The 72089-nt window shown below is 37.3% G+C and overlaps 1 protein-coding gene across 1 annotated transcript; it reads left to right on the forward strand.

The window, feature by feature from the left end:
- Positions 1-3909: 3909 nt before the first annotated feature.
- LOC100915994 (bile salt sulfotransferase-like) lies at positions 3910-46409 on the forward strand. Its single transcript, XM_031950117.1, has 9 exons — positions 3910-3990; positions 6640-6746; positions 27920-28031; positions 32564-32715; positions 35220-35434; positions 42200-42326; positions 43234-43328; positions 44155-44335; positions 44430-46409. Exons 4-9 carry the CDS (start codon positions 32577-32579, stop codon positions 44543-44545), a joined length of 873 nt encoding a protein of 290 aa, XP_031805977.1. The 5' UTR covers positions 3910-3990; positions 6640-6746; positions 27920-28031; positions 32564-32576; the 3' UTR covers positions 44546-46409.
- The last annotated feature ends 25680 nt before the right edge of the window (positions 46410-72089 follow it).

The following is a 72089-nucleotide window of genomic DNA, read 5'->3' on the forward strand; positions in this document are numbered from 1 at the left end:
AAAAGAGAAATGTTATAAATATTTTTTTTTATATATTGGTCCTTTTCCTTTTTAAAAAAAATCTCTTTGGGGATTCATAAGTCAAAGGATTTGGGAATAATTCATATCTTTTTTTCTTTTTTTTTTTTTTTTGCTGAGGCAATTGGGGTTAAGTGACTTTCCCAGGGTCACACAAGTAGAAAGTGTTGTGTCTGACTTCAGGGCTGGTGCTCTATCCACTGCGCCACCTAGCTACCCCTAGTTCATATCTTTGATCACTTATCAAATGGCTCTTTTTTTTCTTTAAATAAATTTGACTCAGTTCCCTATATATTTGAGAAATGAAGCCTTCATAATAGAAAGTTGCTTCAAAATTCTTTTCCCAATTACAATTGCTAACTGTATTCTGTCCCCCTATTTATCCTATTTTCCTCTCTCCTATCACCCTGACCTTCCTCAAAGATGTTTTGAGACTGATCAACCCTCCTCCAGGATGCTTTCTCTTCTATCGCACTCCCTGCCTTTCCAGATCACCTTCCCTTCCTACTTTCTTGCAGGGTGAGATAGATTTCTATACTTAAATTGAATCTGTAAGGACATAAACTTAGAATGCACAAACAGACATATTGTGTGGGGATTTGTTTTACTGAACTATTGATTCATGTATTGAGGACTTTGCAATTTATTTTGATTTTTAAAAAATTCAATTGCAGAAAGGTAGAGACTAGTCAAAGAGAAAGGAAAATATATATGAGAGATTGTTCTCTGGGAGGGTAAAGGAAAACATCCTGGGAGAAATTCAATGATACAAAGATGACACATCAATAAAAATCTATTTTTCAAAAAATGATTTATAGTCAAATGTTTATTGAGAACTTGCTTCTTCTTAAGTGGTTGGGGTGGCAACTGATAGGATGAACTGAGTACCCCTGTGGGTGAACTAGAAATGAGCTACATTCAGGCGTTCTCAGAGACAAATATATGTCAGCTGATAGAGAAAAATTTCCCCATATTGAATTTAGTCTATTAATCCTTAATTGACAACATACTTGAATTGTAAAGTTGGAAGCATCTTGGAGACAATCTAGTTCACCCCTTGCCTAAAGCCTGAATCTTTAATACCGAATCTCCCACAAAAGAACTTTCCAGGTGAGCATTTTGTAAAGTAAATCACTGTACCCTAATTGATCAGCATCTTCAGTCTCTATTTTGTGTGAGAGGTTTGCTCAAAGTGAAGCAGTCGCATATCATTCAAAGAATCCTGTAAGATCCTTCCAAAGGAAGTAGAGACTGATTTATCAAATGAAGCGTCCCTGTTGAACTTCCCAGCTCATGATGCTGATCCCAGAGATCAACCAAGATTGAGATTTCCCTTAATCAAATATGATAAGGAGCTTGTATAAGAATGACATCGTCTTTGCTTTGATCATCTGACCTCTAGGCCTTCCCCCACCAACATTTTAGAAAGGAAATCAAGTTAAATGCTTGCTTGGGTCACCTTTGAAAGGAAAAAAACATAAGAGAGAAGAGGAATCCTTGTTGCTGAGAAGGCAGGCTCATTAAAGCTGGACCACCATCTCCTAAATCTGCAAAGGGCTTCTGAGACTCTTTATCTACCAGCTGGCTCCTTGCAAACATAACCTCAATTCAAAGATTCAATTCAATAATTGTTTATTAAGCACATATAGATAAGTCAGGCTTTCTGCTAGATACTAAGGAGTCAAACACACAAAAAATAGTCCCTACCCTCAAAGAGCTTACGTTCTACTTGGGGGAGATAATATAGGCACAGATATGTAGAGACAAAATTGGCAATAATTAGTACTGATGACTCAGGGAAGCAAGAAGGCCTCTTGTAGGAATGGATCCTTGAGCTAAGCTTTGAAGGAAGAGAGGGATGATAAAAGATAAAAGTGAAAAGGGCATGGGAGATCCAACCTGTGCAAAGGATGGTGGTGGAAGACGAAATATCACATATGGGAAGCAGCAAGTTGGAAAGTTTGACTGAAATGTAGAAAAGATGAGATTATGCTAGAAAGACTGGAACAATATTGTCAAAAGTAGGATTTTGCATTTTTTCCTAGAGACAATAATTGAGAGCCATTAAATCTTCATGAGCAACATGGATAGACCTTTGCTTTAGAAATATCCATTTGGTAGCTTTGTAGAGGTTGAATTGGGGGAGGAAGAGGCTGAAGGCAAGGAAATAAAGTAGGAATCTATCCTAAGTACAAGTAAGATATGTGATGATCTTTAAAAAAAAAAAGTAGACAAGAAAAGAAGGAAGTCAGGTAGCTTTTATAGCTAATAGGCAGGAAATTCTCAATCAAATAGAAGAGATTTTCAAAAATTTCTTTTGGTTACAAGAAACTATGAAATTTTTGCATGAGCAAAATCAATAAAGTTATATTAAGAGAACTGTCAAAGGGAGGGGTGGGGGGAAATTTTGCTCAAAATATCCCTGATAAGACTGAAAAGAGTGTTTCCACAGGGTTTTGGGGGGGAATGGTAGAGGTGTTTTTTTTAATCTACTGGCCCTATTATGCCACGTCAATAAATATCTTTCCTTTGAATTAATTGTATTTAGGGGCTGAAAGTTAAAGAGAAATGCACCAGTAGGTGCTTGTGATTTATAGTTTTAGAAATATAAACAGGAGGCAGCTAAGTGGTGCAATGGATAGAGCACCAACCCTGAGGTCAGGAGGATCAGAGTTCAAACGTGGCCTCAGACACTTAACACCTCTTAGCTGTGTGACTCTGGGAAAGTCACTTAACCCCAAGGAAAGTGCACTTAACCCCAAAGGGAAAAAGTATAAACAGATTAAACTGTTTTTTTAGCTAACCCTTGGTAACAAAACCTGCAGCTTTTAAGTGGTGAGTTAGGAAAGTGGCAGAGGGGTCATTATCCTGATATACATTTATGTAAAGAGAAGTAATCAAAACCAGCAAAAAAAAAAAAAAAAAAAAAAAAAATGCATTGTCTCAACAATCTAAACTGAAAGAACAGCTACAAAAAGAAAATGTTCAATGTGTAATTGTAATGACCAAGTTTGACTCCAGAGAAATGGGGAAAATGTACATCCTTCCCTTAACTGCAAAGGCAAGACATTATGAATAGGCAGTTTTATATGCTGACAGAGTTGATATATTGGTTGATTTTGCTGAAATTTTTTTCTTTCTTTTATAAATCTTTAGCACAAGGGATGGTTCACTAGGTAAGGGAAAGTGGAAGGACGTACTAAAAAATACATGGTATGTAAAAACAAGGGTATTAATAAAAATAAGATCATTTAAAGTTAAAAATAAGACAATTTTAAAATAGAGGTTATACATGTATTGGTCAACCTGCCATCTGGTTGGTTGGATTTGCAACTGTCAATGCTGAAAAATTACCTATGCATATATCTTGTAAATAAAAAGCTATAATAATAATAAAGAGGTTATAAAGGCCTGAATTAAGATGATGACTATGTGAAAAGAGAAGGGATAAACAATAGCAATCATGGGGCTAAAATCAACAAGATTCTAGCTGTTGGAGCAGAAAGTTGAGGATGATACCTAAGGTGTGAGTCCGGGCAATTAGAAAATTAAAAATAACTAAGTTGGAGGAATGAATTTAGAGAGAAAGAATGAGCTCTTTGGGAGACAGGTTGAGTTTGAGATTTCTTTAAGACATCTGGGTGGAGAGATCCAGCATGAGTTGGAGATATAGATTATTTAGGTATGTGGATTTAGCTACATAAAAATGACAGTTCAACCCCTGACAGCTTCCCGTAGTGATATAGTGTCCAGCAAGACAGTGTCTCTGATAGCAACTCATTATCTAAGTGAACACCCCTGAGGCCAAGCTGACCCTTTGGATTATCTTGTACTGATACAGTTATCTTATCTCTCTACCCACTTACTAAGCATTAAAATAAAGCTTTGCCTTCTGCTCTGGGGAGCAGTTGAACCTGTGAATTCATTCTAGACAGCTCCTCACCTTCATCACTTGTTGGACCTCATCAATAGGTGAGTATGTATGATGAGGGTCCAGGGCACAGTTCTGGCATATACCCAGGGGTGTATTGAAGCCAATTGAATAGGAACACAAGATTATTAAATTTTCAATGTGGGCATTTCCTCCTCAAAAATTGGCAAATGCTGAAAATCAGGGGCTTGGCTTATTATTTTGTTGATTGTCTAGACTTAAGGAAGTTATAGAAAAATGTTCATATAATTTAAACGCAACATCTTGGTTACTGAAAGAACTGGAAAAGGTGATAGCTGAGCCACTGTCGGTGATCTCTGAGTAAATGAGAGAGGACTTGCCGGAATGTAGAAGGACAAATATCCATGAGAAGGGAATCTGAAAACTATAGTTAAGTAAACTGGACTTCAATTCCCCAGCACATTCTGCCATTACAGAATTACTAAAGGGAGAGCTTGAGAATAGCATCTACAAAGAAAAATGGTGCTCACTAAGAGTTTAGTATGGCTCTTTCAAAAACAGGTCATGCTGGGAAGCAAACCCTTTTTTACTCTCTATATTAATCTTGGGGGATTTTTGATCTGCATTTCTTTTACAACATGGCTGATATGGAAATGTTTTGCCTGACTCTGTATGTGTAACCCTAAATCAAATTGCTTGCCTTCTCAAGAAGGTAAGGGGGAGAAAGAGAATATAGAAGTAAAATTTTTTCTAAAGAATGTTGAAATGTTTTGTTTTCATGTAATTAAAAAAAATTAAATACAGTTCAGTATTCAAAGAAAGAATACAGTTCAAACTTAAGAGTATGACCACATTATTCCTCCCCACCCCCTACACCAGAGAGCCAATTATTAATCATTTACCAGTATACTCCTAGGTTTACATACTCACATATCTAGAATGGCACAAAATGATTAACGTTCAAGGTCTACCAGATCAGAGAAGAATCAGGAGAGAACAAAATTAGGTTAAGTGGGAAGCGATGGTGGTCAACTGTCATATGGGACACAACTTATGTCATTGCATTATTGGAAAATTTGGAAAGAGCACTTCCACTGGGTGATGGATTCAGAAGTGGAGTTTTCACAAAGAATGTAAAGGATAAGGGGAAGAGGCAGGTATAGCAGCCAGTTGAGACAAATGGTTTCAATTGTTGCTTTGTTTTGTTTTGTTAGTAAAATATGAAATGAGGTTCTGAAATGAGAAAAAAGAAATGGCTTAAACACAACTTGAAGGAAACGAGTGAAGAAGAATTTAAGCATTTACAAAGTGGAAGGAGGGGGAATACTAAGAAAGGCAAAAGCATGACCCTTGCCCACAAGGAGTTCAGATTCTTACAGAGGAAAAAGCATGCCCCAATACTTATACATAGAAAAAAAATATATAGAGAGAGAGAGAAAGTAAAAGACAATCTTAGAGGGAAACTACTGAGAAGAGAGTAATAGAAGAAGGGGACTGGGAAAGTCTTTCCCAGTCTTCCTATAGAAGGTGAGATTTGAGCTAGATTTCAAAATGTTATAAATATATTGCAGAGATAAAAAGGACTCAGAAGTGCATGAAGTAAATTGGTTTTTTTACAGTTCTTGCAAAATACTGGTGATGCAAAGGTGATTCAGGCCACTTCCAATGATCTTGTGATGGAGAGAGCCATTTGCACCCAGAGAGAGGGATGTGGGAACTGAGTAGGGATCACAACATAGTATTTTCATTTTTTGTTGTTGTTGTTGTTTGCTTGCATTTTGTTTTCTCTCTTTTTTTTCCATTTTTGATCTGATTTTTCTTGTGTAGCAAGATAATTGTGGAAATTATGTGTAGAAGAATTGCACCATTTAACCTATATTGGATTACTTGCCTTCTAGGGAAGGAGATGGGGGAAAGGAGGTGTTGTGTCCTGCTTTCTAGAGCCCCCATCTGGGATGATTAAAATACAGCATCTTAGTGAAGGAGTGATGAGATGGACTCCTGAGGATGGTGGAAATATGGAATCCATTTATTCCCAGTTCTTTCCCCTTTTTATATCCTCATACCATTGGGCATGCGCTAAGTAAATACTGCGCACGTGGGACCACAGAAACAATTTGTATGTAGTTTGCCACCTGGTATCACTCTTCTACCTGGTATCACTCTGCTTCAATCACAACACAGGTTGTCACCACCCCCTGACCTCTCAGGAAGGCTGAGAGCCCGTAAGAGAGATGGGGAGCTGAATCAGACATTGTTAGCAGATTCCCTCTGGGCTGAAGGGTCTTATACCTCACCCAGAGTTTCCCCACTATCTGTGGCTCTCTACAGGGAGGTAGAAAAAAATTTGGAACATAAAGTTTTGCAAAGATGACTGTTAAAAACTATCTACACATATATTTTGAAAATAAAAAGCTTTATTTAAAAATAAAAGAAACTGGAGACAGAGGAATGAGCCTTTTTTTTCTCTGCTGGAGTACACAATCCCTCCCTGTCCCCGCAGTTGGCAAGGGATGACAAAATTAAGAGATTAACAGAATTCTTGGTATTCCCATGTTCTTCTTTTTAAGTTCCCCTTCCCTCATGACACAACCCACGTTGAAAAATTTTGTATGGAGAAGTGAATACTAACTTGTTAATCATATGTACTCAGTACTTGCAATTATCTTTAATCCACTTCTTGTTTGGGGTCCATTTTATTCACTGGCTCAATATTTTGTTTTGTACAGCTACCTGGGACAGCTAATGTGATTTCTCTAAGTCATTGACCTTATATAGAAATACAATACTATAGGTTGCTCACAAAAGGAAGCCAGAAAAACCTGAAGACCTAGAGGTAAGTGGGGAGAGTGCTCTATGCCTGGGCCAGTCAGTGCAAAGGCATGGAAGGGGGAGAGCATGTGAAGAATGTAACTGGATTGTAATGTATGGGGAAGAAAATAAAGTATCAAAAAGAAAAGGAGGTTTGGAACAAAAGCTAGAAGGAGTATAATAATCAGGTAGGGGGAAAAAAGGGTCAAAGCAGTGGAGGAGGAACAAGCCCTATCAAAAGGAATGATAATTCCCTACTCATAGCCTTCCTCCACCATTCCCCCAGATCTTCAGCTGGGGCTAGAGGTAGCTAGTGTGCTATCAAGAGATGAACTAATGAATGAATTAATAATTCAAGAAATATTTACCAAGCTACAATACTATCCTTTGTTCAAAATTTAAATCTCAATTCTTCTCCCAAGTCTTTATTATCCCTCTAAAAGTAATCTCTCTAAGCAATCTGGCGGTCCCTGACTTGCTTTAATCACCAAATGGGTGTTGCCTCAGATAAATTGAGACCTAGAAAGACCTTAGCTTAAAAAAGACCAAGACCTCCCACTGTATCCAGGGCTACCTCCACTTGTCCTGATCTCCCATCTTGCCACTGGACCCAAGAAGGCTCTGGAGGAGTGATACTGGTAACTTTGCACAGCCCTCCCTCACTTCAATCCAATTCATTTGCAAGTCATGGCAACTGCTTCGTGCAGTCTTGGTCAGCTTTGAGATCAAAGGACAAACAACAGGAGGAATATAATAGAGTCAGGCAGGCAGAAACAAAAGAGTTAAGGGAGTGAGAACCTAGTTGATATCAATCCTTAACAGCAAGGTTGTGTGTTCAGTAGCATAAAAGGAGGAAAGAAGACAAATAAGAAGACTTATCCATGTTTATGGTTTGAAAAGGATGGACGAGGAAGAGCAAGAAGACCAGGGAGATTCAAGGGTGTTCGGCACTGTAAGGATGAACTGGTGAAATTGAGGTTAAAGCTTTACAAGGGAAGAGAGTAAGACTAGAGTAAGGGTGATGGTAGCTTGGGAAATAAAGCAGGGAAGGAGCAGCTGGAGATTACGGTGAGAACAGAAGAGAAATTTGTAAGGAATGAGACAGGGAGAGATGGAAAAATGGAGCTTGAGCCCAGACCCTGGCCCCCTGGATTCGTACCATCACCCACTCACCTCACCTTCCCCACATTTTTCCTTCTTTTTCTTCCAATGAGTTCTTAATTCTATCATTAAAATCACTCTTTACTAAAGCAGCTTTACCACTGCTCTTGTGTGGTCAGCTACTTGTGGTGAATCATTGTGAGTAACTCCATTTAAAACTTGTTTAGACTTTGAGTCTGTAGAAGATGGCAGTCCTGTATATATTTACTAATCCCATCTCCCTGGGATTGTCCCTCATTTTCCCAAGAGAATCAATAAATTATGACGGTGGAGTCAAGGTACAGTGAACTCAATGAAATATGGACTTTACTACAAGTCAGATACAAATAGTCCCTATGAATGTAAGGTGTGGAAATGACTCCAAATTTGCACATCTCATTTTTTTTTTTTGAGCTACTGCAAGTACGCTTTGCTCATGGAGTATAGCACCTTTTCTTTTTTCCAAGGTAAAATATCTGAATAAGGTTCAGTTTAACTTATAAAGACATTACTGAAACTCTGACGTAATGAAGATCAGAAAGGGAGAGGCAAATTAATATTTGGAATTAACAATTTTCTGTCATTATATTAATAATCTTCTGTCACTGCATATGCAAAGCACTAGCCTATTCCGCCTACCTGAAGTGAAGTTGGCCAAAGCTTGAAAGAGGAGAATTTGGGCTTCAGGTCTCAAGGAGGATAGATGCAATTCAGGCTCTCTTTAGGGAAAGGCTTCCAGGAAAGAAAGTCTTCTGATATATAGAGAACCCCATATGTTATCATGTTCCTTTTTTCTAGCTTGCTTTCCTAGAAACTTGGGAAATGATCTCAATGGAACTGAATTATCCCAGTGGGAGTGATCTTTCACACTGTGTAACAATTTGGTATATTCTAATCTGTAAAAGATTTCTAATAGGATAAATGGGTTTATGTGCTATTTGATATATGTGATTGATGAGGTACAAGAAGTCATAAAGGGGAGTTGTCCAGAATAAATTAACAGCCTTAAACTGTTTTCAGGTCAAAGGCTCTATTGCCACACTTAGCAAACAGGCAAATTTCCTAACAAATTCGCAATTGATAAGGGGGAAGGTGAAACTTTTTATGAAAAGAGACCCAAACAAGGGATGCTAAATATGATAGTTGTGTGCATTGGCAGGGGTTACAGATGATCATAGCATAGGTCAGGTTTATTTGATAGCTCCTATCTACCATGTTTCCTGATTTGACTTGAGAGTTATCTTCACACTTGTAGAGAGGGGGGGAGAAAATGACCTTGAGAAATCAGAGAAAAGAAGGGAGAGAAGTAATATTATCCTTGTTGGCACAGATGAAGTGTTTCTGAATCAGGGAGAGAGAAAATAATTGCTCTGAAGCAAATGAAAGATGAGTGTAGCAAGGCTGAGACATAAGAGGAAGAGGGCAAATAGAATTTCACTTCTTTCTATCCACCTGTATAGTAGGAGTGTTGAAGTCTTTCTAAACAGTAGTTTGAAGTCCTCTATGGATTCACAGGAATTTTCTGGAGTTTCTATTGGAGGGGGAGGAGGGGTAAGAGATGACACAAGTTTAATCCCAGAGTTATGAGTTCAACTGGAAAGGTCCTCAAGTTTTACTTATATTGAAGTAGGGAGTACAACTCAGGGTCCCTTCCAGTTGATTCTAGTTATTTCCCTTTCTGAATTCTCCAAGGCTTTAAATTTACTAATCTCCTGATTGTACAGGAAGCCAAGGAAGTATCCCAGTTAGTATATTTCTTAAGAGCTTCCACTAATCAACCTTGAAAAAAAACTTGAAAACTTTTTCAAGTTCCTTGAGGGATCTCTTTAAGCTTTTTATAATTTACTTGTTTCTTAATTCTCCTTTTCATGCCTTCTAACAGTTAGAAGTATCCACATGATGCTTATTTTCTATTAATATGACATATTATCTATTCAATCATAGACATCAATATATCTATTAATATAACGTATATGACAAGAAGAAAGTTATAATAAGATTTCTCCTCTCCCAATCTCCATTATCCTGATAATACTATTAGGGATCAGTACTTGGGGATCTCACTGGCAGATGGGATGGCTACCATCCTAGGGGATTTATCTAGTACTTGAGGAGGGCTCAGTCATGTCACCCTGAACTTTTGAACCAGATCCCAAATTTTCTTTTTCTCCTCAATTGTTATGGACCAGAACTTGAAAGAAGGTGCTAAGTCACTGGAATTGATAGAAACAATGCTTACATACTTAGTACTTATTAGAGTTCACACCTTTAAGAGAACATATATAAGCTAGGAGCCTCAACCAGGATGTACTTCGGGAGATTCACAAGTCAGGATTCAGTCCAGGAGATTCACAAGTTAGAAGCCCACAAGCCCACTCTCAGAGGCAGAGTCAGATTCATTCCAACTTCCACCTTTGTGCTGGCTGGAGGCTTTGGATTCAGAGGGAGCAAGAGGCAGAAACTGGAAGAAACAAAGGACTAGTGGCAAGAGCTCTCAGAACCAAGGAGAGAGATAGGCCTCTAAGAAAACTAACTGGGCTATTTTGAAGGAAACAATAAAGGATCTGGATTTTAACTCCTGGCTGCATTTGAGGTGATTATTATATTGAATTGAAAGGAAGGCTGCTCCCAGAAGTCCCCCAAGAAACCTGTTCCCAGAGAACATTATATTTTAGAGAAGAATACTACACTCAATCATACAACAATTGGTGATAATGATATTAGCATCTCCCCCAAAAAAATCAAATTAGAGAACTACAGTTTTAAACTTTCAATTAACTGAATGGGATGTTCTGAATAACAGCCAAGTTGTCCCTTAACTTGGGAAAGATCAGAAATTGAGCAGGGGGTGGCAAACTTAATTGTTCCCTACCCAAGATCCACTATTTCCCTCAAGGGGCAGATCTTAGAACAGAATCAAGGGATTGAGGAGGAGGGAGGAAGAGGGTCCTACACCTCCTATGGGAGGAAGTGGGAAATGCTAGAAAACTGTTGAGTCTGGCTCTTGCTGTAGGATCTGGGAAACCAATGAGAAGGAAAGTTGGATGGATAAGAGAAAGGGTATTGAAGGAGACAGCAAGCTTCCTGATATGTTTTAGTAGATACAGATAGGATGGGAGCAGAAGCTCCAGGTATAGAGAGAAAGATATTCTCAAGAAGATTGGGTTGTTTTTCATTCCCCTTGTCTGGAGTAAATTTAGCTAGGAGCATCCCACATTGTTGCTTTCAGGATCAGATCTTGTGAAAGGAACATTAAAGCCTGGACATATGGATTCTCAGTTCATTTCCCTTCATAGTGGCAAAAATGATTAAGTTGTAAAATAGTGTAATAATTAAGAGATCCCAAATAGGCCATTTTTCTTGGTCCTCTAGGTTGTATTGAGACCAGGCAGTATTACCAAAAAAATTCAAAATGTTTCTTTTTAAGGTTTTGGAGACCAAGCTTTTTCCAGTTTCATAAAAATCAGCCTAAGAGTGAATTCTTGGGTGTGGAAGGGAACTGCTTTATTTTTTGCTATAAACCATATAAAAGGAAAGGGTGGGGAAAACTGAAAGTTCCAGTAGTCATTTACCTCAGCCAGTGACCCGGACAGGGAGAAATGAACTACAGATATTCTGAAACAAGGCGTTCCCTGCCTGTCAAGAGCCCATGATGGGCTTGACTCCAAACCTTCCTGGGTGCTTGAAGGGAAAATCCAATTACAGGGCGAAGGGAGAAAAACGGGAAGCTTTTCTTGAGTAGGAAAGGGCTTAAGCCAACATGCTGCTTCTTACACAGGGCACCAACATCATAAAAGGGAGTCATCTGGAATGAATTCACAGGCTCATATCATTTTTAAGTCAGGGAGCATAGCTTTAAATGTGACATTTAGCAAGTGGACTAAGTTCCTATAGAATTCACATTTAACAAGGGAAAAGATGGAGCCTAAACCCGGGGATGCTAACGATGCTACCTGTGTACATTAGCAAAGTTACAGATTATCATAGCAAAGGTCAAGTTTATGTGAGATGGCCCTTGAAATTGACATGACCTCCTGAATGTATACAGTAACCAGCAGCGATACGAGGTAGCTCTGTACAAGATACTTTTTGATAAAAGTATCAAAGTAACAAAGTTTCAAAAAGAAATTCTGTGGTTTCAGTTTGTTCCTGTATCAAGAGGAGAAAGGAGACAGCTTTCGTAACTGGAGCCCACTTAGATACTGTACAGCCAGGGACATAGTATTGGTCTATTCATCTTATCATGCTAATCTTTGTGTAACTAATATTTGGTGGGAAGGGAGCCCCGAAGTAGTTTGGGGTGCTTCTTCCTCATTATGGGATAGCTATCAAAAGAGTGGATTGAACCTAGCAATATTTAGAGGAGTAGTATTCCTTCTCTAAGGAGAGCACAGCAAGATAACTTCATGACTACAATGATCTGCTTTCCTCCAGGCAAGAATAAAAAAAAAAATCTCTTAAAAGGGGGTGAGAGAAAATCCAGAGATTTATATCCCTATCTTCCTGCAAACTACATTTAAAAGCCCAATGGCGACACACATATAATCTATGTAGGCAACACACAAATGTTGTACATGTATGTACATATGTATGTAGGCACTCATCACTCACCAATAATAGCTAGCATTTATGGAGAACTTTTAAGTTTTGCAAGATGTCTTCTCATACCTTATTTCATTATCTTAATCAGTAAACATTTATTAAGCTCTTGCTTTAGATCAGGCACTGTGCTAAGCACCAGGGATACAAAAAGAAACCTGCCCCCCCCCAAAAAAAAAACCAAACAGTTTTTCCTCTCAAGGAGCTCACAGTCTACCTGTGAGGTAGACAAAGCAAGTATTTTCCTCATTTCCTCATATGAGAAATATGAGATATGAGAAAACTGAGGCTTCCTGTGGTTAAGTCACTTAACTCCAGGTACTTAGTTAATGTTGGAGGGCAAATCTTGGGCCTTTTCTGCCTGGTTCTGAGTTCAATATTCTATCTACACTTTCTCTATCACATTTTTCTAAACTCTGGGACATTCTTTAGCATAAATACTCCAGTAATAAGGTTTGGCACCAAATAATAGGATCAAGGTAGCAGTTCCTAGTTCAAAATATGAGGTGCAAGGTAAAAGGGACATGTGATGGATTCACAAGGTCTTCTCTTTGTCAAAAGCTACCTTTATTTATGGGAAGAGGTTACAGACAAAATGAAGAGGTAAAATAGGCACCAGGAGTGGTCAATATGAAATAGATTCAGGAGAGCACATAGCTAACAAGGAAAGAGTTTTGGTTTGTGTTGTTGTTGTTATTTATTGATTTGTTTTAACAATCAACAAGGAGAAAGACAAGTTCCCCAGTGGAATTCACAATTACCCAGGAGAAAGGGAACATGCCATAAGGTAAGAGTACACCATTAATTGGCAAGCTAACTCCATAGGGGAATTAAGCATCATAAAAGAGTTAGTTAGCTATAGCTAAAAGAAAGACCCCATGAGGTAGAATGCCCTACAGGGTAACCCTGAGAGGGATTCAGCAAAGATCATGGGCAGATTTATAGGGGAAATTTAACATCAAGGGTTTGACATCACAACTCCCGATTTCTGATTGGATACAGTGAGGTGGGGCCTCCAAAGATCTCTATGGCTGAGACTGTAAAGCTGAGCTGATCCCATCAGTGCCCTCAGGACACATCATAATCTTACCCATACTTCAGATTTTCTCTGCCAGTGCTTACCCACCCAACCACCCAGGATCTCATCACTAGGAGTCTTGAAAGATTTAATTTGATCAAAAACTTCATAAGAGCATTGTGTTCAAAGACCAGAATGGACAGTGAGACTGTCTCACAGTAAGGCTTTAAATTAGCTACATCCCTTTGAATGGGATACAAAATGGTCCTATATTATGCTGAATGCCCAGTAAAGAGCTTTGGAATCAAGTAATATTTACTGAGTTATGCATTTGTAATGGGAATACTGACCAATGAAAGCCTAGCCTTCTGGGCCGTTAGGTGGCGTCATAGTGCAGAGAATATTAAGCTAGGAATCGGGAAGAAATGAGTTCAAATTCTGCCTTAGACACTACTTACTGTGTGATCCTGGGCAAGTCACTTAACCATTGCTTGCCTCAGTTTCCTCAACTGTAAAATGAGGATGTACCAGCATCTATCTCCCAGGATGGTTGTGAAGATCAAATAAAATAATATTTGTAAAGCATTTAACAAAGTGCCTGGCACATAGTAGATGCTATTAAATGCTAGCTATTATTACTATTATTATGGGGCAGAGGATGGTACAAGGTTTCCCCTCAAAGGACCAAAGCACAAATGGGTTCCTTCTATTATGTAAGTAATTGGGGGGGGGGGGGAAGCTTGACCAGCTGAGTGGGAGCACTGCCTCGATATAGTTATGGTCATAAACCTGATAAAATTCTATCAGACTTTTAACCTAATCAGCAATAGATGGAACAGAGAATCTTAGGTCATAAAATTTCAGAGCTAGAGTGAACACTTAGTCCAGTTTCCTCATTCTACAAGGGACAAAATCAAGGACTAGAGAGGAAGGGGGACAGTGTCCCGACTGGTGCCCTGACATACTGATTCTTGTCCAGGATTTTTGCCACCATTCCAAATGGAAGAGGAGTCTAACAATCGAAGGATTACCAACAATCACGCTGGCTTTCTCAATCTCCCTCACTTTCTACATCTTAGCATTGTCCAATCCACTCATCTCTCCAACTTCTTTTATTCTACCCACTTTCCACATTCACATGAACCTCTCCCCTCATTCTGACCTCATTATCTCTTACCTGGATTATTAAAATAACCTCCTAACTGGTCTCCCTCAGTCCTGTCTTCATCCCTCTCCAGGCTGCCCATGCCATAGAAAGAAATCTCTTACCCCTGGACCTCTTTTCACATCGGAAGCCCCCAGCCTCCTGCCTTCCCTCCTGGAAAGAATGAGAGTGTACCTTGGACAAGGATGGAAGGAGAAGAGGCTGGAAATATCTACTCTGCCCACTTGAGTCACACACACAGACAATGTTCTCCCTGACACAGGAGAAGCCTCACCACATACGTAGAACTCATTCCCGCTTCTATTACTACATTATAAATAATTTTATAAAAATTATCACTTCCTTGGGACAACTAGATGGTGTAGTGGATAGAGCACCAGGCCTGGAGTCAGGAGGACTTGGGTTCAAATCTGGCCTCAGATACTTAACACTTTCTAGCTATGTGACCCTGGGCAAATCACTTAACCCTAACTGCCTCAACACACACACACACACACAAATAAAATAAAAAAGTTTTTTTACATGCATACATACATACATACATAAAATATGTATGTAAATCAAAGATTTACTGATAATAAATCACAATTTTGTGACCCCCAACTTCAGTTATGTGACTCTATATAGGATCATGACCCACAGTTTAAGAAGTTTTTGTATAATGTATTTTTATACATGTATAATATAATTAATTTAGCCGTGAAAGAGATATATTAGGAATGCAGGTGATACAAATATAACAAACATAGAAATATGTTTTGCATGACTGCACATGTATAATGTTTACCAAATTGCTTGCCTTCTCAGTGAGGGGGGGAGGGAAGAGAGAGAGGAAAGCAGAGAATTTGAAATTTAATTAATAAAACTGCTAAAAATTGTTTTTATGTGTAACTGGAGAGGAATGAATTTTAAAAAAAAAGAAATGCAGATGATAGAAAAACAAAGGATATCAATTAAAAAAAAAAAAAAACTTTAGCTCCCTCCCAGACTCAGTTCAGATGTTGTTGTTGATTCTCACTTCCCACAGCGGTTAATGCCTTCTCCTTCCTCAAACTATTGTCATTGTTCAGTCATGTAGGACTCTTTGTGGCCCTGTTTGGGATTTTCTTGAAAAGAATACTGGAGTAGTTTGTCATTTCCTTCTCCAGCTCATTTGACAGTTGAGGAAACTGAGGCAAACAAGGTAAAGTGACCCAGGGTCACCCAACTAGTAAGTGTCTCAGGCCAGATTTGAATTCAGAGAGAGGAGTCTTCCTAGATTCAGGTCCTGGTTCTATTCTCCATGGTACCACCTTGCTGCTCTTTTTTTCTATTTCTGGTGCGGTTACCGAAGATGAGGTTGAGCCAGAAGCACCCATATGGAGTGCTCCAATGATCAAGTAGATGCTATACACCTGACTAGAGGAAGCCCCAGACCCATCCCAGGACTCTACTAGATCCATAATGGGACACTTCAATGGGGAGAAGTACCAACTGCCTGTTTTGTTCCCAGTTCCAGGCCACAGGCCCGGGATGAGTTGAGAAGGGGACATGCATACTGGCTTAGAAATATAGGGAAAGGAGGCTCTGGGTGGTGTAAGAGAAAGGAAGAAGTATAGAGTATTTAGCATAAATACTCCAGTAATAAGGTTTGGCACCAAATAATAGGATCAAAGTAGCAATTCCTAGTTCAAAATATGAGGCGCAAGGTGAAAGGGACATGTGATGGATTCACAAGGTCTTCTCTTTGCCAAAAGCTACCTTTATTTATTGGAAGAGGTTACAGACAAAATGAAGAGGTAAAATAGGCACCAGGAGTGGTCAATATGAAATAGATTCAGGAGAGCACATAGCTAACAAGGAAAGAGTTTTGGTTTGTGTTGTTGTTATTTATTGGTTTGTTTTAACAATTAACAAGGAGAAAGACACACACACACACAATCTTGGTGTGACTTAGATCCGGGGAATAGAGCAGGATCTCATTTCTAGAGTCTAGCCCAGCCTTCAGAGGAATACCCAGAGCTGAAATGCCAGATCAAACCTGGGGACCACAGGTCATAGCATCTGCTTCGGCTGCCTTCCTACCATTGCATGCTGACCACAGAGGCTATGCATCAGAGGAGAGGGACTATTAGGCCCATTCCAGGGCACCCCTAGACTCTCCTCAAAGTACTGTGATAACTGGGATTACCGGATCTCACTATCCAGATCTAGGGCAGAATGAGAAGGAGACCTGCACATAACAGTTGTCTTCCTGGATAAGGAGGTCCTGGAGAGTATGGAGAGAGGCTGGAAATTTATATTATATCGTTTAATTTTATTTTTAACATTAATTCTCCCTCTCCACCTTCCCCACCATTCATTATACATATGAAGCCATGCAAAACATATTTCCACATCAACCACATTACAAAAAGTAAAAGTAAGAAAATAAAAGAGAAAAGATGTGCTTCAATCTATATTCAATGTTGATCTTTACGAAGGTGGATTGCATTTTCATCATGAGTGCTTTGGTGCTTTGGAATTGTTGTGGATCATTGTACTGTTCTCTGGATCATTGACCTGAGTTGCTAAGTCTTTCATAGATGATTATAGTAAGGAAAGAAAGATGTTCAGAAGCCAGCAGCAGCAGCAGTGGTATAGCTCAGACCTCAGGCATAAGGCAGGGTCTCACTTCCGATATTAACTCAGCACTTAAAAGCATATTCATGTTGGGGCAGCCTGAGTTCAAATCTGACCTCAGACACTTAACACTTCCTAGCTGTATGACCCTGGGCAAGTCACTTAACCCCAATTATCTCAGCAAAAAAAGATAAAAGAAGAAAAAAGAATACCTATGTTGGTGATCCTGGATCCAAAGGGAACCTACAAGCTGATAAGGTCAGGGTCCAATAGCATCTATTGCTGCTAACACCTAAATCCAGGTCAAGACTTTGCAGAGCAAATTCAGGAACTTTTAGATAGATAGATAAGCACAAATGTATCTTTGATAACAATAATTAAAGCAGTCAGACTTCTCCTTGGATCAGATGATTTCAGGAGGATTGAAAGCTTTCAGGTCACCAATCAGTTCCTGAAGTCCTGGAATAACGTAACACTCAGTGCCCCCAAGGAAGCAGTAACAAGGTCAATTCAGACATTTCCTCCAGAAATACACAGAGCCTAGCTATGACATCAAGTCTAAAGTCAGGATAGGCTGAAAGAATGGACAAATAACAAAAGAATCCATCACAAAGAATTAATATGGTGGCAAAGAAGCTGAAGATATTATCCCCCCAAAAGGGAATGATTCCAAAACAGAACAGGTAAAATGAACAAAACATCAGAGAAAAAAACACAGCTTCAGAATAAACTCAACTAGAGCTAAAATATTTTTATAAATGATTTGAACATAAAAGATGATATCCTAAGTACATTAAGGGGAGCATGGAAAAATGTATTTGTCAGATCAATGGATAAGGGAAGTTTATGGCCAAACAAAAGATTGAAAAGATCATGGAAATGAAAAAAGATAATTTTGATTACATGAAATTAAAAAGCTTTTTTGCACAAACAAAACTAATGCAAATAAAATTAGAAGGAAAACAGGAACCTGAAGGGAAATTTTTTCAAGTTTCTCTATTAAAGACTGTTGTTATTATTTGTCCTTCATTCTTGAAGAGAACTATGATGTCAAAGATCTCATTTCTCAAATATATAGAGAATTGTACCAAATTATAAAAAAGGCATTCCCCAGTTGATAAGTGGTCAAAAGATATGAACTTGCAGCTTAAAAAAAAAAAAATCAAAGTCATTGAGTTATATGAAAAAAACAATGCTCTAAAGTATCCCATAGAATCTGTTTTAGCTGCCTTCCTACCATTGGAACAAATTATTTTCATCTGCCCATTCAGCCAAAAGATGTTTTCACATGCTTGGAATAGACATCCCTTAATCCACGTACTGATATGTGGATTCTGATTCTAGTTTTACTAGAATGTGGCCACTGGACATGATACAGCTTCTTGGAGCCACGGGTGAGAGTTACACGAAAGGTGGATTAGCAGCTCTGTAAAGGGCTCAGCAAGCCTGCACACCAGGGAGTGCTAGTCCTCCCTGCACATTCCATTACCCCATCCATATAGATGGAAAAGGCAGGATGTAGGCTGTCTGCATATTAGGAAATCTAGGCAAGTCCAAGTAAAGCCCCCTCACACAACAAAGAGAAGGGGGTGGGAGGAAATGACTGATACTTAACCCTCACTCCTATCTGAACTGCTCAAAAGAAGGAAAAATACACACATAGGCAGAGTTGGGTACAGAAATACTTTTCACTCACCAAGGAAAAAGGAGGGGAAGATGAAGGAGGATTAGAGGGAGAGAGCAGATTAAAGGGGTAACTAGGTGGTTCAAGGGAGAGAACACTAGATTTGGAATCAGGAAGGCACTTACTAAGCTATGTGAACCCCGAGCAAATCACTTAATCCTGTTTGCCTTTAAAAATGAACCAGAGAGGGAAATGGCAAATCACTTCAGTACCTTTGTCAAGAAAACCCCAAGAGAGGTGACAAAGAGTCAGACACAACTGAAATAATTCAACAATGAAGATTAAGGGAGGGATTAGTCCTGAGGCAAAAAACCTCCAAGAATGTGCAAAAATATTTGGAATTTTTTTTGTGTAGGGGAGTGATAAAGAAGAGGAATCTGAGGGAATGTTTATAAATTAGGGAAAGGACAAACAAATTATGAGCCTTATAAATTTTATAACAAGTTGTTCATAAACACAAAGATGATGCAATATTGAAATTTAATGCAGTGTTGAATCTTGACCAGTCAGGATTCCCCAAATCAACCTCTTCCAGAACTCCACATGCTGGAGTGAGATAAAAAAGTGTTTTTTTTGTTTTGTTTTTGGCTGAGGCAATTGGGGTTAAGTGACCTGCCCAGGGTTGAACAGCCAGGAAGTATTAAGTATCTGAGGGCAGAGTTGAACTCAGGTCCTCCTGACTTCAGGGCTGATGCTCTATCCGCTACACCAACTAGCTGCCCCACAGTTTTTTTTAAACAAGATTAAATGTTTCGATTGATTACACGTGGGTGTGATGGGTTTTTTTTTTCCTTGTCCTCTCAGTTGGAGTGGGAGGATGAAAGGGAAGATTTGGGCTGATTTTTTTTAAATTGAAAAAAAAAAAAAAGACAAGCAGTTGTTTACCTGTTACTGGATCCCAGATTGTATATTGTCATAAAATCACCTTTTGTCTAGACTGGCCATTTTGGGTTGGGTAACATATGAGTTGGGTACAATAAAAGAAACTTGCATTGTTAAATGGAAATGGTACATTAAAATACTTCTTCCCTGGTGTTATGGACCAGAACTCTGAAACAAGGATTCTTACAATGTTAAGTTAATGGAATTGATAATGGTTATCTAGTTTATCATGGTGATCGATAGTTCTCTAGTTCAGTACATGTACTTAGTACTTAATATAGTTCCACAAGATTCCACCTATGATAATGTAATTATAAGAGAGCATATAACAGCCATCGGGGACTGAGAGACAGATTCATTCCATCGTCCACCTTTGTGGGGGCTGGAGGTTGAAGTACAAGTCCTTGGACTCAGACAGATTCATTCATCCCATCTCTGTGGAGGCAGGGCTCTCCTCCTCAGTGTCAGAGAATTGATTCTTGCAGATTTTGACTACATAACTAAATATGTATTACTGTATGAATACTAACAATCATTATAGAATTAATACTGATTAGTTTGGGGTACTCAATACAGCAACTTTCTATTATTATTTTTATTATTATTATTAAAGAAAATCTTCATCGCCACTAATTTCTTGGGAGCTGACTATGGGTCTGGCCAAGTAGTGTGGGGTCCAGAGAGCAAAAGCCTAGATAACCAAAGGCTCTCTCATTTAGAGTGAGGACTAGTGGAGAAATTTTGCTGATACCTCCAACTACCTACAAGTTTTTTGGTTTTTTGCTGAGGCAATTGGGGTTAAGTGACTTGCCCAGGGTCACAAAGCTAGGAAACATTGTCTGAGACCAGATTTGAACTTAGATCCTCCTGACTTCAGGGTTGGTTCTCTATTCACTGCACCACTTAGCTGTCCCTACCTACAATTGTTTATGGAACATGTCAGCACCCGTTAGATATTATGCTAAATGACCAGGATAGATTGAGGAATAGATTTGGTGAAAATAAAGATATTGAGATGTTTATGCCACGAGCTGACCACAGGACTATATGATCCCCTAAACTAAGAACAAGGCAGCTATTCTTACTCAACTGCCTTTCTTGGAGCACCCACTTAACTCAAGTTACCCTCATCTTGTCCGCACCCAGTAAAATAGCATTTTCTTATCTCAGGACAATAGGTTTACTTCATCTTATCAAGAGCTTTGTCATTAGACATCTGACTTCTCAAGATAGGTGTTTAACTTCTCTGAAACAATATCTGGGACAAATCAAAGGCTCCCTCAGAAGGGAAAGGACTCTTTGGTCCAAAGGTTCCTGGAATCTAGTTTTACTTGATAAAAGAAGATTATTTTTGGAAACAGTCACACATGTCCCTCTCTAACTTTTATTTATTCCTTCCCCAGTGCAGTTGCCTTCTCTTTCCTCAGAGTCTGGAGACACTCTGGTTCACCTTCAATTGATAGATTTTTCTTTCCTTTGGAATAATTCAAATAACTCTTTCCTCATACAGTTTGGGGACCAAAGAGTGCGACAATTATCCCTTCTACATTGAGGGCATTACAGGCTTAGCACATCATCGACTGGAAAATTTGCATAAAAATTTTTGGCTCTCCCTTTGTACCACAGAAGTCTGCTTTTTTCTTTCTTTTTTTTTTTTTTATGGGGTGTTTACAGTACCTTATTGTAAAATTTGGGTCAAGTACTTAATCATAGACTCTGTGTCATCTGCTGGCCTTTGCATGTCATCTGAAAGTTTCTGAAAACCTCTCCTCAAATTCCCATTTGGTTCCTTATGCCAACCAGAGATATATTGAAACATGAGGGGGAAGGGATAATTGTATTGTTGTATCTTTGGGAGAAGTCTTGCCTTCTAATAGTGTGGGGAAGGTGAAATTATGGCTCAATAACTTTGGTTTGTTGGTGGTTCTCAAAAAAGACCAAAATGACATTAATGTTGGGATCAAGGTACTATGTATCTGACCATGTATCACAATTAGACCAATGTGAGGTCTATCACAAGTCAGGCACAAATATTCCATATGAACATTTGAAGTGGAGATGTCTCTAAATGTGCACAACTCATGTTTCTTTTGAGCTGTTGCAATTCTGCTCTACTCACTGAGCAGAGTACCTTCTTTAATACACCATGCTGGGCAGTCTTGTGTGTCTCCTGTCTCACAATCAATTCCAAAGTTCTTCAGAACGACCTTGAGAGATCCCTTATATTTCTTCTTCTGACCTCTGTGTGAGTACTTGCCTTGGATTAGTTCTTCACAAAAATCTTTTAGGCAAATGTAAGTTTGACTTTCAAACAATGTGGCAAACCCATCAGATTTGAATTCTCTGTCAACCATGAAGACTTATGGGAAATAATGGCAAAATCTGGTTGCTTAGAGTAAGTCTTCAGTATTGTAAATCATTTTCATGAAAGCATGCTTGCCCAGATTCTAGATAATGGACAATGCTCCTGCACTTTCCCAGTTGACAATTTAAGGAAGCAGGGTTGTGTGCTTGCTCTTATGTTTTTTTAGAATGCTGTTTCCTGAAATGTTGTCAGATACCTTTAATGAGGATGAAAAAAATAGTCTATGTTTAATGTAGCTTTACAAGTCACCCAGAATTACAAGTTTGTCCTTTCTTAGTACCTTGATGAGGAATATTTCCAGGTCTTCGTAAATTTTTTCTTTAACCTCATCAGAGTTCATCACAGTGGGAACATATACACTGATGATAGTAGTGTCATACTTTCAAGCAAGTGGCAATTTCATCGTCATGAGCCTGTTTTTTACTCCTTTTGGGAGGCATGCTAGTTTGGTGACTAAATTAGATCTGATTGTAAGACCTACACCAGCTTCATGATGCTTCCCATCAGTCACTCCAGGGAAAAAAAAAAGTGTATTTAGCTTTGACTTGGGTAAGCTGCACTTCATTTGCCCACTTTGTTTTACTTAGGCAGTTATTTGGATGCAAATTTGGATGCTGAATTTTCTTACAAACAAAAGCTGTTCATCATTCAGGTCTATTGGATTTCATGGTAATGTGAATAATATTTTCATTATGTGCTGTGTTCAGATATGAGAAGACACGTGGATTTATATTCTAAACAAATGCAAACTCCTTTACAAGTTGTTGCAATTGCTGCTAACATTTTAGAGCACCTCCATTTTTGGCTCTTAAGAAAGAGTAACTAGATGATTTTTAAAATGTCATACAGATATTATTCTTCATGTGAAAAGATGTACATGGAGGAAAAAGCAGCAATCTATTAAAGGCTGGGTCTCTAAAATCATGTCTGGGTGTTTAGATGGCGTATTGCTCATGGTTATATATAAAACTTCCTTATTAAAAATATACGTGTGTATTCACAAGATGAAACTAAAAAAAAAGCTACTAGCTTTTCATCTCAGTCACCAATTGTAAGTGACTACAGCATGTTCATTAAAACACATGGAATTTTCCACATTATTCCACAGGAAATTATTTCTCTGCTATCATTTTAATCAATCTGATAGGTTTAAAATTATATCTCAAGGTTTAAGAAATGATGAGTTTGGTGATCTTAGAAAAACTTGGATAGACTTTGTGTGGGATGTAGAAGACCCTTACCCAAAATGACTACTCAGAGATCACTCAAAATAGAAAGCAGAAAGGTCGTTTATTATACTTCCGGAGGATGAGCCATTGTATCATGAGATAAGGGAAAGAGAAAACTCGTGGTAGGAGGGCTAAAGAAGTAGTAAAGATACACAGCTTTTATACTAGAGATTCCATCACAAAATCAAAATTACCTGATTTCTAGGAAACAGAAAATCAGGCCTTCAGGTTTCAGATATAGCTGGCCAAGGCTCAAGTACATCTAGGTCTGCACATATTATACAGGTCATAGGGGAAACACAGAAATAAATGAAACTAAAATACAGAAAAAGAGTTCACATATTCCTGTAAGTTCTTCACTTTATCTCTCTATTCCACACAGACTTGCACAAAATAATGAAGAGCAAAATGAGCTGAATCAAGAGAATATGGTATATAATAACAGCAACTTCACACTACTAGATAATTCTGATTTTTGTGAATACCCAAATTAACTACAAAGGGCTTAGGTAAGAAGATTCTATCTGTATCCAGAGAAAGAGATGATAAATGGAAGTATATATGGAATGGTTTTACATATGTGTATACACACACAGACACAGATAACACAAACACATACCTACATAGTTGTTGTTAGTCCTTCATTTCTAAAGAAGACCATGCCTTCAGGAAAGTGATGCCATGACTTGCAAATGAATTGGATTTAAGTAAGGAAGGGTTGTGCAAAGCTTCACTTTCTCCTCTGGACTCATCAAGGTCCAATGGCCAGATAGAAATCAGCATAACTGGAGATAACCTTAGATGCAGTGGGAGATGTTGACCTTTTTAACCTAAGCTCTTTAACAAATTTAACTGAGACAATACTCAATCAGTGATTAAGGCGAGGTAAGAAATGAGACAAAGAATGGTCTGTTTTACCTATTCAGAAAAAAATCAACCCGGAGGGGGAGTTCCCCAGTATTTCTGGCCAAAATAGAAATATTGCTATTTACATTCACTTTGAGTCAATCAAGGTCCAAACAATGACCAAGCAAGGGCAATAATCTATTGTTGGCCTAAGAAAATTCAAATGGAAGAAATCCACTTTCCAGCAATGGCGCTGGTAGGCTGTCCAGATCTCTCAGGTACTGTAGACTTCAGGTTGATAGTCAGTCCGGTACCTCTGCTCTCTCACACTTTCTTTGGGAGCCTCCCAAACCTGGAGCTAGCTCTGGCAATGTGTGTGTCAACCTCATTATCAATGTATAAAACCTGGCATGTTTATGATCAAAATAAATGAACTTATCCACAGCATTCAAAACTTCTCCATTTGCTGTATCTGATGGTTCCATATATGAATGGTATGGGGCTGGCTGATAGAGGAATTGTGTTTTCTGGATATTAATTCTAAGGTCAAAATTGGCACAAGCAGCAGAGAACTGATCTATACTTTGTTGCATCTCAGCTGCAGGGGCTACATTGAATGCACTCTCGTCTGCAAACAAAAAATCAAGTACCAATTCTCCCTCCACTTTAGTTTTGGCTTTTAGCCTTTTCAAATTGAAGGATTTACCACCAGAGTGGTACCTGGCAGTATAAGATAACAAACACTGAGGTCCTTTCTCGAATTAAATTACAGCATTCAAACTCTACTGCAGAGAGTGTAACTCTTTTGGACTGATCACATTGTTGAAATGTCAAATGTCCGTCTTCCAAAAAGACAATTTTTGGAGAACTCACACAGGGCAAAGTGGACAAAAAAAGCAATACAAGGAAAGTCTTCTCTGAAGAATTTTGTAATTGGTTCTATGACATGGGGGACACTGACAAAGGACTACCCGGCATGATGTGCCCACATCAGAGAAGGTGCTGTATTCTGTGAGCAAAACAGAAACGAATGAGCTCAGAAGGAATACGAGATAATACAAAGTTTAAAAAAAGTCTACTCCAAATGTTCAGACTATTTGTGTCCAACCTGTGGCAGAACATTCTGAGCTCATGTTGCTCTAATCAGCCACATTCAGACATAATACCTTGCTTCTAACACAGTGATGTCATTTTGGTTCTCTTCGATCACTTAATGAGAGTCAGTGTTTTGAGTTTAAGGAATGGTCCTTAAGAAAGAAATCTAGCCTATAACCCCCAAGATAGTGAGGTTTCAGTGATTAAAATGTATTTTCTTTTGGTCAGAGCACCCACAGATAAAAGTATGGTACTCTATATAGACAGAAGGAAGGGAAGGAAAAAACCAAAAAAAAAAAAGAAAAAAAGAAAAAAAAAAGAAAAGAAAAAGAAAGAGAAAGGAAGAAAGAATACACACACATTTCTGTCTAATGGTAGCTGTTTCTAGGGTTGGGGAAAAGAAAAAAATAAAGTTTTATAATAAATTTATTATACATTTTAAAAAATGACAAATTGTACACAGCAGATTTAGAGTTTCATGTGCAATCATCTTTTTTCTATTCTACTATCTTATAAAAATACTTGTTCCATTTCTTAAGTCCAGAGTCTAAAAAAAAAAAATGGCTGGAAAGTGAATACAGACCAAAGTATGCAATTTTTCATTTCCTTTTTTGAATTTTTTCTTTTAGTTTGTGGTTTCTTCAACAACATGACTAATATGGAAATATTTTTTTCATGATTGCCAATGTATATCCTATATCAGATTGCTTACCATCTCAGGAAGGCCAGGGAGGTAATGGGAGGAAGAAAGAACATTTGGAATACAAAAAAATTTTAAATGAAATTGTCTTTACATATAATTGGGAAAAAATAAATTTTTTTTTTTTTTTAAAGAAATTCTTTTTCTGTCCTAGATCACCTCTTAGACAATTGGGGAATGGCTGAACAAATTGGGAGATATGAATGTAACAGACTCTCATTGTGCTACAAAAAATGATGAAAGAAATCATTTTAGAGAAACCCAGAAAGTATAAACTGATGCAGAATGGTCCAGAGTAAGGACAGGAGAACAATTTTTACAAGAACAGCAATTTAAAGGAAAAACAACTTTGAAAAATTTTAGAAGTCTGATCAGAGCGATGAATATCCAAGTCTCCCCAGGACCAATAATGAAGCATGTTACCTTCTTCCTGAAAGAGGAGACAGAAGTTGTAGAAAGAAACAGATATTCTTGGGTGTGGCCATTGGGTAGAGTCATTTTATTTGACTATATTTATTTATTACAAGGGTTTCCCTCTCTATCTTTTTGTCTCTTTCTGTTTTCTCTATCTCTGTGTCTCTCCTTTCTTCCTTCTCTCTGTGTCTCTCAGTCCCTCTCTTTGTGTTTTTCTCTCCCTGCCTCTCCCCTTTCTTCTGTCTCTCTTGTGTGTCTTTTTGTCTCAGTGTTGGAAAAAGTACCCATGCATATGCTTTGTAAATAAAAAGCTTTAATTTTAAAAAATGAATTCTAGGGGCAGCTAGATGGCACAGTGAATAGAGTGCAGGCCCTGAAGTAAGGAGGACCTGACTTCAAATTCAGCCTCAGACACTTAACACTTCCTAGCTCTGTGACTCTTGGCAAATCACTTAACCCCAATTGCCTTGAAAAGAAATAAATTTTTTAAAAATGAATTCTAAAAATATTCTTAACATGTAACTGGGGAAAAATAAAATACCATTTTTTAAGTTGGCATAAATAGAGATTTATAATTTTATGTAGAATTCTCTTTTTCTGTTTTGCTGTGAATATGGAAATACCCCTTTTTGTGTTTAAGTTCAAAATTAAAAAAAAACAGAGTGAAAGTGAGGATACTCAGATTTCACTCCCACCTGAAGAAACTGAGGCATACATAGGTGACTGACAGGAATCAGAGTTCTGTCATTGATCAGTTGGCATTAAGATTTGAACTTTGAAGGGGGAGAGAATCCGGAACTCAACGTTTGAAAAAAAACAAACAAACAAGTGTTAAAAATTGTTTTACAACTAAATAGAAAAAATAAAATATTAATAAATGGAAAAATCAAGAATTACATTTTTAAAAAGATACAAACTTTGCTTTCTTTTGATTCCACATCTTCTGGTTTCCCTTTTCTTTGCTCCTATGTTCCTTCCATGTTTCATGCTTTATCTCCTGGGTGGCCTACCAGTACATGCCTTACAATTATAAAAACCAGTGCATGGTGGCCCAATTCGGGGCAGCCCTGAAGGGCCTTCATTTCCTATGAATGAGTTTCTGACCATAGTTTACATCTTGATGTTAAAGATCCTTAAGTTTTCATGTTTTTCAGTCTTTCAGAAAAGGAGTGTAGGATTTCAGACCGCCTCTGCCTTTCCTGACCAATTGCTTGGTCTGGCAAAAACTGAAGGAGGCGGGGAATTCCTCCAGCAACTTTGAACACTTTCTACTGAAACCTATCTTTGCACCAGATCAACCCAAGGTCAGCTTCTATAAGAAGCAACTTTGGGTTCCTTGTCTTAAGACGCAGAATTCAGGCTGTTGGAAGTAAGAAAGTCCTTTCTATTTGCACTGGCCAAGTGAGCTCAAGAGTCTCTCCCTGTTTCTTCCCCTCTTCCCTCTCACCTCTGATGCTTAGGGGGAAGGATTGAGTCCTAGCTGGCTCTGGGAAAAACCACCAGACATTCCCCAGTCTCCAAGCAAGACTACAGCTTGCCAAACTTCTTCATCCAGAAAAGAAGATAGACAAGGTAAGGGGGCAGGAATAGAAGTAGGCTGAGGATTTGATCACATCCTGCATGGAGAGGACTGGTGAAGGAGGAGAGGGAAGGGAAGCAGCTATGGGATTAAATTCAGGGAGAATGCTAACTGAAGAAGGGAGCCAGAGGTGCCAAGGCTGAGGCAAGTAGGGGCTTTAGGGGAAAGAAAAAGACAAAGAGCAAAAGAGTTATGGATATTTGACATACTGAAAGATCAGAACTCAAGAGTAAATTCCATATAAAAAATTCAAAAGAAATATAAGGAAAACGTTAAAGACGAAATCTGTCATTCATTTAGCTCAAACTGCTTATTTATTATATATATGAAAATGTTATCGGTATTCTTAAAATTCTCATCATTACCAAGGTAGTTTGAAAGAAAGGTTGGGGCTGAGTTGTATATGCTGGAATCTAAAAAAGCAAAATTGGGTAGGAAAAGGCAAAAGGGAGTAATTATATTATAAAAATCGTTCATGAAAGGAAGAGCTAATACAGAGGAAGCAGGTGGGGTAGGGATTTAGTAATCCAGGTTGAATAAGTAACAATTTGTACATCTTGAAAGGTGTAGAAGTCTTCTGAACTTGTAGAAAGGTGAGAAAACTCAGGAACAGAGAGGGGAGGGACTTTTGGAGGGGTATGTGGATTGAAACTGGAAAGTGGGGAGTAAGTGAAGGGACCCTTGAAGGAATGGGTGATGTGGAGGTGGGAAGATGAGGGGAAAGATAAGGTAACAGGGGTAGGGTAAAAAGAGAGGCTGAAAAAGAAAGTAGTAAAAATAAGCTGGAAGTACAAATAGTAATTATAAATTTGAATGAGAATGGGATGTTCATAGCAGCTCTTTTTGGGGTGGAAGATGTGGACATTTCAGGGATCCTTATCAGCTGGGAATGACTGAAAAAGTAATGGTGTATGGTTGTGGATGTAAGAAATGATGAGCTCATTGATCTTATAAAGGCATATAAAGTCTTACATGAAATAATGAAGAACAAAGTGAGCAGAACCAAGAGAACATTGTATATAGTAACAGCAATACTGTTTCAGAAACGACTTGGAGCAACTAAGTAATTTTGACTATTACAAATGCACAAATTAAAAATAAAGAATATATGAAGAAACAGGCTACTGTATCCAGAGAATGTATTTATAGATACATAGATGTATTCATAGAATAATTTTACATATTATGTGTATATATATATATATACACGTATACATGTGTATATGCTATATGAATATATGTGTGTGTATATATGTAAATGTATATGTTTGTGTCTAATGGTAGAAAAGAAATCTGCCATACATATATAGTTATTTATGTGGAAATAAGAATCCCTTACTTGTCTAATAATCATAATAATCAATCCATAAGTAGTTAATAACTCATTTGTATAATGCTTTATAGTTTATTTGTAAAACACATTATATTCATTATTTCATTTGAGTTTCACAATTACCCTGTAGAGTAGAAATTATTATTATCCCGATTATATACATGGGAAGGTCTGGTCAAGTCTGATTGGTTGAAGTGATGTGCATAAGGTCACACAGCTAGTAAGTGTTTGGAGATTTGAATTTGTCTTTTTTTTAAGTTCTTTTTATTCTGATTTTCCATTCCAAATTTTCTCCTTTCTCGACCTATTACAAAGGCAAAAAAGTTATACACATTATACATAGGATATATATATATATATATATATATATATATATATATATATAGGATGCAAAATATTTCCAAATTTGCCATGTTCAAAAAAAAGCAAGAAAAATGAAAAAATGAAAAATATATGCTTCAATCTTCACTCTTGAGTCCATCAGTTCTCTCTCTAGAGATGAATAACATTACTCATCATGAATCCTTTGGAAAAGTTGTGGTAAATCATTTTATTGATCTGAGTTAATATGTGTTTCACAATTGATCATCTTTACAATATTGCTATTAATGTATACATTGTTCTGATTCTGCCCCCTTCACATAAGTTCATATAAATCCTACTAGGATTTTCTGAAACCATACTTTCCATCCTTTCTTATAGCATAATCTTATTATGTTATATTCATATACTCTGACTAATTATGAAACACTTAGCACAGTGCCAGGCATATGATAAGTGCTGTATAATTGTTAGTTATTATTGTTGTTGTTATTACTTGTTCAGCCATCCCCTTACTGAAAGGTAGCTCCTCATTTTCCAATTCTTTACTACCATAAAAAGAACCGGCATAAATATTTTTGTATATATGTGTCTTTTTCCTTTATCTCTGATCTCCTTGTAGCATAGACCCAGTAGCTATATTGCCGGATCAAAATGTTTGCACGATTTTATCTGTGCCCTTTTGACACAGTTCCAAATTGTTCTTCGGAATGATTTAGAGAACTGAATGTTGGTACATATGTAATTTCTTCCCGATTTCTTTCCAGATTTCCCAACAATAGTTGCTAAACATTAAGTTCTTGCTTCAATAGCTAGTATTGTTGGGTTTATCAAATATTAGGTAACTGTGTTCATTTGTTTCTGTATATGGTATACCTAATCTATTGATTTCACTAATGAACCTCTCTAATTCTTATCCAGTACCAACTTGTTTTGATGATTATGGCTATGTAGTATAGATTGAGATCTAGTACTCCTAGAATTCCTTCCATCACTTTTTTTTTCATTGATTTTCTTAATGTCTATGATCTTTTGTTTCTCCAAATGAATTTTGTGATCATTTTTTCCTATCTCTATAAAGTAATTCTTTGGTAGTTTGGTATGGAACTGAATAAGTGAGTTAACTTAAGTGGTATTGTCATTTTAAAATGACAAAATACTTCCTATGAGCAATAAAAAGTTCTTTAGTTAATTAGATATCTTTACTTGTATGAAGAATGTCTTGTAATTGTATTCATGGGGTCCTATGTCTTGGCACATAGACTCCCAAGCACTGTCTGCAGTTATTTTTAATGGAATTTCTCTTTCTCTTGCTTCTTTTGGGTTTTGTTGGCATAGATAGACAGACATATTATTATGCTTATCATATGTATGATGTGTGTATACATGAAGGTGTGTGTATATGAATGCTAATGATTTGCATTGTTTTATTTTATATTCTGGAACTTTATTAAAATTGTTAATTTTTCAACTAGTTTTTTAGTTAGCTCTCCAAAATTCTCCAAGTAAAGCATCATAAAGCCACAAAAAGTGATAATTTTGCTTCCTTGTTTCCTATGCTTATTCCTTCAATTTCTTGTCTTATTGCTATATAGTTAGCATTTTCTAGTACATTATTTTCCCCCACCCTGGGGCAGTTGGGGTTAAGTGACTTGCCCAGGCTCACACAGCTAGGAAGGGTTAAGTGACTGAGATCACAATTGAACTCAGGTCCTCCTGACTTCAGAGCTGGTGCTCTATCCACTGTGCCACCTAGCTGCCCAAATGAAGCTTTTCTTAAAATGATAAGTGATAGCTTAAAAATGATAAAATGATAACTATATAAAATCAGAATAAATACTATAAAGAATAGGGATAAAGTAGTAGCCTTTTCAATAAGATCAAGGTTGAAGCAAGGCTGCCCGTTATCACCATTATTATTCAATAATGTACTAGAGGGGCAGCTAGGTGGCTCAGTGGATAGAGCACCAGCTCTGCAGTTTCAAGGACCTGAATGCAAATGTGACCTCAGACACTTAACACTTCCTAGCTGTGTGACCCTGGGCAAGTCATTTAACCCCAATTGCCTCAGCAAAAAAAAAAAAAAAGCTTAATTTATTCCGATGCTTTTTAAATTTTTAAAATTAAATACAAGCTTTTTCAGCATGTTTGGAGGTAATCACCTAATTTTTGTCATTTTTCATAGAGATGCTCAGTTATATACTTATAGTTTTCCTAATATTAATTTAGCCCTGCATTCTTGGTATAAATCCAGCTTGGGTATAATATATGATTTTTATGATATATTGTCACGGATCATTGTATAAGCCAAGTCTTTCACAGTCAGTTATTGTTTACAATATTGCTTACTGTGTACAATATGCTTAACAACATTGTCTTAATAACATCAGTTCATAAAAATCTTTTCAGGATCTTCTGACCATGTTCTTCATCAATTCTTACAACAGTATTCCATTACAATCCTTACTGCAAGTTGTTTATCCATTCCTCCTTTGATTGGTCTCTAATTCTCTGGCACCACAAACAAAAGATGCTATAAACATTTTTGTGCATATGAGTGCTTTTCTTTTTTCTTTGATCTCTGACTCACTAGCAGAATTGCCAGATCAAGGAGTATGTAAAGTTTTATTGCTAATTCTTGAAGAAAAAGTTAAATAAGTTTTAGGAGCAAATAGAAAGTGAAACTATGCTAGGCAGGCTGAGGAATACGTTTAGTGCATAAAATAACCTCCCACACCCAATCTCTGGACTCTCATTTTCTTTTTAGGGACTTAGAGAACTAGGATTGCCAGTCTTAAAGATCTTCTCCAAGTGGTGAATCCTTTCAGATAATTTCCCTAACATTTATATTGGGTTCCCCTTTCCCTGCAGAAGAGATACTGTCATGGACAGATTGAAAGTTATTGAAGTCTTTGAAGGCCTCTCCTTTCCAGGAAACTTGCACACCCAAGAGAGCCTGCGTGCTGCTGTCAACTTCCAGTTCCAAGACACAGATGTCCTTTTGGTCACCTTCCCCAAATCAGGTAACAGATGCAGCTGGCAGAACTTGCCCCCAGCAAAATGAAGAAACACTTCTTGGCTTTGGCTAACCTTCGCCCCTCCCTTCCATGCCTTTGTTTTTCCTTTTGGGTGCCCCTCCCATCCCAAATACTTCAATCATATACCTGGTCAATGCCAACTGTTTGTTTTCTGGCCCTCTGAATTTTCCATCTTGAATTTGGCAGGAGATTATTCTTACTAGGTCTTCTGGGTCTAAGTTTATATATGATAACTAAAAGTCATTCCACAACAAGTTAACAAGTGTTTCAGTTAGCTGGGATATTTTTTTCCATTTTGATGAGTCAGAATTAAGTTGGATTCCAAGCCACTTCCCTCCAGATTGCCAAACTGTGGGGAGTTGACTAAAGACTTTGGGAATAGTTCACCGGAGGCCAAGATTTTTAGTTATTACCCATTCCCAGAGAATTCTCTCCCTCTCTCTTCTACTCCCTCATGGAGAAGACAAGCAATTCGATATAGGCTATACATGAGCAGTCATGCAAAACATATTTGCATATTTGACATGTTGTGAAGAAAACACAGACCAAAGAACAAAACAAAACAAAACAAGAAAAAATAAAGTAAAAAAGCCAATGCTTATTAATAGAGAATAATTGAATAGGGTCATTTCTGTTGTCCTTTGTTCCTAGGAATCTTGAATGAATTTGATATGTGAATGCAAATAATTTTGTTGTAAAAGAGTCTTCGGGCCAGTGTTTTGTTCTACTGAACCAAATGTTTTTTTCCTAATCAAACAAGAAGCACAAGGGCATCTCATATTCTCTCCCTCATTCGGTTAATTGTGAGAAGCTGAAGATGTGGTCCATTGTTGAATATGAATTAGAAGCCTGCTTGCTCCTTGCTAATAAATACTTTCACCAAGAATACTCTGGATTCATATATGGCTAATTCTCATAAAGATTTTGTACAAATGGGAGAGCAAGCATATAGGCTGCTATATGGTGTTTTTTCGGTCACATTTTTAGATATTAAGTGGATAGAGTGCTGAGCCTGGGATCAAGAGAATCTCAGTTCAAACCCAGCCTCAGACACTGATTAGCTATATAATTCTGAGCAAGTCACAAGCTCTCTTTGCCTCAGTTTCCTCAACTGTAAAGTGGGAATAATAAGATTGTTGTGAGGATCAATTGAGATAAAGCACTTTGCACAATTCCTGACACATGGTAGGTATTATATAAATGTTTATTTTTCCCCCTTCACTATTAATAAGATCTGAGATTTTTCTCATGTCTTTGACATTCCTCCTTCTTTGAGACACCTCGTATATCAATCTCTCAGTGTCCTCACAGTTGTGGCCCCTTTAGCATAGCTCTCCATATACACTTAGCCCAATCCAACTGTTTTTCTTGTATTTCTTCCTTTTAATGTCATTTTTACCTTTCTTGTAGTTACATCTGGAACTCTGATATCATGTGGGGTGGTTCATTATCTTTGGTAGTATAGTCAGACCTGAAATCAGGAAGAATCCTCTCCCTGCGTTCAAATCCAGCCTCAGAAACTCAATAGCTGTGTGACCCTGGGCAAATCACGTAAGCCTGTTTGCCTCAGTTTCCTCTTCTGTAAAATGAATGGGAGAACAGCAAATGTCTTCAGTATCTTTGCAAAAAAAAGACCCCAAATGAGATCACAAAAAGTCAGACAGTTTTGAAAATAACCAAAAAATAGTGATTTTTTGCAAATCTCCATTTTTGTTTTATTTGTAGTTCTTCTTCCCTTCTCATTCTTCAATGCCTGTGGGACGGACCACTTGTTAGCTAAGTTGCCAAACTTTTCTTTCAAGTGGTTTTACTCTTCCCTACTTCTCTCTGCTTTATAAAATGATACTGCTTATAATTATCCATCATCCCCCTTTCTACTGTTAAAAGAAAAAAGCCAATACTGTACTCTATGTTAAGACACCAGTCTGCCAGAAACAATTTTAATTGAAGATTAATCTAATTCCAAGTTATTTCTGATTTAGAGAAGGAGATGTCCAAATGACAATGTTACCTCATGCTCTTCAACTTCCTCTGCTCCAAGAAAATTTCAGGTTACATAGGAATCCAAAAAAAAAAAAAAATTAAGATATTTAACTATCCAGTTTTAGATTAACATTCCAAATAAAGGATACATCATATCTTTATCCCCTTCCCTAGATTATGCATCTCCAGGAATCAATATATTTCTTCCCACAAGTATATTATAGACAGTCCTATTTGACTGATTTAATAATTGGAAAGGATATTTTAAATGGAGAAGACCCCAATTTAACTCCTTCTGGGAATAAAGGGAAGAATTTGTTCTTTGCTAGATCCTGTTCAATCAGGTAGAGGTAGAAAATTGAACTTGGGAGACGGCTGTGGAGACAGTAGTTATTAAGTCTTAAGAAATTAAAAATGGGGGGACCTGGGATTCTTATTTTCATATGCCCCCCCCCCCAATCCATACCCTTGGCTTTCAAAACCATTACCCATTCTTTTTCTTCTAGGTACAAACTGGATGCAGCAAATCCTGAGCCTCATCTTCAACAAAGAGAACCCCCAGCATGCCCAAAGCCTACCTACCTGGCAACGTGTCCCTTGGATTGAGCAAATACATTTATTGAATTGTTTGACTGACGTGAAGACATCCAAAGTACGCCTTCTCACCACTCACCTCCATGCCAGATTACTGATCCATAAGTTGAAGAATACCAAAACTCGAGTAAGTGAATTGATCTCAGAGGCTTTGTCTTTTTTCCCCCGGGGCAGGGTGGGGGAGGGGGGAGGGAACTCACAGCAAAACTGACAGGTAGGAAGGTGAGAGAAAATAGAGAAAAAACAAGAAAAAGAAAAGCAAAAGAAAGAAGCATCTTTTTTAAAAAGCAGAGAAATGAACAGAAAGAAAGCTAAAAGGAAGCAGGAAAAAGTTGGACAGCTTTGAAAGTGACTTCTTCAGTGTACCATAAACTTAGAAAGGAAAACAGAGAACTGAAGTTTTATATTAATCCACTTTTTTCTGTTATGCTGTATATGAGGAAATTCCCATTTATTTGATATTCATTAAATTCAGAATAAAATATATACATAATACTCATATATGTACATATAGAAACTACATACTTATAATACATATATGTTTGTGTATCTTCATATGTATATATTCATATATAAATTTAGAATAAAATATATGTAATACTCATATATACACATAAAATTATGTATTTACATATAACACATATATTGGAAATTGGAAGACCTAGAGTCAAATGTTGTCTTTGACACTGCATGATCTTGGACAATTAGCTTTTCTGTCCCCCTCTTACTCCACCTGCAAAATGAGAAGTTGTACTCAGTGACCCCTATGATCCCTTTTTATTCTGAAACTGATTCTTCAATTGACTGAAGAAAGACTCCAGGTGATTTTCAGGATCAAAGCCAGCATTCAGCAGAAGGAAGTGAATGACTAATGGTATATCTTTCAGAAATACAATATTTTCCTTGCCAAAAAAACAAAAAAACATCGATACTGCAGTTTCCAATTTAGTGTTCTAGTCCTTTGTGTGAACCATTTTGCTTCAGGGGTCATAGGGAGTAAAATACTTTCAAAATGGAGGAACACTAAATGAGGCTTAAGAGGCTGATCACTTATTAAGCCCACTTTGTCACAATCAGGTAACCAGGGGATGAGTTCTTGGTTCAGCTGTTCTCTGTCCTTCATTCAAAATGACATTATTCTTTCCTCTGGAACCATCTGGGACCAGTGACAATAAATATATAGATCAGGATGACTGGAGATGGCTCCAGATGCAGTGGGAGACTTTGGTCTTTGTAAGGTAAGGTCTTTAATAGATCTCAGTTTGTCTGAGGCAACATTCATTCAGTGATTAAGGTTAGGTAAGAAATGAAGCCTAAAATGGCTTCTTTTATCTAGTCCAAAAAAATTGATCTGGGAAGGAAAGACCCTCAGGGTTTCTGGCCAAAACAGAAACAGTTATGATTTATACTCACTCCAAGCTATCAAAACCCAAACAATAATCAAAGGAGGCCCAGGCTAAGACCTATTATTGTCCAGTCAGTGAGAATCAGAGTGATTTGGGTTTAAAACATGTTTTTTTTTAAATAATAGAATAAACAAGAAGGGAAGAGAAATCTGGCCTGTAAACCCCAAGATGTCTTCCAAAGTTTCAGTGATCAAAATTTATATACCTTTGGGCAGAGTATGCACAGGTCAGGGTATGATTCCCTATGTGGATAGAGAAGGAGGAGGAAGAAGAGGAAAGGAAGGATGGATAAATGGATGGATGAATGTTGGTTCACCTAGTCCTATGAAAAGAGACAAGAAAACCTGGATTCAAATTCTTTCTCCTGGGTTCTGACACTTATGACAATTATTTGGACAAGTCATTTAGCCTGGGCCTCAGTTTCTTAATCTGTAAAATGAAGCAATTGAACCAGATGGCTTCTCAAGCCTGATCCAGGCCTACATTTAGGGTCCTTTGAAAAAACTGTGTTTCAGAACAGAATCTCAAGTGGATAGAGGAGGACATGTACCAAGGTGAGGGTGTCAGGGGAAAGAAGATGAATTTGGGAAAGATATTGCAAAGGTGAAACAAATAGATCTTAGTAATAGCTTGCATATGGGGGATTAGAGATAGTAAAAATCCAGAATGACTGCTAGGTTATGAACCTGAGGGATGGGAGGATGATGCTGGAGAGTGGGGGAGGATTTAGGAGAGAATATAAATGAATTCTGTATTGGACATACTGTGTTTAAGGTGTGTACTCAACATCCAATTCAAGATGTATGAAAAGTAATTAAAGATGAAAGATTGGAGAACAGAGAGACTAGGGCAGAAAGAGTAGATTTGAAAATCATCAGCATAGAGATGGTAACTAAATTCATCCAACTGATAAGATCCCCAGGTGAATTAGTGTGGAGGGAGAAGAGAAGAAAATCCAACACCTCTTAGAAAACATTACCTATGGGGTGGGGAGTGGCGGAGCCAAGATAGAAGAGAGGACACATGTTCTTTCGGATCTTCTCCTATGACCCTGACAGTATATATCAAATCCAGCCTCTGAATTAAGTCTGGACAGGCAGAATCCACAAATCTGGGGAGTGTAACAAATTATCAGCAGAAAATAATTTCAAAGATCACTAGAAAAGTCTGTTTCAATTGGGCACAGAGGGAGGTAGGCCAAGTGCAAGCAGGCCAAGTACAGACACCAAGTGCAGGTAGCTCAGTCCCCAGGGCTATGCAGGCTCCACACACTGGAGAATCTGCGGGGAGGACTGTATCACAGTGTTGGCTACTCTTCCCTGGTGGCAAGCCAGTAGATCAGCAGAGAAGTTATAAAACATTCAACACAAACACAAAAGGTAAAGAGTGTATACCAAAGTGCTGGAGTCTCAAGGGACCTGGCCACGCCCATCCAACTCCAGAAGTGAGTCAGCAGGGACTCAGTATAGCCGCTGCTGCTGGTAGAGAAGTTTGGACAATCTCCCTTGCCTTAAAAGCAGATCTCAACTTTTTTTTAAAAATGAGTAAAAAAGCAAAAAGAACTCTGACCATAGATAGTTTTTAATGGTGAAAGAGAAGAACAGATTCAAACCCTAAGGATACTAAAAGCAGATTGTATCTAGATGAAGCACCAAAGGGTGATATAAATTGGTCCCCATCACACAAGGCTCTCCTAGAAGAAATTTAAAAGGGTCTTGAAAGAGAGCTAGAAAAAAATGGGGATAGGAAATGAAAACTTCACAAGAGGATTTGGCAAAGACAACAAAGAAATTATCTGAAGAAAATTCACTACAAAATAGGCTTAGTGAAATGGAAAAAGCATATAACTCATTTAAAAATAGATTTAATAAAGTGGAAAAAGAAAACAACTACCTGAAAAACAGAATTTGTGAAATGAAAAAAGAATCCATAGAACAAAACAACTCATTTAAAAATTAAATTGGACAAAAACAAAAAGAAATTTAAAAAAAAGTAAATTAAGAAAACAATTCACTAAAAATCAAAACTGAACAATCAGTAAAGCAAACTAAAAATATGAAAAAATAGAAAAAAAATGTAAAATACCTACTTGGGAAAACAATTGACCTGGAAAAATAGATCTAGGAGAGACAATCTAAGGATTATTGGATTTCCTGAAAACCATGATAAAAGAGCCTAGACACCAGAGAACTGCCCTGATGTCATAGAATCAGAAGGTAAAATAGGCGTTGAAAGAATTCACCAATCACCTCCTGAAAGAGACCCCAAAATTAAAACTCCACAGAATATCATGGCTAAATTTCAGAACTATCAGACCAAGGAAAAATATTACAAGCAGCCAGAAAAAAAAAAATTCAAAAAAAAAAAAATAAGGATTACTTGGGACCTAGCAGCTTCCACCTTAAAAATTGAAGGGCCTGGAATATGATAGTCTGAAAGGCAAAGGAATTTGGAATGCAGCCAAGAATAAACTACCCCAATGAACTGAGCATTTTCTTTCAGGGAAAAAGATGGACATTCAATGAAACAGGTGAATTCCATTTATTTCTGATGAAAAGACTAGATCTAAACAAAAAAATTGACTTCCAAATATAGAACTCAAGAGAAGCAGAAAAAGGTAAAAAGAAGAGAACATTACCTGAAGGAAGATCCAGCAAAGGATATGTAGGAGAGAGAGGTGGCCCAAAAACCTAAAAAAAACATCATGGAGGAGAGAGTAATTGACAGAGAGGTCAAGGACAAAGAGGATTGTAAAAAGACCATTGGATTTGGTAACTAAGAGATTAGTAACTTTGGAGAGAGCAGTTTCTTTGAACTGATGAGATTGGGATCCAGATGGTAAGGGGGTAAGAAGAAAGCTCAAATTCCACCTTCTTCAGGAAGCTTTCCTGGTTCCTCCTTTCGAGGCTTGGAAATAATTTGTCCAAGTCCCAATTTCCCTTACTTCAAAATGAAGAGTTTGAGGAAAAAAATCTCTGGGTTTAGTATCAGAAGTTCCAGTATAAGCTCTGCTGCTTGGGGCAAGGTGTGTTTGGTCTTAGCTGCTATGGAAGCATTTGGATATTAGTGCAGTTATTGCTGACAGCATGACCCCCTTCAGGACTGGAAAAAGCCTGAACTACTCTTCCCTTCAGTGTCTGAGGGTTTAGAAATTGTTCATCAAGTGGACCTTTTCATCATCCTCTGCAGTAAAGTAAATTATCAACCTGGTCTTGGATAAGCCATTTCCCAAAACTCTCACCTGGGGCACCCTCATAAGGTATACCCATCAAGGTATGTTTGCCATAAGGCAAACGTCAAAAAGGAGTCCAAATATAGTTTGAGTCAGAGGAGTGGAAATACTTCAGACTTCAGAACATAAACATGAATTTTCATGAGATGGAGAAAGAGATCCCAGGACACAGTCTCCACAAATGGAGAACCCAGAATTCCCTCAAGCTGCTGCTGAGGAACTGCTGATGCAGGAAGGACCTGAATGGAGCCAGTTCATCTTGGTACTGTCACTTTGGGAAGAAATTGCACAGAGAACATCCACTATTTTCCTATTTTATAAAGAATTATTCAGGCTACTTATCAGTTGGGGAATGGCTAAATACATTCTGGTGTATGAAAATAAAGGAATATTATTGTTCTATAAAAAATGATGAACAAGCTGATTTTAGAAAGGCCTGGAAAGATTTACATGAACTGACGCTGAGGAAAACAAACAGAACCAGAAATACATTGGACACAATAACAGCAAGAATGTGGATTGATCAACTATTAAAAACTTGGGTTTTTTTCAGTGGCTCAGTGATTCAAAGTAATCCCAATAGACTTTGGAACAAAACTGCCATCCACATCCAGAAAAAGAATTATGGAGTTTGAATGTAAATTAACACATGCTATATTTACTTCTTCAAAGGAACAAAAGCACAGTTCAACAGCTTCAGTCCCAAATGCCTCCTACCCATGAACCTCCACCACTAAACTTACCCGAGGTGCCTGACCACACTACGCTTGCATGAGAGTGTGATTGGGATAGTGCTCAAGGAACCATCACAATTTCAGAGAAACAGATGGAAAAATTGCAGATCCCCATTTTTACTGCAGAGGATGATGAAAAGGTCCACTTGATGAACAATTTCCAAACCCTCGGACACTGAAGGGAAGAGTAGTTCAGGCTTTTTTCAGTCCTAAAGGGGGTCATGCTGTCAGCAATAACTGCACTAATATCCAAATGCTTCCATATCAGCTAAGACCAAACACACCTTGCCCCAAACACAGATAGGCATATTACACACACAAATCACACACATTGCTCTCACACATTGCACATGCGGCCCCTTTGTCACAGATTGACTTCTCAGAGCCATTTAGGGGGTAGAGGTGGAGTAGAAAAGGAAATGGCCATTTCAGCTGTATTATTAGTTCCTTCTAATCTATTTCTAATTTACTTTGGGAGTCTTTCTGACCAAAGGAATCACCTGATTTAAGTGCTAATAAACCCTAGCCTTATCACTCTGCTATCCTAGGGTCCAGCTTTGATATTGGATAGACTTTTTTAAAAATCTAAGTCTGGGGTGGGGGGAGACTTTAAAATCTACCAGGCTAAAGCCACCAGGAGGGGCAAGAAATGGGAGAATGACTCCTTAGCTTGACTCCTTAGGGTTAATAGAAAAGGGAGGTAGATATTAATAACTGTCAGGAATAACTGCTGGGGTTTGACCTGTCTGCCTCTTTGTAGATGGGCACCTCCCTCTCTGTCCCATCTACAATGCAAACTCCTTTTGTTGGGAAAAAATCACTTTGTTCTTTCCCTCCAGCAGCTCTGGTCCCTTGAACTCTCTACTATGACAGGGTCCTGTGCTCCAAGGCCATGGGCAGCAGTAGGCAAGATAAAAGCAATAATTATAGCAGCTGGGAGATTTCCTATCAGTGTTACCTCAAATGCTGAAACTAGGCACTGGAAATGGAACTTCAGAAGGCTGTAGACAAATTGGACAAATACAAATATTTTTTGTGTTTTGTTTTGTTTTGTTTTATTTTTTTTTTGCCATTCCACTGCCATCTATTAAAAATGTTGATGGGGGGCAGAGAGGAAGAATCATTCTTACTAGATTCACTTGTTTCTGCATACCAAAATAGTACTAGTATGTCAGCACCCTGTATAGTGCCCTGAAACAAAATCTCAGCTGACCAAGCCTAGTTAGAGCACTATCATTCCCTTCTCTAGAATTCAGTTTCTATGAAATAAACAAGTTGAGTTCTCTTATTTTTAAGGTGTCTTCTAACCTTTCTTTATCTTTTAATCCTATGAACAGATGGTCTGTAAGGTTCACTCAGTTTAAATCTTGAATTCTGTGATTCCGTATGAGTATAGAAAGTAGGACAGAGAAGGGAGAGAAGTTAAGTGGGGATACAGGGCCATCCCCAAGGAACTTGGTTAGGCAACAGTTCCTAGTGCAGGATTGCTCTCACCCATTCTTCATTTGATTTTTCCTTAGGTGGTGTATATGGCACGGAATCCAAAGGATGTCCTGGTCTCTTACTATCACTTCCACAAGTTGGCAAAGTTTATGCCAGAATTTGATTCCTTTGAAGATTTCTTTGACCACTTCCTGGAGGGCAAAGGTTATTATTTGGGGACCCAGGGTGTGATCTCCATTTTGAAAGCAATCCCATTTCTTATGTCTGGCTCATGTCTAATTATAATTTTCAGTTCCAACTTCTCTCCCTTCCTTCATTCCCCTTCCCATTTATTCAGAAGACAAGAAATATGATACCCATTATACATATGAAATATGATAACCCTTATACATATGAAGTCATGAAAAAAATATTTCTAATGTCTGGTCTAATGTCTAATCCCACTAATCAGAGCTGTCTAAAAGTAGAAGGGACTCATTCTGGTGTTGAGGACTTCACTCTCTCAGAGGAAGCAAATTCTCCATCACTAGAAGACTTCAAAGAGAAGTCTTTTTCAGACAAGGTTGGTGGCTGTATGACCTTGAAAAAGTCACCTTCTACTTGGCAAAGATTCTTGATTTGTAAAATGAGGATGGTGACAGCAGTCACCTTTCAGATTCTTGTAAAGATCGAATGAGATAATTTTTGTAAACAGTTGCCATAGCTCTTGGCACACAGTAAGCATCATATAAATGCTTCTTCCTCTCACTATCCTTCATTTTACAGATGAGCCAATTGAGGACCAGGGATTTTTAAAAAGTCACACTGGTGGTGAATGGCAGACTAGACCCTCCTCACTTCAGAGTCAGGGTGGTTTTCCACACGACTCTTTATATCTTATTAACAAACCAGGCAAATTCTAATAGTGGCAAGCCCCTGGAAAGTTTTCTAAGGCTTGAAGTCTCTGCTGCTGATATCAGAAAGATCAAATAATATGTGTTCTTCCTTTGGGTCGAAAACAAATAGATGCCCTTGGGTGTGAGCTGGGCAGTTTCCCCAGTCAGCCCGAAGGGGCTGTTGGCCTTGGCTTGAGAGCATCTCCTTGACCCTCTCTCTGCCTTCTTTCCCCTAGTGTTCTATGGTTCCTGGTTTGACCATATAAAGGACTGGTTATCTGTTCAGCAAGAACTGAATTTCTTTCTGATCACTTACGAGGAGCTGTCCCAGGTAGACAACATTTTTCCAAATGTCCCTGAGCTCAGTCTTCAGGGGGGGATCCTGCAGCCCCTTCACATAGCCTTCTCAGGGGTCCTCTTCCACGGCCAAGGCTACTCCTGGTTTTGGTGATGCTATAATTGGAGATGTGGGGTACATGGAGTTCCCAACTTGGTCCTTCAGCTTTTCCCCCTGGAAAAGAGCCTTCTGTGCTAGCTTCCAGTCCCCCGGGATCTTCCTAGATACTCAGAACTCCCGAGGAAACAAATAAGTGGTGCTGGGAAGCTGGAGAGTAAAGTTAACAGGATCATGGAGCCACAAACACACACCAGCATCCTGACAAGAACACACACAATCACAAACACACATTGCCTCAAACACAGATATGCATATTATATACCCAAATCACAGCTGTCACACATTGCACATGGATTATACATACACGACACACTCACAAACACAAACACATACAACTGTACCCACATCCACACATATTCACAAAGGCACACATACCCACACAATCACCAAAGCACACACGTTGTCATAGAAGACTCCCTTCACAAACATAATCATACTCTCTCTCAGACACATCCACATGCATATACACATATACCCAAACTCATAAACAGATGCCAGTTGGAATAGGGAGGAAGCGCCTGCTCCCCATCTCCAGCCCTGGTCCCTGTTTGCCAAGCCTGCCCCTAGGGTCCCCCCAGCTTGGTTTCTCCTCACTCCTTCCTCAGGAGCAGTAGAGGTTTCAGAACTGCCTCGATAGGAGGAGGAAGGGATGTGAGGATTCTAGGGCGCCTCAGCCTCATTCCTGTGTCCTCTTTCCAAGGAACCTTGCCAGACTATCCAGAACCTGGCCAACTTCCTGGGCGAACAGCTGGAACCCAAAGATCTTCAAAACATTCTGCATTACTGTAGTTTTTCCTTCATGAGTCAAAATGAACTGCTCAACTATACCCTTATCCCTTCGGATGTATTTGACCACAGTGTGGGAAAGTTTATGAGAAAAGGTAAGGAGTGTTCCCTAGGGTGGGAAACTCAATGGACTTTCCCAGGGAGAAGGCTTTACTTATCCAAGCATTTTATATCTTTTTCTCCCTTTAGGTGAAACAGGAAACTGGAAGGAACACTTCTCACCTGAGCAGAATACCAGATTCAATCATGTCTACCAGAGAGAGATGGGGGATCTCATCATTAAATTCCCCTGGTCTCAGGAATAACCAGGAAAACAAAACTCAGACCCTTTATCTCAGGCTTCTTGTAATGATGCTTTACCTTTCCTCTGACCCTCTTTCCATCCTACTTTAATAAGCTGTAGAGTGTCCTCTAGTAAAGAGCCTCATGTTCTTTATGTGTAAAGGGCTCATTTTGGAACAAAATAAGACACTCGAGAGGTTATTCCACAGTTTACAAAAGGAAAGTTACTTAACCAAAGAAGGCAATTCACTTTCTTCTGGGAAGAATGGATTTGTTTTTGCCTAGATTGCTGAATCTGGAGTCAGGAAAACCTGAATTCAGATCCAGCCTCAGACACCTCTTAGCTGTGTGATACCAGGCAAGTCACTTAACCTTTATCTGCCTCAGTTTCTTCAATTATAAAATGAGGATAATAATAACAGTTCCTAGGGCTCTTATAAGGCCCAAATAAGAGAGTTGAGAGTTTAAATATAGTAGGTCCTTAATAAATGCTTAGCATATTTTTTTCCAGCTATGCTAGCCTATTTGTTTCTCACATGCAACACTCCATGACTTTACACTGGCTTTCTTTGGTGGGAGGATGACATTTAAGTTGTTACCCTGAAGGACTGGAAGGATGATGTTGGGGATTGGGGAAAGATTTAAGAGAAAGATATCCAATTCAAGACTCTAGACTGAAGTCCAGCAGTGAGGTTGGAACTAAATAGTTAGATTTGGGAATCCTCAGTGTAGAGATGGCAATTAAATCCATGAGAAATGATAAGATCCCTAAATGAAAGGGAGAAAAGAAGTGGGTCTAAGGCAAAACTATGAGAAACACCTGTAGTGAGAGCAAACGATTTAGATAAAGACACGGGAGAAGTAGTCAGATAGGTAGGAGGAGGACCAGAACAAAGTGGTGTCCAGAAAACCCAGAGAGAAGAGGATGATCAATAATGTCAAATACTGCAAAGAGTAAGGAGAGTAAAGATTGAGAAAAGGCCATTGGATTTGGCCACTAATACATCACTGGTAATTTTAGAGAGGCTGGTTTCAGTGGAATGATTAGGTTGGGAGCCTGACTGTAAGGGGTTAAGAAACTGAGAGGAGAGAATATAAGAATATAGAGGACTTTAGCTATAAAGGGCAGAAGAGAAATAGAACATAGCAGTATGGAAAGATCAAGTGAGGATTTTCTTTGTTCTCTTCTGGAATTGGCAATGACCACGTCATCTTATATACATCTTTATCTCTGTTATCTCTAGCTCTTATCACAGTACCTCCCATAACAGATGCTCATGAAATGCTAGTTAAATTAAGTTGAACAAGTCAAGCCAAGGGTATATCATGACGCATACTCCTGGCTTGGAATTTAATAATGGGTTAAACGATATAGGCTGACCTTTCTGGATCTCAGTATAGGTCACTTAACATCTCCGGGAACTCGATGATGAACTGTAGACCTTGCTCCCCTTTCCAGAAGAGTATTCACTGGCAGGCACATTGCATAAGAGAGCTCATGACTTATCTGGGCTGAAGTCTTTACTAATGCTCATTAATCCTATGTAATTTTTTTGCCTTTATGATAATCCCTCTCCTATAGGAAACCCCCCCCCCCCCAAATATCACCTTTACCTAAATGCTATAAGGAGCTGGTTGATAGAGAATGTCAGGCAAACACTAAATGTTGATCATAATAAAGGAATATGTCCCTGGAGCCAACTCACATGTGGATCTGTACAAGTCAGGACAAGTGACAAAACATATACATGATAAGAGCTCTGTTTTGACATACATTACCCCCACCCTCATCCCAAACCTTTCTACTTGGCTGAGAATCTCTTTTCTCCTCTAGTTTTAATGATCAAATGTTGTACCCAGGCCCATTAAATGCCCATCTGTTAAAAACCAAAATGCATTTCATATGGATGGAGGGAAAAAAGAAACTCTCTTATGCCACTGCTGTGTTGATGCTGTAAATGGCTGGTTAGGTTGGCATGACAATTCTGCTCATTATCCCTTTTCTCTAAATTGTACTTAAGAGTTCAGTGAGAACAGAACAATGGGAAGTGCTGGTGATGGTCCAATGGTTCAGGTCTGATGAGTTTCATTTGCCACTGGCCCATTTTGGGGATAGGATGATTGAGAAAGCTTAGCAGCATGAGCCACTACAGAGAAGAAGGAGAGCTGGGGTGAGTGGAGTGAGGGGAGGAAATCGATAAATTAAATTCCATTACTGCTTCAAGCTAGTGACACTAATGGACCTCCTAGGTGGGAGTTTGATGCTGAGAAGGTAGTCTGTGACCAGAAATTTGCATTTGGAAATTCCAGTAGGTCTCTCACCTTTGCTATTTCTATGCTGATGCTTTCTACAAAAATAGAATAATAGCAGCGACTCTGAATTTCCTTATACCCCTTCCTAGGTTAGGCAGTTTCATATTTCCGTGGTGATCCTTTTTTTTTTTTTTGTCATCATGTCAGTCAATTTGACCACAGGTAGCAAGTGTCTGGGTAACTATAGGAGATGTTTTAGATCATGCTCTTGGGGGAATTTAGGTAAAAGGACAGAAATGATAGAAAAGAAACCGAGAAAAACAGGTCAAAAGCTAACCATATACAAATGATTTGTGGAGAACTCCTGGTATGGGAACTCCCTCCATTAACACAGATCACAATCCATCTATAACTTAGGGATCCCCTTGAGACTGAGGGAGGGGTTAAATAATAATAATAACAAAAAACAATAACTTTTACATGGAACCTACTATGTGTTAGACACTGTACTAAGAGCATAACAATACATTTGCTCTTCACAAGAAATTTGGAAGGTAGATATTATTGTCTCTATTTTACAGATAAGGAAACTGAGGCAAAGAGTAATAACTTGCCCAGATAAGTATCTGAGGATAGATTTAAATTTGGGTATTGCTGACTCCAAGGCTACTCTTCTATGTATTAGGTCATGAAGTCTCTCTCAAATTTAAACATAGATTAATGAAATAATTCCTATTACCTATAGTACCCATAGGACACAGTATGTATTATTCATCTTGCCAGGCAGTTGAAGGTCATAGTGTGTGGTACCACTATGACCCCAACCCAAATTAAAATCAGACACTCCCAAGGTAAAAAGAAAAAAAAAAAAGATTTATTATGATCTCATGAGAAAGGGCAACTCCTAACAGACAAGGTGTAGTCAGTAAAGGAGTGCAAAGCACAAAGCACAAAACACAAGATTATACAGATCCTAAAGCAAAAGGCCCTATCCCAACCCTTGACTTTTTCTTCCATTGTCTGAGGGAGTCCTGGCTCACACTTTAAACACAGAAATCTATACCAGAAACAAAAGAATACTAGTAAATAACATTTTTTATCCATCAAATATTTAAATGCTAATTAAGAGATGGGGAGAACAGGAGGGGAAATGTTCATCCAAGACTATTGAACACCTGCAGCTTGTTGGCTTGTTATTGCAACTGTCTTTGCAAAAAGTTATTGCAACTTGTTATTGCAAAGTCTCCTGTCACAATTAGGCATGAGTCAAAGCCATATCCTTATAAGAAGTTTCCAATAGAAAATGAGAAGCTGTGCAAAATTCTAATACTGAAGCTCCTTTTAACCTGATCTTTCAAAGCCCTCCCACTAAAAAATAGCTTCTCATCAATGCTCCTTTGTTCTCCAGGAGAGTTGAGAATCTTTTAGATCAAGGTCCTGTAGTCTTTTTAATGAATTCGTAGCCTTGTAGTGGGATTTTAAGCAATTAGAAGGCTCATTCTATGATTTGGTTGACCACCATGAAGAAAGGGATAAACTTTTTTGAACATTGGGAATAGATTAGCTATTGGGTTGAGTTATTTTTCTGAGAAAGGAAAAGCTACTGTTAGTAAATATACCCTATGTAGCCTGAGCCCCCACTTCAGTGAAAAGCTAGGGTCCTCTATGATGAAGATTTTTAACCTTTTTGAGTGTGTTCCAGCACTGCTTTTAAACACATACATAAACTACAGCTATCAAAATATAGTTTTTAAATATTCCTGAACCCTAGGTTAAGAATCCCTGTTTAAATTAATTTAGGTGCAGCTATTTTATTGTAACCATGCTAACAGAAACCTAGGCAATCAACATAGGATCAGCAAACACATTTAATTGAATCTGAAACAGAAAAGGAGATTAGGAGGATGGGTTGGGGAGAGAAGGCTGGGGAAAGGAGACTGAGAGAGAAACATTCTTAGCAACCATTCTACAAGTATAAATATTCTTAATCTCTTCTCCAACAAAGTCCAGTGAGGAGGCTTTCTCCCTCGAGGGTTGCAAACAGAAAAACCAAATAAAATTTCCAGTCTTAAACATCTTCAAACATAACCTCTGTGATAGTGTATTGGTAAATATTCAATTGGCTGCCCAGATTAACAGAAAAGGAAATAAATTACTTAAATAGTTCCATTTATTATTATTAATCAATCCCTGAAGAAAAAATCTCCAGGGCCACATGGGTTTATATGTGAATTCTACCAAACATTTAAAGAACAATTATACTATGCAAACTATTTGAAAAAATAGGGGAAAAAAGAAGTCCTACCAATTTCCTATGGTGCTGATACCATATAGTAAATATGGCACATAAACCAGGTAGGGTAAAAACAGAGAAAGAAAATTATACACCAATTTCCCTAATGAATATTGATGCAAAAAAAATCTCAAATAAAATATTAGCAAAGAGATTACAGAAAGTCACGTCTAGGATAATACACTATGACTAAGTAGGATTTATATCAGGAATGCAGGGCTGGTTTAACATTAGGAAAACTATTAACAGAATTGACTATATCAATAACCAAACTAACAAAAATCATATGATTATCTCAATAGATGCAGAAAAAGCATTTGATAAAATCCAATATCCATTCCTATTAAAAATACTAGAGAGTATAGGAATAAATGGACTTTTCCTTAAAATGATCAGTAGCATCTATTTAAAACCATCAGCAAGCATCATATGTAATGGGGATAAACTAGAATCATTCCCAATAAGATCAGGGGTGAAACAAGGTTGCCCACTATCACCATTACTGTTCAACATTGTATTAGAAACATTAGCTTTGACAATAAGAGAAAAAAAGAGATTAAAGAAATTAAAAGTAGGTAATGAGGAAATCAAATTATCATTCTTTGCAGATGATATGCTGGTATACTTGGAGAACCCTGGAGAATCAACTAAAAAACTATTAGAAGCAATTCACAAATTTAGCAAAATTGAAAGATACAAATCATTAGCATTGTCATATATTACCAACAAAGTCCAACAGTAAGAGATACAAAGGAAAATTCCATTTAAATAATTGTTGATAATATAAAATATTTGGGAGTCTATCTACCAAGGCAAAGTCAGGAACTATATGAACATAACTACAAAACACTTTCTACACAATTAAATTCAGATCTAATCAACTGGAAAAATATCAAGCATTCATGGGTAGGCTAATATAATAAAAATGATAGTACTACCTAAATTAATTTACTTATTTAGTGCCATACCAATCAAACTCCCAAGAAATTATTTTACAGATCTAGAAAAAACAATAACAAAGTTCATCTGGAAGAACAAAAGGTCAAGAATTTCAAGGGAATTAATGAAAAAATGCAAATAAAGATAGTCTAGCTATCAAATATAAAATTACATGACAAAGTAACAGTCATCAAAACCATTTGGTACTGGCTAAGAAATAGAATAGTCAATCAATGGAATATGTAAGGTTCACAGGACAAACTAGTCAATGACTATAGTAATCCAATGTTTGACAAAACCCCCAAACCTCAACTTTTAGAATAAAAAATCACTATTTGATAAAAACTGTTGGGAAAATTGGAAACTAGTATAGCAGAAACTAAGCACTGATCCACATCTAACACCCTATACCAAGATAAGATTGAAATGGGTTCATGATTTAGACATAAAGAGTGATATTTTAGGCATATTAGAAGGACATAAGATAGTTTACCTCTCAGATCTGTGGAGAAGGAAGGAATTTGTGACCAAAGAAGAACTGGAAATCATGATTGAATGAAGAATAGATAATTTTGATTGTATTAAGTTTAAAAGTTTTTGTACAAACAAAATTAATGCAGATAAGATTAGAAGGGAAACAATAAACTGGGAAAACATTTTTATATTTAAAGGTTCTGATAAAGGCCTCATTTCTAAAATATATAGAGAATTGACCCAAATTTATAACACTTCAAGCCATTCTCCAATTGATAAATGGTCAAAGGTTATGAAAAGACAATTTTCAGATGAAGAAAAACCATTTCTAGTCCTATGAAAAGGTGCTCTAAATCACTATTGATCAGAGAAATATAAATTAAGACAACTCTGAGGTACCATTACACACCTCTTAGTTGTCTAAGATGACAGGGAAAAATAATGATGAATGTTAGAGGGGATGTGGGAAAACTGGGACACTAATACATTGTTGGTGGAGTTGTGAAATGATCCAACCATTCTGGAGAGCAATTTGGAACTATGTTCAAAAGGCAATCAAACTGTGCATACCCTTTGATTCAACAGTGTCTCTGCTGGGCCTGTAACCCAATGAGATCTTAAAGGAGGGACCCACATCTGCAAAAATGTTTGTGGCAGCCCTTTTTGTAGTGGTCAGAAACTGGAAACTCAGTGGATGCTCATCAATTAGAAAATGGCTGAATAAATTATGGTTATGAATGTTATGGAATATTATTTTTCTATAAGAAAAGATCAGCAGGATGATTTCAGATAGTCCTGGAGAGACTTACATGAACTGATGTTAAGTGAAATGAGCAGAACCAGGAGATCATTGTACATGGCAACAAGATTATTCAATGATCAATTCTGATGGACATGACTCTTTTTAACAATAAGATGATTCAAACTGTATCAACCAGACTAGCTCTCCGGAGCATCTTGGTACCAGCCTGTGTCCTTGATCTTGGGAGAGCAGTGAAGAGGCAGGAACCCACATGTATGGTCAAGCATGGAGTCCATTTATTTCAAGTTCTCTCAGCCTTAAATACCTTAGTACAATTATATCACTATTGCACACTGTGCATGTACTAACTATAAGCACCTTGTTATTATGTAGATGCCTCTTTGCTGTAAGTATCTCTGCTTCAAGTAGAACACAGGTTGTCATGCACCCTGACTTCTCAGGAAGGCTAGGATGCTCACTCCCAAGGGGAGATGAGAGCCAAGCTAGACATTGTCAGCAGGTTCCCTCTGAGCTGAAGGATCTTATACCTCACCCATAGTTCCCCCACTCTCTGTGGCTCTCTACATCAGACCAGTTCCAATGATCTTGTGATGAAGAGAGTCATCTACACCCAGAGAGATGACTGTGGAAACTGAGTGTGGACCACAACATAGCATCTTCACTCTTTTTGTCGTTTGTTTGCTTTCTCATTTTTTCCCTTTTTGATTTGATTTTTCTTGTGCAGCAAGATAATTGTATAAATATATATGCATATATTAGATTTAACATATATTTTTACCATGTTTAATATATATTGGATTACTTGTTAAGGGAAAGGATGGGGGAAAATGGGAGAAAAATTGGAACACAAGTTTGGCAAAGGTTAATGTTGAAAAATTACCCATATATATCTTTTGAAAATCAAAAAGCTCAGCACCAGCCCTGAAGTTGGGAGAACTTAAGTTCAAATCTGGTCTCAGACACTTAATACTTCCTAGCTGTGTGACCCTGGGCAAGTCACTTAACCCCAATTGCCTCAGAAAAGAAAGAAAGAAGGAAGGAAGGAAAGGAAGAAAGAAAAAGGAAAAGAAAAAAAAGAAAATTAAAAATAAAACATTTTTTTAAAAATTCAATTGGCTCTCTAGGAAAAGCCTTAACATACTATTAAATTTTATCTAAATTTTCTGCATAATTTTAAAACAACAAAACAATAAATCTAGCACTGATTTGTAACATTTATTTCTGAAGTATAAATGCTCACAGTGAAAATTTCACAATTGGCTCCCCATCATCAACACCCTCCTGCACATCTCATCATGGGGTAAACCTTGGCAGTCTTCTTAGTTTTGTTGGCCCAACTCCTCCTAATTTGAATAGAAGTCTGATGCTTTAACCCAGGTGTTGTTTGATATACATTCTCAAAGAGGACTCTTGAGAATGACATCTTTCTAATTTATAAGAAATCAAGCCATTCTCCAACTGATAAATGGTCAAAGGATATGAACAGACAATTCTCAGATGAAGAAATTGAAACTATTTCTAGCCATATGAAAAGATGTTAAAAGATGCTCCAAGTCATTATTAATCAGAGAAATGCAAATTAAGACAACTCTGAGATACCACTATACACCTGTTTGACTGGCTAGAATGACAGGGAAAGATAATGCGGAATGTTGGAGGGGATGTGGGAAAACAGGGACATTAATACATTGTTGGTGGAACTGTGAATACATCCAACCATTCTGGAGAGCAATTTGGAACTATGCTCAAAAAGTTATCAAAATGTGCATACCCTTTGATCCAGCAGTGCTACTACTGGGCTTCTATCCCAAAGAGATCATAAAGAAGGGAAAGGGACCTGTATGTGCACGAATGTTTGTGGCAGCCCTGTTTGAACTGGAAACTGAGTGGATGCCCATCAATTGGAGAATGGCTGAATAAATTGTGGTATATGAATATTATGGAATATTATTGTTCGGTAAGAAATGACCAACAGGATGATTTCAGAAAGGCCTGGAGAGACTTACACGAACTGATGCTGAGTGAAACGAGCAGGGCCAAGAGATCATTATATACTTCAACAACAATACTATATGATGACCATTTCTGATGGACTTGGCCATTCTTAGCAATGAGATGAACCAAATCAGTTCCAATGGAGCAGTAATGAACTGAACCAGCTACGCCCAGCGAAAGAATTCTGGGAGATGACTAAAAACTATTACATTGAATTCCCAATCCCTATATTTTCTCCTGCCTGCATTTTTGATTTCCTTCACAGGCTAATTGTACAATATTTCAGAGTCTGATTCTTTTTGTACAGCAAAATAACGATTTGGTCATGTATACTTATTGTGTATCTAATTTATATTTTAATATATTTAACATCTACTGGTCATCCTACCATCTGGGGGAGGGGATGGGGGGAAGGAGGGGAAAAATTGGAACAAGAGGTTTGGCAATTGTCAGTGCTGTAAAGTTACCCATACATATAACCTGTAAATAAAAGGCTATTAAAAAAATTTTAAAAAAATGAATAAAAGGGAAAAAAAAGAGAGAGAATGATGTCTTGACTTGTCAACAAAATATCTTACCAAGAACTCCACTGACTCACAGATGAATGCAGGAAAGATTTTGCTTTCTTGCAAGAATGATTACCTAGGAGAGTAGACACACCTTTGAAACTCCAAAGGCAGCATTTTATTTCCTATCCTGAAGCACAAGTCCCTCCTCTTATTCCCCATTAATTGGATGTTACAGAAGTTACACAATATGAATCTCCACCCCTCATTACATAGCCAGTCTCTGACCCAAAGGAGCTTCCATTCCAGAAAGTGAGAAAGCTCACAGAGAAGGACTAAGGGCAAAGAACAAAAGATTATTTTCAATCACCACTCCTGAATATAAAAGTCAGTCCCTGTCCCCAAGGAACTTACATTCTTTTGGGAGAAGGTGACCTCCACCCTTGATCATTCTTTGATATCCTTGTGGACTTCAGTTTTCTAATTTGTTTCATTTCTCCAATTTAATTTTCATAATTATAGAACCCAAATGCTCATTCATTTCTCACAATAAAGAAACAGGATGGGTTCATCTTTAGCAATTCTTGAGAATAAGCTGGTACAGCCCATAAGCTGGTCCAGAGTTCCCATCATGAATATTCTTGACAAAAATCCATAATTTATTTGGTTCACATTCATCATTCTTCCATTAAGATTATGATCTCCTTCTAACTTTGAGTGACCTTGAAAGGATTATCCACTCATAAATAATTTTTATTGAAATGGAATTGAAACCTTTCAGTAGGTTCTGAAATCTTAACTCAACTTTACTTTTTACTACATTGAAAAAAGAAATAAATATTAACTTTGAACATTTCCATTGACAACCCCAAATGATGGAATTTCCCACCAAATGATGGGGTTTTAAATCCCAAAAGTATATTGGAGTTACAGACCAGCGTCTCAAGGTATCTCAAAAGAAATTGTAGGTTTAGACCATCTCCAAATGTAGACAAAGATGTTATTACACTACTAATAGCGGGCTAAATCCATTGTTTTTTTTTTTGTTGTTGTTGTTGTTGTTGTTGTTTTTAACAATTAACAAGAGAAAAGTCTAAAGCTACATCTCCAGTGGAAATCACATTTTAACCAGGAGGAAATTCCATTAAGGAAGAAGATGCTGTTAAGGAAGATGTCACTAAGGTATGGCAAATTTCTAATGAATTCTTGACTCTATAAATCAGGCTAAATTCCTAAAGAAGAAGTTTTAAAGGCAGGGGATTGATGCCATTGACTGGAAGGCTAATCCTAAAAAGGATTTAGGTCCTAATAGGCATTGGGGGGGAATTGTCTTTTATATGGAAAGTATTCTGATGGTATACATTCAGGGGTCCTCAAACTACTGCCTGCAACCCAGATGCAGCAGCTGAGAACGTTTATCCCCCTCACTCAGGGCTATGAAGTTTCTTTATTTAAAGGCCCACAAAACAAAGGTTTTGTTTTTACTATAGTCGGGCCCTCCAACAGTCTGAGGGACAGTGAACTGGCCCCCTATTTAAAAAGTTTGAGGATCCCTGTATTAAACTGTGGGGATTGATAATTTTGTCAGTGCAGGGAACAAAAGGTCTACTAAAAAATAAAAGGCCCACTTAGGGACAGAATAATCCCATCAGTGCTCCTCTCTGCTTCCCTCAAGGAGTAGCTTGGCTTCCCAACTGCTTACAGTTAATTCAGGTCTTCTCCTATTAACACCCCTCCTTATGATCTACATAGCTGCCAAAGACCTGGTCTTTGTTTAGGCCTTTTTATTGGGGTCTCATTCACCCCATATGCAACATTCGGCCCCTCCTGGTAAGGACTGACATCTCAACTTTCTCCACTGAGACTTCCCACCTGGCATTAAATGTACCTGGGAATCTAAAGACTGGTGTCTGAAGCTGAATTTAAACTCAAATCTTCCTGACTCCAGATTCAGCACTATATCATCCATGGAAAGGCAAAGAGTGGCAGAATGGGTACGGTCCTCCAAACCCTAAAATTAGCTAGCATTGACATAGTGCCCTAAAGTGAACAAAGCATTTTACATCTGTTCTCATTTGGTGATTGCTTTTATTTTAAATTCCTGGGAAATTCACCTCCATACTTCCTGCCATTCTCTGACATCTAGAGATAGCGGGGAAAATGCAGATGAAAAGAACTCTCCTTAAGATGAAAGTTACACAGATATTAGTGAGCAGAGAAAGTTCCTTTACCTCTGGGATGACAAAGCTTAATTTTACCCACCTCTCCTTGGCAAGTTCTGCTAATTTTTGTCAAAGATTTGTTTGTTTGTCATTTCAGGATTTGGATAGCAGGGTAATATATTGACATGTTAAATCAGCCAAAATGAAATATTTTAAAATTCGTAATGTCTTCATTTCCCAAAATAAGTCAGAAAGACAAAATTCATTGGCACTGCAAGATAAAATTCTGGCCCCAAAGGATTGCAGTAAACACTGTGAGTTTTTTAACTGCCACCCCCATGCTGCTCCAGTCTGGTCATTGCCTATATTTAAGAGAGCTGTAGCCATGAAATAGTTTTCACCATTTTCCTAATTTGACTTTTATTTCTCATTTCCCAGTTCTCTCAGTTGTTAAAGCCTTCTCCTCCAAGTTTTCATTCTATGTACCTATTTATAGACATGTTGTCTCTCCCAATAGACCCCCAAGAAGCTCTTTGACAGCAGGGACAGAATTTGCCTTTCTTTATATCTCCAGTGCTTAGTACAGTGTCTAGCTCAGAATTTGATTTAAGAAAGACAAACAGAATTAGGTTATATATGTGCTTTTATTTCTCTCAAGCAGTTCCATGCAAGCAGAGCTGCAGACTGAACTGAGATTGGGGTGGGGTTAGTGCAGAGGTCATAAAAATAAAAACTACAAATCAGGAGGGGAAGAAGGGGGGATTGCATCAAGGCCTGGTCAGACTCAGCCATTGGTCCCCTGGGTTGGACTGTTTCTCAGAGATTCCGTGACACTATGACTACAGGGGAATGGTTAAATTGGAAAGTCCCCAGAGACTCCCTAGTTCATTGGGGGTTTCTAGGAATCAGACTGAGCCACAGTAGTAAGCATGTAATGAATGCTTGATGACTTTACTGTCCACTTGGATTTACACTACCCAAAGACTAAAAATGAGGATGGGGAACTGATCAGGGTGAGGAGTAATGGGGGAGGGAGGAAAGAACAGAAAAAACATCTAGAAGCACATGGTGAATGGGACACAAATCTCCCTCAAGGAGGGTCCCAACTCGAGTGAGTAACTCTGCTCCTCCTCCCTTTCAGAGGTCTTTTATGACAGAGCTGAGGTGATGATTAAATAATGGTATTGCCATTAGTACAAATATTGTTTATCTTTTCTTTCAAAGGGGACTGATGACATCCATGGAGTAACATCTTGATTTGTGCATGAATTGCATTTAAGTGAAGCAGAGTTGCCCAAAGTCGTCAGCTTGACTCTCTCGTGTGTGTCATTGTAATCTAATGGCAAGACAAAAGTCAGGATGACTGGTGATGGCCCAAGATCTGTGGTTAGCCCTGGGTTTTCAGAACCACAATAGTAGCTAGCATTTACATAGTGCTTTTAAGTTTTCAAAATACTTTACAAATATTATCTAATTTGATCCTCATAACAATGCTAGGGCTTAGATGCTATTATCACCATTTTATGGAGAGGGACACCAAAGAAGACAGAGCTTAAATTATTTGAATGATTTAGTCAAATCTTCCTGACTCCAGGTCTGGTACTCTATACACTGCACCATCTATGGAAAGATAAGTCGGGGCAAATCCTAAACCCTAAAATTCTAGATACCATCAGGGGAAGTGAGAGATAAGGCTCTATGGGAAACTGGAAAAGAAGGCTCCATGGAAAACAGCCTTTTGAAGGATACAAGGAAGAAATATTCCTTCCTGTCCCACAGCCACTCAAGTACCTTCAGTCAATCAATCAATCAACCAATGAACCAACGAAAGAGCATTAATTATTAATTATGCCAGACACAGGAGAGGTTATCTAATCGCCAGCTTCTTAAAATTGCAAATTTCAACCCTATATGGTCTTGTAACTGAATATGGAAGTCACCAAATTATGATTTATTATCATAAATGTTTGATTTATGTATCTATTTTACATATCTATATACCTGGGATCATGTAAAAAATTCTCACAGAAAAGGAGTCACAAGTGGAAAAAGTTTAAAAAGCCCTGCATAGGACCCTGAATGACTTCTGGTGAGCTTCATGTGCTTAGTGATTAAGAATTTAATGTTTTGCAATGACCAAGCAATCTTCCAATTTGTCACTAAGCCATCAAGAGCTACTCAGTAGATTTGTTAAAAATTTATTTTTTTAAAAACTTAAATACAAAATAGAAAAAGCAACAGAAACGGGGGGAAAAAATGCCACGTGCACAGCAGAACATGAGAGGATTGGAGGGACAGCTAAACGACACCGGAGAGATGTTGAGGGATGAGACACTCTAACAGCCTTCAAGGGTCTCCAGGCCAGTCTGGCAGATTTTGAGAAAGAATTCACAGTCCCAATCTCCAAGTCAGATTTTGGCAAAAATGGGTTTATTGACACTGAGCAGTTCTCTTTCAACCAGCTAGGATCCTAATTAGGAAGATAGCAAAGATTTGGGATACAGGGTTCAATTTTATTTAGTTTTGTATGGCCCGGGGCTAGGGATGATCTCCAGATGAATTAAGGGAGTAATTTCTAGGTCAATAATGGGTGGTTATTCCCAAAGCCAGGATCTCCAAATGAATTGAAGGTAGGGATTATTTGGGGAGTTTTCTGCAGCCAAGTGAAAAAGTGTGGCTATTATTTTAGGAGTTTCCCAAGGCCAAGTGAAAGGGTGGTGAGGGATTGTCAGGAGATTCAGGGTTTTCTAATGCAGGCCCTCCCCCACAAAATCAGGGGACCACAGAGTCCTTATTACATCACATAAAGCACCAACTCTGCAGTCAGGAGGCCCTGAGCTTAAATCCAGCCTCAAACACAACACTTACTATCTATGGGATCCTCGGCAAGTTTCTTAATCCCAATTTCCTCACTGAGAAACAGAGAGAGAGGATATAATAAATTTCCATTTTAAGAAAGTCTATATAATAAATATTACATATTGTGTTTGAACCTGTTTATCTTTTCTTCCCTGTAGGTTTTCTTTTATTCCCTTTTTCTCCTTCTTCCTCCCCATTTACCCAAGAAGGCTGGAGTAGAGTTGAGTGTGATGTGATTCTAAAAAGCAAGACTATATAGGAAAAAACAAAGAGTAATTATATTATATGAATTAGTTGTATATACACAAACATAAGTACAAAAGTCTTCTAAATTTATAGAGAAATAGAGGAATAGAATAAGGAGGAATATAGAAGCTGAATAAGTTATGTTATATGAATGTAATAGAATATTAATATTCTATAAAAAATGACGAGCAGGCTGATTTCAGAAAAGGCTGCGACATTTCCTTGTTCTATTAATCAAGGTTTATCCTTTAAAGGATACTCTGTTTATAAAATAAAATATATTGGTCATTTCAACCTTCTTATCCCCAGTAAATGATTTAAAGGAGGTCAGATATGAGTTATTGGCTGTGGAATTGGCCTTACCAAGTCCCTTGAGATCCTCCAAGTGCCCTCATCTTGCTTTGGTCTTCCAAAGTGTGTGGGATGCTTTTATCCAAAATTAAACTCTCAGGGGTATCTCAAGGTATAGAACAAAAGATTTATTAGAACCTCGCGAGGGCCGGGCAGTCATCCAGACTCCGAGCAAAAGGGATGTGTCCAGAGCCAGAAGAGAGCCGCCCACCAGTGCCCCCTTGTAACTTTTATACAGAATACCTCAAGAAAAAAACCAGACCTACCCCCAGTACCTCTCATATACATTCTGATTGGCTACATAGGTTGTGTTCCCTGATTAGGAATTGGAATGTTGACAGGTTATAAATCTTTTATCCTTCTATCCCTCCTCTACCACGTGATTTTCAAGAAACTGAAACTTAGGCCTATAGGCTTGAACTACTTTGGAGGTATGAGAGATCTTCACTTCAGCTACTTGCACTCAAAAAGACTTATAGCTGGCTCCCCACAAGTTCCAATAGACTTGGGATAGAAAATGCCATCCACATACAGAGAGAGAATAATGAGGATTGAATGTGAATTGAAGCACAGTATTTTTACCTTTGTTTGTTTGTTTCTCATGGGTTTTTCCCCTTTGATCTGATTTTTCTTGCACAACATGACAAATGTGGAAATATGTTTAAAAGGATTATACATATTTAACCTATATCAGATTGTTTACTATCTTGGGGAGGGAAGAAGTAAGGAAAGGAGGAGAAAAAACCACAAAATCTTACAAAAATAAATATTGAAAACTATCTTTACATGTATTTGGAAAAATAAAATACTATTGAATGAGGAAAGGTTTGGGATTTCTTTTTCTAGTTAGTTGACTTTCTTTTCATAATCTTGTTTTTCTTTTATTTTTCTTACTAATTATTTATTTTTAGGGTTTTTTTCAACTCTCATTTGATTTTTAAAGTCTTTTTGGAGTTCTTTTATAATTTTGGTATGACCATCTGACCTTACTCTTTGAGGTAGAAGTAACTTCATTATCTTCCTCTGAAGATGAATTCCTGTTTTCCCTATTCCCATATTAACTTTCTGTAGTTGGGTTCTTTCTCTTTTGCCTACTAAATTTTTTTTTAATCATTATTTGTAATGGATTGTTGGTGTAATCACTTTTAGTCCTCAGGTATGGGGAAATGGCACCTCTAGCCTCAAGTCCTCCTCTAGTTCTCCCCTTGGGCCTGGAACACCAAACCAAGAATTGTTTTTTCAGTGTCCACAGCCAAGGCCACTTCTGCTCCTCTGCTTCTGTGCTCACCATGTGTGTGCTGATTCCTTCTCACCCAGGGTCCTGTCTCAGCAGCATAGGGAAACCTAGTGTTCCTTTTCAATAGAGATGCTTTCAGTCCTCCCCATTTCAGATGGCTGACTCCTCACCCTGTGTGGGAGGCAAAAATCCCTGTATCTGGGGCTGAGGTTACCTTTCCCCAGCTAGCCTGGAGGTATTTACACTTCACAGGGCCAAGTCTGTATCTTTCTTCAGATCTTCTCCCGTTGCCCCAGGAAGTCCATGTTTTGCCCTAACTTGTTCCCTGAAGCACACTTTAGTCTTGTTTCTTAAGAATCTGGAGAGCATGGGATTTTTTGAGTTACTCCACTTCTTCCCAGAATCCCCTCTGAAGCAGATTTTAAATGGGGGAACAATATACATGCTTTCTGACTTCTTCCTCTCTTTTTCTGAATCTGTGTCATGAAACATTTTCTCTGGAACTTCCTATTTGTGAGGGTAGAAGATTTCTTGTTCCCCTCCCCAACCTAGCCCTAGTGACAATGGTACAGAACAGTCACAGCATTTACCATCTAAGATAGCTTAAGCCCAGACCTCAAGCTGACTCTGTTAATCTCTCCTGCTTTATTTTTTTTTCTCTGAGCAGAGACAACAAAATTGTGATCTTGAGATAGATGTTTCTAAGATTCAGAGGCATTCTTTTTATTATTATTATTATTAAAGCTTTTTAATTTTCAAAAGATATGCATTGATGATTTTTTAACATTGATCCTTACAAAACTCTTTGTTCCAACTTTTTCTTCCCTTCTTCTCATCTCCTCCCCTAGAAAGCAAGCAATCCAATATATGTTAAACGTAGTAAAAAAAATATGTTAAGTCCAATATATGCATACATATTTATACAATTATCTTGCTACACAAGAAAAATCAAATCTAAAAGGAAAAAAATGAGAAAGAAAACAAAATGCAAACAAATAACAAAAAAAGAGTGAAAAAGCAATGTTGTGATCCACACTCAGTTCCCACAGTCCTTTCTCTGGGTGTAGATGGCTCTCTTAGTTACAAGATCATTGGAACTGGTCTGAACTGTCTTATTGTTGAGAAGAGTCACTTGCATCAGAATTGATTATTGTCTAATCTTGTAGTTGTGTACAATGATCTGCTTTCTTGCCACTACAAAAAGGGCTGTCACAAACATTTTTGCACATGTGGGTCCCTTCCCTCCTTTAAGATCTCTTTGGATATAATTCCAATAGAAACACTGCTGGGTCAAAGGGTATGTATCAGTGTCACATTGTTGGTGGAATTGTGAATACATCCAGCCATTCTGGAGAGCAATTTGGAACTATGCTCAAAGGGCTATCAAGCTGTGCATACCCTTTGATCCAGCAGTGTTTCTACTGGGATTATATCCCAAAGAAATCTTAAAGAAGGGAAAGGGACCTGTATGTGCAAAAATTTTTGTGGTGGCTAGAAACTGGAAATTGAGTGGATGCCCATCAGTGGGAGAATGGCTGAATAAGTTGTGGTATATGAATGTTATGGAATATTATTGTTCTGTAAGAAATGACCAGCCGGATGATTTCAGAAAGGCCTGGAGAGACTTACACGAACTGATGCTGAGTGAAATGAGCAGGACCAGGAGATCATTCTATACTTCAACAACAATACTATATGATGATCAATTCTGATGGACGTGACCATCTCCAGCAATGAGATGAACCAAATCAGTTCCAATAGAGCAATAATGAATTGAACCAGGTATATCCAGTGAAAGAATTCTGGGAGATGACTATGAACCATTACATATGGCAGGACATTTTTGTCCGCCTGCATTTTTGATTTCCTTTACAGGCTAATAATACACTATTTCAAAGTCCGATTCTTTTTGTACAGCAAAATAACTCTTAGGACCTGTATACTTATATTGTATTTAATTTCTACTTTAACATATTTAACATGTATTGGTTAACCTGTCATCGGGGGGAGGGAATGGGGAAAGGAGGGGAAAAATTGGAACAAAAGGTTTGGCAATTATCAATGCTGTAAAATTACTCATGCATATAACTTATAAATAAAAAGCTATAATAAAAGAAAAAAAGAAAATAATAATTATAGATGATAAAAAAAAACAATGTATCAGTGTCCCAGTTTTCCCACCTCACCTTCAACATTTATCATTGTCCTTCCCTGTCATTTTAGCCAATCTGACAGGTATGTTGTGATACCTTAGAGTCGTCTTAATTTGCATTTCTCAGAGAGATTCTTATAGGTTCCAAGGTCTGGGTCCCTCTGTTGATTCTGATTATACTGTAAATGATGCTTCCTGCAGCTGACTTGAAGAAGATGACCAATTGTACTGATGGAATTATTAAACTCCAACACAAAACCATGGACAGCAAGCAAGCCAGGCTCCAGAGGGAGGAAAACTATCTCTTCCTGCTGCAGTGCCAGCAATTGGCATGAATGCTGGATGAAATAATGAATGAAATGAATATGAATGGGGCTTACCATTTTCCTTTCGTATTTCTCCATAAGCACAGTTTTCTTCATTATATATTACACAAATGTCAGAAAACCACAGAAAGTATAACCAAGGTTGTGACACATCCTTTTTCTATTAGTCAACAGGGAGATAAAAATCTAAAATCTGCCCTAACTTATAAAAGACGTGGAGTTGTTCAGATAGTATAGAGCTGAAGTAAAAATGAAATGACCGTTCAGCAATCTCTTAAGGCTTAGACAATGACTTAACATATAATATAATAATTGATGACTCATTATATTACATTTTGTCATTGTCAATGCACACTTTTAAAAGAAGATAAATAACTTTCCTATCCCTGATCAACAATGTAAAGTAAGTACCTTTCTAATCTCTTTTAGGATATCCTAGACATAAGCCAAAAACCTAAGTTTTGAATGACTTCCCCTGAGATTTCTAGTAGGTCAGTTTCCCCTTGGGATTGAGCATAATCAACATATTGAGTCCAGATCTAGAGGGCCCTTTGATTAAAAGAGGTAAGTTTTACATCTTTCTGGATTTAGTGGCATTCATTGTTACATTGAATATATATATATTATACAAATATTGCATATATATATATTATACAAATATTGAAAGCTATGTTGACTCTCTTACCCATTATTCTCAGCCTTGCTTATTAATCAGTGTTGGGAGACACTCTGGTGGGAAAGAAGACACCAAGTCTGCAGCTTTTTGTATTACTTGCTCTTTGGTATGTACTTCTTCCTAAAAATTGTTAAGTTCTCAATATCTTATTAAGTCCAAACTTTTGCTGAGTCAGACATCTAAATTGTCTTAAAGTTACCTATAAAAGCTGTTCTCACCTTGAAGTCATTGCTGATCTTTAGTGATCAGTCCATCCACATCTATGTGTTGCTACCTTGAAATAATTATAATAAAATTATTTTACTTCTCTTTTTCTTGAGATTTGTCTTACTAATAAAGGCAAAAGCCCAAATGAAGAATTTTCCTTTCAAAACAAGGTGACTTTAGAGGGCAACGCATTATCAGAAAGAAAGGCAATGAAAGGAGTCTTGTAAGAGGTAACTTGAGCTAAGTATTAAAGGAAGTCAAAGATTACAAAAATAGGGGTGTTAAGGGACTAAATTGTAGCCTTGTGAGCCCCTGTGCTTTTAAGGGAAACGGTTGTCTAACCTTGAGTCTGTGCCAGATGGTGATATTCCCACTAAGAAGACAGGATAATGAAACAGAGAGTCAAGAAATCTCCAAAGTATACCCTTTGTGTGGAGGGTATATCTCAAATTTACCTCTCTTGAGAGTCTCCAAAAAGAACAAAGTATTTTCCAAGGGAACTCACCACTAAGTTTACATTTATTAAGAACATTGTCAGAAAATGGAAGCAAGGAGAGGTAAGAGACAATGAATCCAAAAATGTGGCTTGGTCCTGTAAGAATACTGTCAGGCAGGAGTGCTGGGGGGAAAACTCTATCAACAACCAAAATGATCTGAAGCTGACAAAGGATCTTTAATGACAATAGAAAGGAGGGGAATTGGGAAGTGAGGTGAGGATATATGTTTGTGAATTTATATGTGGGAGATTATGTATGTATTATGTCTGTGGGTGGGGGTAATGTGTGTTTGTATGTGAGCATTGAGCTATATTTGGAAATAGAGGAGAGTCAAAGAAAGAGCAGGAAAAAGACAGGAATTGCTCAACTATAATTTTGTTTGTTTCTTTGCAAAGGAGAGAAGCCTTTAAGGAGGAACCAAACACAAATGGCTAATAGAGTTGAAAACCAGAGGAGAAGTGACATAGACCTAATGCATTTTTAATGGATTAAAAAAACTGGGAGATATTTTAAGGATTACTGACATTCAGTAAAATAATCAAATAGCCAACAAGCCTTTATAAGGTACTAGCCTGACCTTGGAAAGTCACTTAAACCTGCTTGCCTCGGTTTCCTCATCTGTCAAATGAGCTAGAGAAAGAAATGGCAAACCATTCCAGTATCCAAGAAAACCTCAAATGGGGTCACAAAGAATAGAACACAACCAAACAACAACATGCTCTCTACCCTGTGCTAAGTGTTAAGGCTACAAAGTAAAGCAAAAACTATAGTCCCCGCTCTATACACTACACCATCTAGAAAAGAAATAATCAGGCAATAACTGAGGAGGTGGGGTAGGGGTGGCTGGTCAGAGCAAATGAGAGTTTACCCACTACAAAAAGAGCTGCTATAAATACCCTTGTACAGATAGATCCTTTTCCTTTTTTTTTTTTTCTTTTTTTTTTTTTGGTTTCTTTGGGTTATAGAACTTGTAATAGTATTGCTGGATCAAAGGGTGTGCACAGTTGTATAGTCCTTTGGGCATAGTAACTAGGATACTTTTGAAATGCTTTCTTAATATTTTTAAAAGACTAGTGGATGAAGGAGGAAAAGGATGGGATCTATGCTCTAATACAAATCAGGACTTCATTTATTTTGTTGATCTTCTATTTTTTCTCTAATTAAATGTCAAAGCAATTTTAAGGATGGGGAAGACATGAGGACGTTTGTAGGCAACAGGGAAAAGAACTGTTAGGAAGAGACTGAAGACTAATGAGAAGGGAAATTATGTGGGAATAATCTGCTGGAGAAAATGGAATAGATTGGGATTAAGGAAACATTCACAGGGCTTGGATTTGGCAAAGAGAAGGGCCACTTTTTCAGCAAAGACAGAATGAAGGAAACTGAAGTAGGAAGGTATTAAAGGATTGTAAAGGGGCAAATGACCTGATTTTCTAAAACAGGAAGAAAAAAATGGAATTTTCATTTTAGCCTTTTTTTTTTCTTCTTTGGCTAATTTAGGACTTTACTTTGAATTCTTGGGAATCCAGAATGAATTATTACAAGACTGTTTATTGAATACCTAACATGGTTTTATCAAAAACAAATCATATTATCAAGCTAAGCTCATTTGCTTTCCTTTTTTTGGATAGTCTCACAGGAAGATCAGGTGAATACTAGATAGAGGATTTGAGTTTATTACACTTGAATAGAGCACTTAATCAGACCTTTCATGCTGTTTTATAGAAAGGATGGAAGGATATGAGCTAGATGATGGATAGAAATATTAAAAAATATTGTTTGAATGTGAATAGAGTGGATTCATAAAACAGAAGAGAATGGCAAGAATCTATTAGATTAGATTAGAAAGCAGAATCCAATAATATGCTACATACAAAAGACATACTTGAAACAAAAAAAAAATTCAAATAGTGAAAATGAGAAGTTATAACAGAATTTATCATATATAAAAGCAATTAAAGCAGAGGTATTAACCATAATATCAGATAGTAAAAACATACATAGCTAAAAGAAATAAACAGGAGAGTTACATTGTGCTTAAAAGAGCAATAGATAAAAAACAAAAAATAAGTTTTTAGTTAATCTGAAAGAGGAGTCTCCTCAGTCTTTCTTTAGTTAACAATTTGGAAATAATTTTCTAATGTCTTCTCTCCTCAACCCAGGAAAGGATGCCTCCCTGAATTAGTTAGAATGATGACTAGAGAAGGGCAAAAAACCTTTGCCTGATTCACTTGGACCAGATTAGGGTAATGATTATAATAGTAGTTCCCCAATTTTGTTTTTCTGTGAATTCCTTTTAATAATTTTTTAAAATGTGTTGTTCACCTCTAAAATAATTTAATATATTAATCATAACTTTTTATATTTATTTATTAAATGCTTACAATGATTATCATGATAACTTGTCCAAAAACCTTCAAATTAAATTTTACATTATATAATACTACTTGTAAAAATATATTTTATTCTACTTATAAAAACTTGACACGTAGAATTATGTCACTGATTATAAAATAATTATGAACATTTTAGTTGGACAATCTGTAAGAATTCAAAGACGTAATCTAACAAGATTATATCCTGTAAGTTCCAACAAAATCCCATCTTCTCCAGAAAACCTTTCCCAATCCCTCTTAATTCTAGAGTTTTATATCTGTTGTTTCCTATCTGTCCTGTATGTAGCTTGCTTTGTATATATTTGTTTGTGTGTTATCTCCCTATTAGATTTTAAGCTTCTTGAGGACAATGATTGTCTTTTGACACTTTTTGTATCCTCAATACTTAATAAATGTTTATTGGATTATTGATTGACCTCATCTGTCTACTATTTCATATGTAAGACTTCAAATCAAATTTCCTTATTGTACAAATTGTGTCAAATTATAAATAATATTTTTAATGAAATAAGTTACAACTTGGAAAATCTTTAACATAATATAACAATCAAATATAAACTTAATTTCAATGTTGGAATTTCTTATTTGAAAAAATAATTATACTATTTATCTCAAAACCAGACAGTTTTAAATCTGGTTCCTCATAAGTTTTGTTTCTTTATTTTGCTTTAAAACCAAAATGAAATGAGAATGCTTGCTCACACAAATATGTGGTGAAATATGATAGGAGAGTTTTGCAAACTTTCTTGGAGAGAAATAGAGGTTTGTTTTTTTTTAAATTTATTTACCTACCTAGCCAATTGACAAATTGACAAAAATAGCTCATTAAAATATAAAATATTAAAAAATATAAAATATTAAAATATAAAATATTTACTTTTCTACTGGCAAATGATGACTGCTGAATTAAATGATAAATGTGCTTAAAGTATAATTACATATGTTGCTTTGTTTTGAATAATATTTATCGATAAGTCAATCTCTAGATGAAAACATTAGGTCTGATTTTCTTCTCTTCTACACTAGCACACCAGTTATATTCAAATAGAAACTTCTGAATGAATGACAAAGGTTACCAACCAATTAATTTGAAAATTTATCAGAAAATTCTATCAGATAGAAAAATAGCAACATAAGCAGAGATTGTCTAAATAATAAAATAGCCTTAATTTCACACCAAAAAGAAAAGCAATATAAGATTTGTTTCTGTAGAATATTTGCATTGTTCTATAATGTTTCAATTATCACATGTTTTGTCATTTTGATTTTCAAATAGGCTAATATTTGTGCTGCAAGGATTCTAACTTTGGTTTGGTATTGGTTTCACACACACACACACACACACACACACACACACACACTTAATAGTATTTCTTTTTCCAATTACATGTAAAGATAATTTTTTTCAGTGTTCATTTTTTGTAAGGTTTTGTGTTCCAACCTTATCTCTCTCTCCCTTTCTTCCACCCTCTCCAAGACAGCAAGCAATGATGTTAAACATATTTCCATATTAGTCATATTGTAAAAGAAGAAGCAGAACAAAAGGGAAAAAACACACAAAAGAAAAAAACATAAAAACAAATTTTTTAAAAACTGAAACGTCTACTTTGATCTGCATTCAGACTCCACAGTTCTTTCTTTAAAAGTACATGACATTTCCCATCCCAAGTCTTTTGGAATTGTCTTGGTTCACTGTATTACTGAGAAGAACTAAGATTATTCTAGTTGAGGAGCACACAGTATTGCTGTTACTGTGTACAATGTTCTCCTGGTTCTGCTCACTTCACTCAACATCAATTCATGTAAATCTCTCCAGGTTTTTCTGAAATCTGCCTGCATATCATTTCTTATAGCACAACATATATCACAACTTGTTTAACCATGCCCCCAAATGATGGACATTCCTTCGATTTCTCATTCTTTGCCATCCCAAAAAGAGCTGCTATGAACATTTTTGTACACGTGGGTCCTTTAAGGATGCTAACTTTGGAACATTTTTTTTATATGATTACATGGCTGATGAGGTATGATTACAGGGCAAGAAGAGAGAACATAGGCGCTGATCTGGCAGAGTATGGAACATAAATGAGAGTTTGTGCCTGCATATGATCATCTGTTGGGAACTGTTTAGCATTGGAATGTCAGACTTTTGTATGGCAGTTTGCAGCAATTCAATGACAGGCTAAGAAACTGCCAGAATATGTTGTACTTAATCAGAAGCGATCAAAGTTTGAGGTATCTCAACACAAACACCAAAATCACTCTATACATTGATATGGCAGTCTTGAATGCTTCTAACATGCAAATACTTGTAGACACAGCTAGGAAAATATATTTTTAACACAATTGGACAATTGTTTACTGCTTAAGATGCCATTAAGGACTTTTTTTTTTTTGGCACAAACCTCTTGGATGATCATCATAATTTCACAAGGCATTTGTGAAACACTAGATAAAAACCACAGAATTAGAATAACAGAATTGAAGAAGTTTCTTGATTGCTTAATGGAAGCCTTATCAATCCCTAGAAACCTATTCCTCAAAATGAAGGGGACTCCAAACTGAGTTGAAAGCAGAGAAGCCATATTGGGAGGAAAATCAGATATTAGTGCAGAGGCACCCTAGTACAAAGTACAAAGGAACCCACAGTCCTGAAGAAGCAGGGGAAATTTATGCAAGAAAACCACAAAGGGGACGTCTCTAAAGAATGGACAATATTTCCCAGGATATGATAAGACACAGAAACAGGATATTTTGCAAGTCTCCCTTGGGCCAGTTTGAAGGGACACAGCTCAGCAAGGTCAGTCAGTGAATGTCAGTAAAGAAATCTGAGAGTGAGCAAATCTTAGGGTCACTGCCTGTTGCTTTTGATAAGTTTACTCTGTGTCCAGTGTTTCTGCCTGATAAGTTAACTCATAGAAAAGAAACCTATTAATCTCAGGAGTACTCAACAACCTTTGATCATTTGGAAAAGGGAATACTTAAAGTAGAGGTACATAACATATTGGGGGTCATAGACCCCTCTCTGACAGACTCCAAAAATCTTTTCAAATACATAAAATGAAATATGTAGGATTACAAAGGAAACTAAACATATCAAAATAATTACCAAAATATATTTTTAAAAGTCATGGACCCCAAATTAAGAGCTCCTATTTTAATGGCAGTCAAAGAGTGATTTCAGGAAAATGAGTCTTCAAAGATATGTCAAAAGCTAAGTGACCATTGTCCTGTTGAGGAAACAAAATATTAATTGAATTTTACCCTGACCACTGTAATTATGGTTTTATCTCCTATTTTGTGCATTTTCTAGGAATTCTTTTACAGTAATTCCAAAATGACGGGGATTAGAAAGAGAGATCTTTAGTTATGGCCTAGTTCTATATGTCTTTCCTTCTCTCTAAAATTAGATCATTTAAATTAGTGAAATGATTAGGTTCCGCAATCACAATTAGTTCATATTAGATTAGATAGACTAGATTAAATAACAATAGAGCAAATTATCTATGGATGGATTAGATTAGATAATCTAAATTTTTTTTCCCCCAGATTGTTTGTTTTTTTTTTTTTATTATAGTAACTTTTTATTGACAGAATCCATGCCAGGGTAATTTTTTTTACAAATTATCCTTGCACTCACTTCCTGTTCCGATTTTTCCTCCACCTCCACCCTCCCTAGATGGCAAGCAGTCCTATATATGTTGAATATGTCCTAGTATATCATAGATACAATGTATGTGTGCAGATCAAACAGTTTCTTTGTTGCACAGGGAGAATTGGATTCAGAAGGTAGAAATAACCCGAAGAAAAAAAAAATGCAAACAGTTTGCATTCATTTCCTAGTGTTTTTTTCTTTAGGTGTAGCTTTCTCCATCATTGATCAATTGAAATTGAATTAGGTCTCTTTGTCAAAGAAATTCACTTCCATCAGATTACATCTTCATACAGTATCGTTGTTGACATATATAATGATCTCTTGGTTCTGCTCATTTTCATTAGCATCAGTTCATGTAACTCTTCAAGCTTCTCTGTAGTCATCTTGCTGGTCATTTCTTAAGAACAATAATATTTATACATTCATATACCACAATTTACCAACCATTCTCCAATTGATGGGCATCCACTCAGTTTCCAGCTTCTAGCCTCTACAAACAGGGCTGCCACAAACATTTTGGCACATACTGGTCCCTTTCCTTTTCTTTAGTATCTCCTGGGGTATAAGCCAGTAAAACACTGCTGGATCAAAGGGTATGCACAGTTTGATAACTTTTTGGGCATAATTCCAGGATTGTCTCCAGAATGGTTGGATTCGTTCACAGCTCCACCAACAATGCATCAGTGTCCCAGTTTTGCTGCATCCCTCCAACATTCATCATTATTTTTCCTGTCATCTTAGCCAATCTGAAGGTGTGTAGTGGTATCTCAGAGTTGTCTTAATTTGCATTTCTGAGTAATAATGATTTGGAAAACTCTTTCATATGAGTGGTAATGATTTCAATTTCATCATCTGAAAATTGTCTGTTCATATCCTTTGACCATTTATCAATTGGAGAATGGCTTGGTTCTTTATAAATTAGAGTCAGCTTCTATATATTTTGGAAATGGGCCTTTATCAGAACCTTTAACTTGAAGATATTTTCCCATTTTGTTGCTTCCCTTCTAATCTTGTTTACATTAGTTTTGTTTGTACAGAAGCTTTTTAATTTGATGTAATCAAAATTTTCTATTTTGATCAATAATGGTCTCTAGTTCGTCTTTAGTCACAAATTTCTTCCTCTTCCACAAGTCTGAGAGATAAACTATCCTATGTTCCTCCAATTTGTTTATAATCTCGTTCTTTATGTCTAAATCATGGACCCATTTTGATCTTATCTTGGTATACGGTGTTAAGTGTGGGTCCATGCTAGATAATCTAAATTAGTATGATAGCTAATATTTACATAATGCCTATTATGTGTTAAATGTTTTAGTTGTCATTTCATTTAATTATCACAACATCCTAGGGAAGGGGGTGATATTTTTATCCCCATTTTACATATGAAGAAACTGAGGTAGAGTGGCTTATTGATTTGCACATATCTAATAAGTGTTTAAACTCACATTTGAACTCAGGTCTCTAACTTCAAGCCCAGCACTCTATCCACTGGGCCATCTAGGTACCAATTAGTCTCAGTTAAAAAGGGGTATTTCCTGAAAAATTATAGCAAAAATCAAAATACAAAATATCTTCCCATC

Source organism: Sarcophilus harrisii, chromosome 2 (assembly GCF_902635505.1).
Source record: "Sarcophilus harrisii chromosome 2, mSarHar1.11, whole genome shotgun sequence".
NCBI classification, from domain to species: domain Eukaryota; kingdom Metazoa; phylum Chordata; class Mammalia; order Dasyuromorphia; family Dasyuridae; genus Sarcophilus; species Sarcophilus harrisii.

Coding starts and splice junctions, on each gene's coding strand:
- LOC100915994 (XM_031950117.1), top strand. CDS start 32,577: ATGGACAGATTGAAAGTTATTGAAGTCTTTGAAGGCCTCTCCTTTCCA. Junction 35,435..42,199: donor TGAAGAATACCAAAACTCGA/GTAAGTGAATTG, acceptor ATTTTTCCTTAG/GTGGTGTATATGGCACGGAA. Junction 44,336..44,429: donor GGGAAAGTTTATGAGAAAAG/GTAAGGAGTGTT, acceptor TTCTCCCTTTAG/GTGAAACAGGAAACTGGAAG.